We start from the raw sequence: 72,089 nt of genomic DNA on the forward strand, positions 1-72,089 counted from the left end.
AAGCCAGAGACCCAGGTGGCCAGGAGATCTCCACACACCCACACACCCACACACACACACGCACACAGACGTCCTTTGTATGTGACTTAGGATAGAAATATCCTTTTAATGTATGTACATTCCTATATGCATGTGTGATTAGTTTTTGCTTTATAATAGAGGTGTGGCTTTCTAATGTGTAGTCTTGAATCAAAAATGTTTTAGTTTAAGAACCCTCACCAACATTTCTCTTGTCAACCAGACCTCCCCCTTCGTGAGGTGGATAAGATTTTATGGCCCTAACGGAATGTCAGCAAATTGGGAAATCTCACTGAGATTCTGGGAGAGGAGAAATAAAGTGTTACTCCTATATATTCTAGATGTATAACCACTGGATACATGTGTAAACATGTATCTAATTTTCCCACCTCCTGATTTTTCCTTTTTATGTGGTTGTCTTTTGTATTCCTGTAAACCTTCAGACTTTGCATATTATGGTTAACCAGATTATATGTGTGGCAGGTTTAGATTCTAAAAGTCCAATCTTCACTCCCCATTCGTAAATACCACCTTTTGGTAACTTATGACGCAATTATGTAATTTGGCCTGTTAGCTGAACCTTTTTAAGCTTATTTTGACAGAATAAGAATACATATCGACTAGGGGTGTAACGGTTCACAAAATTCACGGTTCGGTTCGATACGATACACTTGTGTCACGGTTCGGTACGGTTCGGTACGTTTTCCATACAGCAAAAATAAATAAATGCCAGAGAAATTTCCTTGAATTATTATTTTTTTAATTATTATTTTATTTAATGAAACTAACATCATAAAGTATGATTTTTTTTTTTTTTTTTTGTGATTTTTTTACTGAGCAATAATGGAGCTATACTTGACTCTTCTTATGAGCATATAAAACAAAACAGCTCCTTGGACAAAATGAAATGTAATATTGTAGTAGTTATAAACAAAGCAGATTAACATTTGAGGGCAGCAATTGTATTCATAATGTCAAAATAAAACCGACGTAATGTTAGGCCTACTTGAAAGCATTATAGCCCACTATATTCCTGACAAACTTCCATACCTTGCAGTTAGTGTTACTACAGAAAATCCATTCCACAGTGAATGTTGTTGATCTACACAGGCCAGTTCATTCATGGTGTGAGCGGAGGCTATTGCCACCTAAGATATAGAATATGTTTTGTAAATGCTCCCAACTACAGGGTTTCCAAATAAATGGAAAAAAACAAACAGAGATGCGTACAATCTTTATTTGACACCAAAGTAGTAAAAAGGATAATCATACAAAAATTATAAGAAAAAAATACACAAGTTACAAATACAACATTCACACAAAAGAAAAGAATAAGTCATAAAGTGGCCACTTGTAAAATTGGATCTTGGACAGGCAATATCAATATCCCTTGGGATAAGTCACATTTGGGATAGAGAAAGAAAAATGAAAACAAAATATCCAAATTAAATTCAAACCACCTCAATTCACACCTTCATGCAAATGTATAACCAAATATCACAATCCACCAATAAACAACAAAGTATAAATGAATTAAATAAATCCTCCCAATCCCAGCAGCTAATAGCCCATGGTAGTTGTAAAGGAATTGACAGTAGATAAGAACGGTGGCAATTACCACCCACAGTACTCAAGAACACAATTAGCCACAAAAAAAAAGAAACAAAAAGAGAAATATCAAATTAAAGAAAATACAATTAAATCAATATAACAAATAAATAATTCAATACCCAATCATCTCAGCACACGCACACACTTCCATACACACAAACGCCACCACAAACACGCGTTCACACCGAGCTCACTCAAACACGTGCTCGCCTCAACACACACTCAAATAAAGACTCGTTCACATCAAACGTGTTCACACAAACGTGCGTTCACACGAACACACGCTCGCATCAACACACACGCGCGCTTCTAAATCACAGTAGTCCGTGGTGGGACTTGAGCGCGCACCCTCTTCAGTCTTCACAGCACAGCACCACTGCGAGCCGCCACACAGCAGCAAAACAACAGCGGGCAGATTTCTATAAAAATAGTTACTCAACTTGGTCATTAACCACACATACACTATATCTAAAATTACATCTCTGATTAACAAACAACTTACAAAATACCATATCAACTTACCTGCATCACAATTGACTGGCCCTCGGTGAGAACGGTGAACAAACCACCAATACTGCCTCGATCACACTATATAAACGAGTCATCATTAAAAACGGCGCTATTAAAGAATAATTGCAGCAACATATCAATGCAGTAACATACCTTGATATATGTTAATGCAATTGAACATCCACAGGCCCACGGCAAAAGTTAAAAAAGGGATTTCCAACTTATGCAGGTCTACAACACTTAATACGCGCTCAATGCTTGATGCATAATAGATTGCTCTTGCGACACAAAAGAATGCAGCCTGCGTACCATGCCGGAAGGAAAACGGAAGTAAGAGGAAATCTCCGCGTTTTTAAAGGGCCGTGAGCGTACCATGCCAAAGAGAAAACGGAAGTGAAAGGGGATCTCCGCATTTTTAAAGGGGCCGTGAGCTTAACTTCCGCCCAGCTCCATCCACCTACACAGAACGGAAGACCCTAGAAGGGTCACCCCATTACAATGGCACGATGTTTCTTCCTGGTTTCCACGTCAGCGATGTTTGAGCCGTTAATAACAGAGAAATGTGCATGTTTCTCACTAGATCTCGCAGCGATGTTACTACTTCAGTGGCGAATTCAAAAAGCATTTGAAATTCAAATGCTTTCTTTACTGGTCTGGATCTCTTAGCGCTGTGTGGTTTTGCTTGATCAGGCTCGCGCACGCGAGTCCCGCTTCACATGTCAAAACTGATAAACGGTCCACACAAACACAATAAGAGTAGCTCAGTTTCGTTCCTTACATTGCATTTGCCAGTTGATGTTGTGGTCGCGCCGCGCTTGCCACCCGCGACGCGCCTTCATTTGAAATAAAGAAATTTTGGTCGGCAGAAAAAATGGTCCAACGAACCGTTCGGTACGTAATGCGTACCAAAAACCGAACCGAAAGCCTCGTACCGAACGGTTCGATACGAATACGCGTATCGTTACACCCCTAATATCGACGTGTACGTTCGAAACATATCTGATTTAGTATCCATGTAAAGCTCTCCTTGTACTGAAACCAAATATATGCATCAGGCTCTGATAAAATGTATTATACTATTTTTACCATCGTTTAGAGTATAATTGATCAAATAATAACGGTGCCATAAAACATGCAAATTAAACTGGGAACTAAGACAAAGAAAGTTTTTTCCGCTCGGAATGTCACGTTCCAATTGGCCTGACACTCCACAGGAGGAGTGTTTGTTGAATCCTAGAAAAAGAGGACACACTTGGTGTTCGCTCTCTTGTTCCTTAGTCTTGTCATCCTTGTACTCATCTCGTCTTCTCTCCGTTTTGTTTTACTTTCACTTTGTTTTGTTTTAGTCGTAACTCCGACTTCTTGTTTTAGTAGTCTCGTGTTCATTCAGTTCCAACTACGAGTGAAACGAACTTTAAACTAAATTTTCTGGCAACTCGTACAAGTCGACCGCTTGAATCTCCCGCAACGACGCGCACTCAGGAAGAATCCAATAAGAACGCTTCAGCTCGACGGACACGCAACTTGAAGGGACAAGCCTACTCGCCGTCCCATTTCAACCACAAGGTTTCAATGCAAGTATTTTTAATATCTTACCAGGAAGTAAATGCGTACTACATTTCCCTGTTTAAGGTGATTTTGATTCTTCTGCTGGTTCTCAAAGGTCATTCTTGTGATTGGTTTGCTATTCTTGTATTTGGTTTGCTATTCTTGTGATTTGTGTGCTATTTTGTAATCGGCGGTGTTTCTTCTTTCTTTCGTTAGTTACTTTCATTTACTGTTCACGTATATATATATATTCTTTGTTAGATGTAGTTGTAACGTTACTTTCATAATCACATTTTTATTAAAAACCTATTATACTCTTGATTGTCTCTGTCTGCTGCTCACAGAACAAAGCCTCTTAAATGTGTTCGATCTTATAGCTACAAGCTCGATAAATTTGTGATTGACCTACCAGTTAATAATCTTGTACACAAGACAATTATTCTCTGTGGCCAAAGGAATAATTTTTCTTGAGAGTTTATAAAAATATCTCTCCTTGAGAGTTGATAAGAACATCGCATGATCCGTTTGGCGGACAGACGGATTATCTGATGCAATTTGATTTGGTAGGCATTCACAAGATTTGATATAGCCCCTCTGTGCATTTATAATTAATTGCAATTCATTGTGATTGATTGTTTATATACAGAGATCCAACTATATGGGCTGTGTATTACCTTTTTGGGTGATTTTAATTTGTGTAAGTGATAGCCAGTATGATTAGTTATTGATTTACTAATAATTCATAACTGAAAATTAGTAATCAATAACTGTACATTCCCCTCACATGGGCTATTGTTATTACAGCGGTTTTAACAATGTAGATTGTTCCAAAGCGGCTTTACAGTGATAATAGGAAATTAAAGTAACAGAGATTGTTTTGGCTTTATAGCAGCTCTAGAATAAAGTTATTGTCCAGCTAAAGTTAGTTTTGATTGATTCACTTCCGTCGCAGCGATCATTAGTTATTAACTTAGGGGCCGCTAACATGACACCGTTTTAACAGAAAACTTTTAAGTTCTCTCTGTGCAAACTTTAAAAACGCAAACCTGTGAGAACGCTGATGGCATGCACATGCGTATTACGAGTTCAGGCATGTAGTGCGCAGGCGTGCAGTCCTTCCCTACAAACCAACCCTCAACAAACTACTTGTCTGGCCTTACAATTTCCTTAAAAGATCCGGCGGACTGCGGTAAACCTCGGGATAAACAGAGAGACTAATATTAGCGTAGACGCCATTCTTCTTATGATGTAATGAGTACATCAAGGATTTATGGGAAGTGTTCCCGGTTCCGGCTGACCTAATCTATGCAACCTAACATTGAATTATAGAAGTCTATAATGTGTTATGTGTATGCTAGGTCAAATAGATGTGTTTTTAGTCTAGCTTTGAACTGAAAGAGTGTGTCTGCTTCCCGGACAGTGTTAGGAAGACTGTTCCAAAGTTTTGGTGATAAAGGGGAAAAGGATCTACCGTCAGCAGTCGATTTTGATATTCTAGCTATTATCAACTGGCCGGAATTTTGAGATTGCAATAGACGTGAAGGAATATATTGCGTTAAGAGCTCACTCAAGTACTGCGGAGCTAAACCATTTAGTGCTTTGTAAGTAATCAGCAATAATTTAAAATTTATTCAGTGTTTAATAGGGAGCCAATGCAGTGTTGACAGAATGGGGCTAATATGGTCATACTTCCTGGTTCTGGTAAGAACTCGATCTGCTGCATTTTGGGCCAGCTGTAATTTGTTTATTAAGCATGCAGGGCAACCACCCATAAGAACATTACAATAATCTAGCCTTGATTTAATGAACGCATGGACTAATTGTTCCGCATTTGTCAATGAGAGCATATGACGTCATTTAGATATATTTTTAAGATGGAAAAGATAGTGTCTAGGTTTTACAGATACTAGACACGTGACTTTCAAATAAAAGATTGGTATCAAAGAGCACACCCAGGTTCCTAACCGACGACGAAGACTTGACAGAGCAGCCATCATGTGTTAGACAGTATTCTAGGTTATTACGTGAGGACGTTTTTTGTCCAATAATTAGAATCCCTGTTTTTTTCAGAATTAAGTAGTAGGAAATAACTAGTCATCCAATTTTTTATATCAGCTATGCATTCCATTAATTTTGTGAATTGGTAAGTTTCGTCAGGGCGTGAAGAAATATAGAGCTGAGTATCATCAGCATAACAGTGAAAACTAATTCCATGCTTCCTAATGATATCTGCCAAGGGTAGCATGTACAGAGTGAACAGCGACGGTCCTAGTACTGAGCCTTGTGGTACGCCATACTGAACTTGTGATCGATGAGACATCTCTTAATTTACTGCTACAAACTGATAACGGTCAGATAAGTTTGATTTAAACCATGCTAATGCAATTCCACTAATGCCAACATAATTTTCGAGTCTACTTAAAAGAATGTTGTGGTCAATAGTATCAAATGCAGCACTAAGATCAAGTAACACTAATAGCGAGATACAACCATGATCGGATGATAAGAGCAAATCATTTGTAACTCTAATGAGAGCAGTCTCAGTACTATGGTACGGTCTAAATCCTAAACATAAATGTTGTCGATTTAGATGATTTAACGAGTTTAGAAAATTCTTCCTCTCCTATAGCAATGAATGAATCAAATTTTTCCTTAGGGAGACTACAATGCACTCCCTGATGCGATACTGTAATAGACAGTTACATAGTTATAATTTTTTCCATGATATTATCAATCTTATAAGTCAAGAAGTTCATAAAGTCATTACTGCTGTGCTGCTTGGAAACTTCTGGGCTTGAAGCTTTATTTTTCGTTAGTTTAGCCACTGTTTCAAATAAACACCTAGGGTTTTGTTTATTTTCTTCTAATAGGGTTGAAAAATAAGTAGATCTAGAAGCTTTTAAGGCCTCTCTGTATGCAATCGAGCTCTCCTTCCATAAAATGTGAAATACCTCTAGTTTTGTTTTCCTCCAGTTGCGCTCCATTTTTCTGTCATGTCATGTAGATGGAGAAGAGAAGTGGTCCAAGCACTGAGCCCTGAGGCACCCCAGTAGCTAGATGTTGGGTCTTAGACACCTCACCCCTCCACGACACTCTAAAGGACCTACCTGAGAGGTAAGACTTGAACCATTGGAGTGCGGTTCCCGAGATGCCCTTCGTCTTTAGGATTGACAGAAGAATCAAAGGCAGCAGACAGATCCAGCAGGATGAGAACTGAGGATTTGGAAGCTGCTCTTGCCAGTCTCAGAGCTTCAATTACAGAGAGTAGGGCAGTCTCAGTTGAGTGTCTGCTTTTGAAACCAGACTGGTTGTTGTCCAGGAGATTGTTCTGTGTAAGAAAGGAAGAGATCTGGTTAAAAATAACTAAAGTGTTCAAGTGTTTTCACAATGAATGGAAGAAGGGATACCGGTCTGTAATTTTCCAGATGTGCTGGATTTAGAGTGGGTTTCTTAAGCAGTGGGGTTACCCGAGCCTGCTTAAATGCTGTGGGAAAAGTACCAGTGTGAAGAGAGGTGTTGATGATGTGTGTGAGTGCGGGTACAACTGAGGAAGAAATGGCTTGAAGTAGATTAGTGGGAATAGGATCAAGCGGACAGGTAGTAGGGCGATTGAAATGGAGGAGTTTAGAGACTTCTGCCTCTGAAAGCAGGTAAATCATTCCTATTGGTCACCCTTTACATCTGTCTGTGGGTTTTGCACATATTAACCAATGAACAGTATAAAAAGGAGTTTGTGACTAAACCTCGTAAATTCATTGGATTCTCAAACTGTCAATAAAACCTTATAACTCCACTTCGCCTCTATTGTGAAGAAGTGCTGTACACAGGGCCCTATTTTAACGATCAAAGCACATGGTCTAAAGCGCACGGCACAAGTGCAGTTAGGGCGTGTCCAAATCCACTTTTGCTAGTTTAACGAAGGGAAAAAAGGTTGCCGCACCAGGCGCATGGTCTAAAAGGGTTGTCCCTAATTCTCTTAATGAGTAATGGGTGTGTTTTGGGCATAACGTGCAATAAACCAATCAGAGTCTCATCTCCCATTCCCTTTAAAAGCCAGTTGTGCTCTCGTCATGGCGGATTTGCTATTAACATGGTGGAATTTGCAAGCGGAAAAACTGAACGCTTCTCTAACTAGGAAACAGATCTGCTTGTGTGCGAGATTAAAGCGCGCGAGCAGACCATCTACAGGACAACGTGTACGCGCGTTGTGGACCCGCCTATAGGTCTAATTACTAGTGCGTCCTTTATATAACAAAAAAATTACTGTGCCATTGACTTTAGACCAGGTTTCAGTTGATCAATGGCGCAGTCTATTTCAGTTGCCTCAAAATAGCAATGTGCCAACAAAGTGCCTAAACACACCTCATTTTCAGACCAGCATGCCCATGGGTGCACAAATGGGCGCAAATGCATTTGCTATTTAAACAAAGTGGCATAGAACGTGAAAATGATAACTGCGTCGGGCTGAAGCTATAGCAAAAAACACTTGTGTCACGCCTGGCGCTGGATTGCGCCGCGTGTATGATAGGGCCCACAGTTTTGACAGCTTATTCTTTGAATAAAGTACAGTGTTTTCTTTAATCAAAAACACCATACTGTATATACAGTATAAAACCACAATATAAACTTTGACAATGCAGTGTTTTTTGAAGATACAAAGTTTCCGCCATCAACGACGAAATACAACACTGAACATGAGCACAGCAGTTTTGTAGAAAATGAAATGTAGTGATGTGGATAACAGCAAAGTTCTATAAAATTTGATATATAGTCTGTACAATTTTATTCACATACATACTTTATACTCACATAAAACAACATATACTACTTTGCAAATATCAAGTGCTTGATAGGTGTTATCATCTCAAAATGTGAACTATATTATTTACCCAACTTATAGATGATACTATAAGGCATGAAGAAATTAAGATATAAACTTTAACTTCATGATTTTCTGTAAAGCTGCTTTAAAACAATGTGAATTATTAAAAGTGCTATAGAGATTTAACTCGATAGTCTTCTTTCCAAAACATCTGGCCGCTGAATGTTGTGATTGACCAATCAGAATAAAGTGTCCTAGAGAGGTGTGGAATAATACTTTAAACTCTTCAGTCACTCTCACAGCCTGTGATGTGGCAATATATTATTCATTAAAAATGCCTGCTTGGATATACACAGAAAGATATGTGTGTCTTGTTCACAGAGGCACCTGTCACAAGAGGGGGGAGTTCCTATTACAGGAGCCCTCTGTGTTTTAAAGCCTGTGTGATGACATTTGGTAAAATATTTAAACGTGCATGGCAGGTGTCTGCTGAAGGTGTCAAATGCTATACCAGCGCATTTAATTTTGCCTTTTTATTTTCTTGCCAACTCAAGTCTGCCTCCTCTTTCTTCCTTTTCTTCTTGCTTCTTTTACTTTTCCAGCATGTCAAAGAATCTTTTTCTCTCCTCTCTATGATTGCTATACCCTGAAGCATTATTGGAGGTGCTTCAAATGCAATTCAGAGTGTTGGACCCATTATTTTCATGTCCGTACTGACGTTATGTGTACACACCACGGTAAGAAGAAAATAAGCTTTTTATTTGGTCTCTGGCAATTGTTCCCTTTCGTCAGCTTAAAGCATTTAGACTTACCATCATCTTATGTTTTCTTTTCCTCTCGCAGTGACACTCAGATGTAATCCCCTTGTGAGGAATGTCAAAGGAAGTGCAGTCTCTCCTCCGAGTCCACAGAGTATTTTAATACCATTCCATGATCTTTTGATCAGACTTGTGAACAGCAAACAACAAATTCCTGTGTAAGATTATACCTTTTACCTCACAATCGAATCATTACAAGGGCAAAATACAGACTACACTTTTTCGTTTACTTTCTTTTTTGTCTCGTCCATACTTGCCTTGGATAGTTGACATATGAACAAACCACCTAGCAATGTCATGATTAGAAAATGCCACGTGTTTGCATTACCTGGATAAATAAAGTTCTACCAGAAAGACTCGGGAGGCAAAATGACGTAACAAAGCATTAATTTATTAACAGACCAGCAAGCAAGTATAATGTTATGAGGTTCTTTGGCGTAGGCCCTGTCCGTAGGTCACAATCATAGGGTAACGGAATCTGCATTTACTGCTTGAAGACGAAGGCAGGGGCGCAGCCGACCCCTTGGGAGGTATTGGCAGGGACCATCCTGGTGGTGGTGGGGAGGATGGAGGTGAATGTTGGGGTCTGTGTAAGTACCGATCTTTTATACCACAAGTATTAGAACACGATTGGTTAGATATGAAGGTAATAAGCGACGTAACAGTTGAGTCTTCCTGGCAGAACTTACGCTAGAGCTTTCATGTCATACTCTGCTCTGTAGAGAAACTAAAGCTTCCTGCAGCCATCTGTTTAAAGCTACAATCTGTAATTATTTTTCACCGCAAGGGGTCGCTAACCTCTTACAATAACAAAGGCGTAGATTGATGACGCAGTAAATGAGCGTGGAATCATGGAACCTGTCATCATGCCAATGGATCTAACATTAATATTGTTTACGGGGAAATAATGTTTATGGATGAGTGAATACATTCATGTTTTTTTAACATGACTGTGGTATGAAGCAGGGCGTGATTGCTAATGAGAGACAGATATCAGCGCAACACGCGAGTCCTGCAGATATAATTAATTGAAGAAATTTCATTCTGCCGAACTACCCACAAGTGCTAAATGACTACTCAAACTGGTCAGTTTATTTGACGAATTTACAGTAACTTGTGAGGTAGCGCAGCGCTGTTTCACTTGGTCTAATGTTACAATATCATACTAAACTGCATTTGAGTGAGTTGAAAGTTATAATGTTATTGTATGTGTTAGTTTGTTGGCTGTATGAGACTAGCAGTAAGCTAGATCAACATTAGAATAACATACTGATAATTTTCTAACATTTCATCATGTTGAGCTATATAACATTGGTTTGTTTTATGTACATTTGCTCACCTGTCTAATAAAGAACATGCAAGTGAGGCATCTCTGTCAAGTCGTGAGATCCTCGTTTTATTTCTCCTTTTGTCTCAAAGTCTACTTGCCATGGTCCATAATGTTTGAACGAAACAACAGCGTGCCGTTTGACGTTACACAGTTGTCCACGTCTGCTTACAATGGCAGTACAAACGGAAACCAGGGATAACGCAGATATTACGTAATTGACAGGCGACAAGTGACAAGAGACGAGCACTATTTAAAATTGTGAATTTCTCTGAATTTACAAATTCTTGGAAACATTTAGGATAATGTAAGTACACAATTGAAAGAAATATAGGTTACACTTTATTTTAAGGTGTCATTGTTGCAGTGCAATTATATATTTAAGTACTGAGTAATATTAAGCAACTACATACTTATTATAGAGTTAGGGTAGGATTAGGATTTGGTTGAGGGTTAGTTGCATGTAATTATGCATAATCTAATGTTATTACTATGGTAAGTACATGTAACATACAGTATGTAACAAGGACACTGTAAAATAAAGTGTTACCGAAATATATAACACTGTGTAAGTGGTTTTGGGATATTTTGATAAAAAAAAAAATATTTAATTAATTCTTACATATTGTACCTTTTAATGTTTTCATCAGAAACTGCTGTAATTGGTGAGAAACACCACAATTTTCATATTCAACCCTGAAGAAAACAACTTTTTTTTAAGCACATAAGATCATCAAGAAACACACAGCATTGAACTTGACCCATTCACATAAAGGAGTTGTATGATACTTAAAGCAAGAAACCACAGGTAAAACATTTTAATTATCACCATACCACCCAGTTGATTAATCACATTACATTAAACAATTGTTTTGTTTTACAATATGTGTTATGTTTAAATATGCAAATGAGGCATCTAAGGAAATACACTAATCTGCATATATTTCCAGACCAGAAATCTGAACATTGAATAACAGATTCAAAATTCTTGTTTAATTTTGCTGAAATAGTTAAAAGGGTCATGACAATTTTTTTTTGATTATTTTAAAATGTTCCTTGAGGTTCACTTATAATGTAATAATATTTGTGTGTGTGTGTGTGTGTGTGTGTGTGTGTGTGTGCACAAAAAATACCCAAATATATATGGGGGGAAAATAAATTCAACCTTCCTTCTTACCATCTGTCTGAAATGATCAGTTTTTAAGGAGCGGCTCCTTTAAGGCTTGTCAGTAAATGGCTACTGTTATGATTGCCTAACATAATTGCATATAGGAAACAGTATCAACACCCACTCGCTGTAGGCTTTATGCAGAATGTCACATGAACAAACAGGAAAAACAGGTCTCATTACATCCGCTTGTCAGAGAAAGTGTTAACTGCAGTAAGAATGGAAGGTGATATCTATTGACTTTTAAGGTAATCATCAAACCTAGCTAGTTCTTTTTATTGTTGCCATTTAATCACATTCGACTTAAATATCTAAATGTGAGTGATAAGAACTTTTAGATATTAATCTGCATATGCGATGGACATCGCTTATGCACATCTCTATTCGCTCCTTTGAAGGTATCTTTAGTAAAACGGCTCTAACGAAGCACATACAAAAGACCTGGGCTGGATTTCCCGATAACGTTGTCTCTTACCGTGCTACGAAGACTCTAAAGGTATAACTTAACTAAAGGTATACCATTTATAGGCATGTTTCCCGAACTATACCTTAGGAGGTTGCTTAAGATATACCTTCTTACGTGTGATGTTCCCAGGTGCTGTCCGTGGCGATGGTGCTGAATCTGTTGATATCGATGGCTCAAGAATCAATTATTCACTCATGCAGGGGCTGCTTCACTGCATTATGTGAGGAAATGGTGTTCTTTATAAAAGAATTCAGAAATAGTGGAAATTGTATTTATTAGGATTAATGAGATTAATGAGAAAAAATATTCCAAACTATAATAGCCTAGCCTACATATTTTAAAATTGTATCATATATTGCTGTCACAATAACGGCCCATTTCAAATGTTTCAAATGTAATTTCAGTAATAAAATTTTACATAAAAAAAAAAAAAAATGGTGCACCAGCAGTGATAAAAAAGGATTTAAACAGTGAAGTTTGAAGTGATCTCTTCTTGTATACTCAGAGATGTGGATTCGGACGGCAGATAAATTACCACGCGCACATGGTGACCATGGTGTTTGACAAAAAACAGTAGGTAATTTGGCCAGGGATTTTTACGCAGGTGGTGGAAGAAAAACACTGACATTCTGGATTCGGACAGCAATAAAATCACAGACTAACCCCTGTAAATGTTGAAAATACCTTACGACCCCATGAGAAACAATTACCGTCCGAATAGGGCTTAACTGGCAGTATGCTTTCACTGGCCTTTGAAATAGCTCTTTGATTCAGCACAATTGTTCGCTGTATCACTGCCATAGTTTGAGCAAACTCCCCAACTCAATCATTCCCTTTAAATAGACTCCTAAGCCTTTACTGCCTAATAGTTTGCCAGCTGATGTATACCTTTGGATAATATAATTAAAAAGCCAACAACAATCAGTGTAATGACAATTTTTTTCTTTGCATGAAAACACTTGAATTAGCCTAATTGAACACTGGGTGTATTAACTTCAGAATTATATTCCTATAGACTGTCAACAGTGATAAGTATAGCTAAGAGTGGTCCAGACCAACCTTCCGAACTTTTGACTTACAGAAGATATACTTAACTAAGAATGTTTCGGGAAACATGTATGAACGATAAGGTACAGCTTAAGGTATAACTTAAGAACGACGTGGCGTTAAGAAGGTTTCAGGATATCCAGCCCTGGAATGGAAGCGATGCAACCTGTTTTATAGAATACAGAAGTGTGTTTGCTCATAACCCCCATTGTACGTGAATAAGTATTTTGAAAACATTATCCATATAAAACCGTAATTTACAGACAAAGCATTATCAAATCCTTAACTCACGGTTTGTGGTGCAGCAGCTGCAATATCAGTTGGCTGTCTCTTCAACAAAAGTTTCTATGCAAAGTCTCATTTACAAAACAAACCATATACACTCACCTAAAGGATTATTAGGAACACCTGTTCAATTTCTCATTAATGCAATTATCTAATCAACCAATCACATGGCAGTTGCTTCAATGCATTTAGGGGTGTGGTCCTGGTCAAGACAATCTCCTGAACTCCAAACTGAATGTCAGAATGGGAAAGAAAGGTGATTTAAGCAATTTTGAGCGTGGCATGGTTGTTGGTGCCAGATGGGCCGGTCTGAGTATTTCACAATCTGCTCAGTTACTGGGATTTTCACGCACAACCATTTCTAGGGTTTACAAAGAATGGTGTGAAAAGGGAAAAACATCCAGTATGCGGCAGTCCTGTGGGCGAAAATGCCTTGTTGATGCTAGAGGTCAGAGGAGAATGGGCCGACTGATTCAAGCTGATAGAAGAGCAACTTTGACTGAAATAACCACTCGTTACAACCGAGGTATGCAGCAAAGCATTTGTGAAGCCACAACACGCACAACCTTGAGGCGGATGGGCTACAACAGCAGAAGACCCCACCGGGTACCACTCATCTCCACTACAAATAGGAAAAAGAGGCTACAATTTGCACGAGCTCACCAAAATTGGACAGTTGAAGACTGGAAAAATGTTTCCTGGTCTGATGAGTCTCGATTTCTTTTGAGACATTCAGATGGTAGAGTCAGAATTTGGCGTAAACAGAATGAGAACATGGATCCATCATGCCTTGTTACCACTGTGCAGGCTGGTGGTGGTGGTGTAATGGTGTGGGGGATGTTTTCTTGGCACACTTTAGGCCCTTTAGTGCCAATTGGGCATCGTTTAAATGCCACGGCCTACCTGAGCATTGTTTCTGACCATGTCCATCCCTTTATGACCACCATGTACCCATCCTCTGATGGCTACTTCCAGCAGGATAATGCACCATGTCACAAAGCTCGAATCATTTCAAATTGGTTTCTTGAACATGACAGTGAGTTCACTGTACTAAAATGGCCCCCACAGTCACCAGATCTCAACCCAATAAAGCATCTTTGGGATGTGGTGGAACGGGAGCTTCGTGCCCTGGATGTGCATCCCACAAATCTCCATCAACTGCAAGATGCTATCCTATCAATATGGGCCAACATTTCTAAAGAATGCTTTCAGCACCTTGTTGAATCAATGACACGTAGAATTAAGGCAGTTCTGAAGGCGAAAGGGGGTCAAACATAATATTAGTATGGTGTTCCTAATAATCCTTTAGGTGAGTGAAGTCCTCCGATGCCATTAAAATAATCTATCCACTTGTTTCTGAATGCTTGGATCCTGTACAGAAGTCTATACAGAGATGCAAACGAGCTGTTTAAACCGCGGATCTGTACCGTATACCAGTGGTTCTCAACTGGTTTGGCCATGGGACCCACACTTTCCCATGGTCATTAAGCTGCTTATCATTAAGATACTAAATCAGGACAACACGTTTTTCTCAGGCACTCTTTACTTAAACTGCATTTGACAGAAGTCAACAGCTTTTACGCACGTCTTTTAAAATAAAAGTCTCATGTCAGAATAAATTTATTTTTTTGTTGTTTCTTTGTGACCCACTCTGTGACCCAGTCAGAACGATCTGGAGGCAGTCATATGCAAATGTATTTGCCTGTGTGACATCACAGATCCCACAATATCAAAACGAGCCCTTTTTGAGCTGATTAAATATATGCTTTGTTTATAACATTTTAAGCTCTGAAACTTGCAGGATGTTTTAATGCAGGGGTGGGGAACGTCCGGCCCCCGGGCCGTAACCGGCCCGCAAAAGAGTTTGATGCGGCCCGCGAGTCAATTCCTCCCAATAAATAAATAAATAAATAAATCTCAGCAATTACTTTTCCTGTGATAGAAAACACAAAATAGGCAAAGTGGCAAGCAGCACGAGTCCACAAGCTGTGAAAGCAGGGCGTGGCCAGTAGCGCGAGTGTTAATGAGTCACCTGAGTTCAAGTTCAAGCACCGGTTTCAATTCGGATGAACTTCGGGGGCGCGCGCGCCGCACCGGTTTCAAAAAAATAACGCAGTCAGCACCGCCGCACAGTCTTCTGTCAGACCAGATGTTGTCAGGCTATATGTCAGTAAAACTCAGAAAAACTAACTTACTTACGTCGTGCCAGCTGTTTGCTCGTGGCGCGCACTCTTCAATCACGCAAATGCGGCGCGCCCTGTAGCCTATCACGCAAAATAAACTAGCATAACGTCGTGTTCTGTCGTCAATTAACGTTAAGTATTGAAATAACCAAAAGTGAGATTGCGTCAAAACTCTATGTCGGGGCTTTTGTATATTTTGTAGGCTACATAAATGTTACACATTTTGGCATAGCCCTACTCAATTTTCATTATTAATATTCTAACATTTTATCAATATTGCAAAGTCATCAAAACTGACTAAATATTTTGTGACCAAAAATGTGAAAAATAGGCCTACATCTAGCCTAAATGATCGTTCATGACATTCTTTTAACTATAAGCAACCCAATTTGTCTAGTAGCCTATCATTTCCTTTGTATAATGAGCTTAAATATTGCTGCGCAGTCGTGTGATTTAGTCTGCTTGATTAACATTATTACAATGTATTTATTTAACTCTGATATGTAGCCTATATATAAGGTCCTCGAATATGTTCGAATATTTCACCAGCATCAGCCTTTTCACAGTTTCTATCAGTCTGCTTGTCTGTGTTTGCGCAACTTGCATCATTAGGCCAGTAGGTGGTGACAAGTGACTTTATGAGTGAAAAATTGAAATTTAATTGAACTGATTTGAAAACATTGATTAACTCAAGAAAGAAACAAGTTACTGAAACCAAACTTTAATGCTAAAAAGTTTACATCTATGCAAAATAATCATTGAAAGATTTCTCATTTAAGGCCATTCCTGTTTGGAATATGTGATTGTATATTGTCAACAATAAGCAGAAATATTTTGCATTTGCATTTTCTAGTGTGGATCATTCATTTCAACATTTATCCTCATTCTCATGTTTAAGAATCTGTTATCTGCTTGACAAATAATTGATGCTACTGCCCACTGACATGCTTTTAAAGCTATTGTTATCAAAAAATGTTGGCCTTCAAACACCTTAAAATGCACATATGTAGGTCTGAGAAATCAAAATTTTCTCGGGGGGGGCATGCCCCCGAACCCCCCTAACTACCTCACCTTTGAATGTGTGTGTCTGTGTGCTATTATAGGCTGGTGTGGCTACAGTGCCAGGTCTGAATTTTTTTACCAGTCTGCCCCTTGCATATAGGCCTAAATATATACATTATTCTCTGTAGCGAATAATGTTATCTTGTTCCCCAGCCCCTGATGTTTCAGGCTCAGCCCCTGGTGTTTTTAAAACCTAGAAACGCCCCTGCTCATTACAATGGCCCTTAAAGAATGTTAAAAAATTGTAAATGGCCCTTGATAGGAAAAAGGTTCCCCACCCCTGCTTTAATGGTACGAAGACCTATTTTAGGTACAGACCTCATTTTAGATATCTCTTTGTATCACTCCATAAATCACAAAATACTATCAACAGCCAGAAAAATAATACCATATTTGTTATATAAACTAAGCAATTAATATATAAACAAACCCATAAAATCCTACAGAATATAAATAGGAATAAAACTGGAACGTTTGGTGTGAGTGCTAATGAAGTGGACATTTCTGGCTCAGTGCATGAGAAAAAAAAAAAAAAAAAAAAACCTTTAAAGATTGTAGTTGTAATTGAAATATACAGACACAAATAGATAAAGTGTCTTGCCTATTCATTAGTATATTAATTGAACTAATTGTTAAAAACAATTAGCCAAAATACACGGCTGTTTTTGAAGGGCTGTCAACAAACATTCTGAAATTAACAAAAATTACTTACATTTATATTTAAATTTATTCATTTAGCAGACAATTTTATCCAAAGCAACTCACAAATGAGAACAATAGAAGCAGTGAAACTAACAATAGGACAACAATATGCAAGTGGTATGACCCTTCCCAGTTTAATCTAACACAATACATGTACTTTTTTTGAATTTTTTTATCAATAGAAATCGAATAGATGAGAAAGTGTTAGTATTAATGGATCAAGTGTTGCCGAAAAAAAATGGCTACGGACTCAGAAGTTCTGGTTGAGTTAGGCAGATCATTCCACAGGCAAGGAACAGTCAAGGAAAAGGTCAGAGAAAGAGATTTTGTGCCTCTTTGAGATAGCACAACGAGACGACGCTCGCTTGCAGAGCTCAAGTTTCTGGATGGCACGTAAGTCTGAAGTAATGAGTTTAGGTAAAAGGGAGCAGAGCCAGTGGTTGTTCTGTACACTGTAAAAAATCCAACTTACATTTTGAATGACAAATTCAGTTTTTAAAGTTTATTCAACTATTTAACATGAAAAAAGTTGAGAAAAGTTGAGATAACTCAAACACGTAAGTTGAGAAAACTCAAAAATGTCCTGCAGCTGGTTGCCTTAAACTTTTAAGTTTTCTCAACTTTTTTTTTTTTTTTTTTACAGTGTAGGCAAACTTCAGTGACTTGAATTTGATGCGAGCAGCAACTGGCAACCAGTGCAATTTTGTGAGGAGAGGAGTGATGTGTGCTCTCTTCGGCTCATTAAAGACCACTCTTGCTGCAGCATTTTGGATCAGTGTCAGAGGTTTGACAGTGCAAGCTGGAAGACCTGCAAGAGAGCATTACAATAGTCCAGTCTGGATAGAACATGCGCTTGGACAAGGAGTTGTGTAGCATGCTTTGATAGGAAGGGCCTGATCCTCCTAATGTTGTACAAGGCAAATCTGCAGGACCGGGCAGTTCTAGCAATGTGCTCTGTAAAGTTCAATTGATCATCAATCACAACTCCAAGGTTCCTGGCTGACTTTGATGGAGTTATGGATGACGAACCTAGTTGAATGGAAAAGGAATGTCTGTCAGGCAGGCTGAGATGCGAGCAGCTACCGTCGGATCATCAGGTTGGAATGAGAGGTAGAGTTGTGTGTCATCAGCGTAGCAGTGATAGGAAAAGCCATGTTTCTAATTCACAAAACCCCAGTATCTAGATGCTGGGTCTTAGACACCTCACCCCTCCATGACACTCTAAAGGACCTACCTGAGAGGTAAGACTTGAACCATTGGAGTGTGGTTCCTGAGATGCCCTTCGTCTTTAGGATTGACAGAAGGATCTGGTGGTTAACTGTGTCAAGACAGATCCAGCAGGATGAGAACTGAGGATTTGGAAGCTGCTCTTGCCAGTCTCAGAGCTTCAATTACAGAGAGAAGGGCAGTCTCAGTTGAGTGTCTGCTTTTGAAACCAGACTGGTTGTTGTCCAGGAGGTTGTTCTGTGTAAGAAAGGAAGAGATCTGGTTGAAAACAACCCACGTGTTCAAGTGTTTTCGCGATGAATGGAAGAAGGGATACCGGTCTGTAATTTTCCAGATGTGCTGGATTTAGAGTGGGTTTCTTAAGCAGTGGGGTTACCCGAGCCTACTTAAATGCTGTGGGAAAAGTACCAATGTGAAGAGAGGTGTTGATGATGTGCGTGAGTGCAGACAACTGAGGAAGAAATGGCATGAAGTAGATTAGTGGGAATAGGTAGTAGTGCGGACAGGTAGTAGGGTGATTGGAAAGGAGGAGTTCTGGAGACTTCTGCCTCTGAAAGCAGAGAGAAGGAGGGTATAATGTGTGTGTTAGCTGGTAAAATGTGTGTGTCAGTTTGTGGTTTGGTAAATTGGCTGCTGATGGTGGTTGTTTTATTTATGAAGAATGAGGCAAAATCGTCAGCTGTTAGGGTTGATGAAGGTGGAGGAGGAGGGTTGAGAAGAGAGGAGAAGGTTTTGAAAAGCATGCGAGAGTCAGAAGATTTGTTAATTTTGTTGTGATAGTAAGTCATTTTAGCAGTATAGATGTTAGCAGAGAAGGAAGAGAGGAGGGATTGATAAAGACCAAGGTCAGTAGGATCTTTAGATTTGCGCCACTTCCTCTCTGCAGCCCTGAGATTAGAACGATGTTCACGGAGAATATTAGATAACCAGGGGGCAGAGGGTGTGGCGCAGGCTGGCCTGGAGGAAAGGGGGCGGAAGTTGTCCAAGCAGGATGTTAAAGTGGAGAAAAGAGTATCAGTTGCACTGGTAGTATCTAGTGTTGAGAGCTGATCAGGTGGAGGAAGTGTGGATGAGACCAAAGAGGATAGGCGAGAGGGTGAGAGTGAGCATAGGTTTCATGCGCTTCAAATGAGCTGTTGTCACACAGAGGTGGTAAAGGATAAAATTTCCAATCGTTTGAGATGAGAAGACCAGTACCTCCACCCCTTCCGCTCAGGTGAGGGGTGTATGAGAAAGTGAAGTGAGTGGAGAGGGTAGCAGGTGTGGCAGTGTCCTCTGGACTGATCCAGGTCTCAGTCAGGGCCAATAGGCTTAGACCTGAATTACTAGAAATAGATGTATTGAAATCAGCATTGTTAACAGCAGACTGGCAATTCCAGAGACCGATGGGAAAGGAGAATAAAGAACTAGAAGATACCGGAAAGGTATGCAGGTTGTTAGGATTGTACTGCCTCCTACGTGTGACATTTGATTTACGTCTGTTAGTAATAGTAGGGATTTGAAAACACATAGTGAAAGAGTGGTTGTGTAGAAGAGAAAAGAAACAACAAGAAAAAATACTCGAGTGCCTTGTCACCGACAAGCTTGCTCGGTGGAGTCGCGCAGGTTGAGTCACTGGTCTTTACACGATGAGGGCTTCACACAAGGGCCGCCGCGGTGCACGAATCAATTATATACACGCCTAATTCCCCGTTATTGAATACAGCAGGCCACGCCACTACCTAGCAAAGCGAAACTCAAAAGCCAAGCGAGATGAACGGCAAACAAACAAACGCGACTTCAGCACGCGTTTTACCACAGTAAACACAGTAAACAAAACAAAGTTTCCTAGCAACGAAGAACCACGCTAAAATCTAATGAGAAAAGTAAACACTCACAAGCTCATGCCCTCTCCTGTTGCTCGACTGCTTCTTCTAACAAGTACTAGCAAACACGGTAGAATAAGTACTTTAACTGGCTTTGGCCACGCCCTACTACTTAGCAAAGCGAAACTCAAAAGCCACGCAAGATGCACGACAAACTTGGTGTAGTTATGCATGCATGTACTGTATATGTTGATTTATTATGGTATGAAGTAACTTCAACTTATAATTTAAAAGAACAATGTTTTTTAGAGCCTTGATTATTTAATTATTGATTATTGATTATTGATTATTAATTGAGTGAATTACATCCAGTACTGGACTAACCTGGATTGGTGCTAATAGTAATTACAAACTTGAACAAATCACAAGTTGTTCCTGTGTGATCCCAGTACAACTCATTTAAATCTTTATTATCATTTCTCATGATTAACTTTCTCCCAAGGCAACCTTATCGCAGATGAGTGGGAGTTCAGAGTCTCTCATCTGAGCCATATTGAAGGGAAAGACTGTTAAGTGTTGAAGGGAGAGGCTGTTCATCTCCTGTAGAAACAGGTCAGCTCCTGTAGAATACAATAGGGGGACATTCTCTAGCTTCATGTCTGCACAATTATAGTATTCATCTAATTGCTGTTTGTTTCCTGCTGCCACTGAAGATGTCACAGTAGGGTTACTTTTGCTCTCTGCAGCTGCCCAAAACTGTTCATTAAGAAATGTGCCTGCCAGTATAAATAGGTGTACATGACATTTAAGTTTCAGTATCGTTTATTGGCTGATATTAGAAATCTTAATTTGTTTTCATTTTATTGTATCAGTCAGATATTTAATGTGCACAATTTCCCTCGTTTTACAGATTACCTTTGCTGTCATCTAACATTCAAAGTTTTTTTTTAAAAACCCTAATAATTGAGTAAAATTTCAAATGTCATCTTTAGCAAATCTCAAAATGAATATCTATTTTTTTTTTACTGCAGTAATTTCATTTCTTTCTTTTTTTTCTTTTCTTTTTTTGCTTTGTCATTATGGGATATGGACTGTAGACTGTAGAGGAAAAAAGTTATGCTTTAAGTTTAAAAGGTAATTTAAAGCAGTTTAGCACAAGGCTGCAACATAAAATGTGATTTTTTTTTTAAACAATTAAAAAAATATAAATTAGATATCATTCAAAAGTTTGGGTTAGTACAATTTTCAAGAAACTATTAATACTTTTATTTAGTAAGGTTGCATTAAATTGATAAAAAAAAGTTACAGTAAAAACATTCATAATGTTATAAAAAATGTATATTTCAAATAGTTCATTGAGCAGCAAATCACCATAGTAGAATGATTTCTTGAAAGATCATGTGACACTGAAGACTGGAGTAATGATGCTGAAAATTCAGCTTTGCCACCACGGAAATAAATGAAAAAGAAATAGACACCAAGTATTTTAAATTGTGATTACATTGTTAATATTTAAAAAGTATTGAAACTGTTAATACTACTATTGTATTTGTGCAGCCCTGGTTAGAATATTCATGGCAAGTTAACCAGCAGAGTGTACAATGAAATTAGGACCATCACCATATATTTGTCCATGTGTAATTGGATGTGATGATGTCATCACTTTATTGGAGTATATACTAATTGACTCTCTCTGCAATTACAATAAGAGCTGTCATAGACATCTGTGTGATGAAGAGTCATAGGTAAGAGTCAGAAAGAGCATGTATGTAAGAAAACCAGAACAAAGAGTAGGCTACTGAGAATGTCAGTTATTGAGGAATCACTCTTGAGCTCAGGGTTTGGAGTGGGTGCTGGATCTGGGGTTGGGGTGGTTGTCTGTTAGAACAGAACATTTATTCCATTTCTTGTCCAGTTCATCTCTTTTCCCCTCGATACCCTCCAGGACCCTGGCTTGTGGTATGAGGCCCAGGAAACATAACAAAAGGGGCTCTGTTGCAAATCTGCCCTGCAGCCCAGCTCTTCCCTGAGGTCTGCCTGACCATCGATTGCAAGCTACATGACAAACAAGCAGAATGAGCCGCCCGGAAAGCAGGACCACTTCAAATCGGACTCATTCTGTGCCTGTCAATTACCCACACTTACTGTGTCGAACTCGTTCGTTTTTAAGGTCCCCAGCTGTGAATGAGCAATGTTCAATAATGCTTTTGTAACTGTTTACACGTAAAAAAAAAGAAAAAAAAAAAAAGAAAGTGTTTTAAAGCAAATCATATATGCCACATTCTTTGCGGTCTCAGTGATGGACCTTAACACAACTATTACATTTAAAGGAACAGTTCACCCAAAATTTTAAAGGGGGGGTGAAACACTCAGTTTCAGTCAATCTCATGTTAATCTTGAGTACCTATAGAGTAGTATTTGATGTGCGTACTGCTTTCGCTCTCTCGCTCTGGTCTACGGGTGCGCGCGCGCCCTTCCGGGAGAAGTGCCCTTAGGACCCGTATAAGGAAATTCCACCCCATCTGACGTCACACAGGCCCATACTCGAAAAAAAACTTTCCGAAACTTGTGACAAACCGGAAGGAGTATTTTTGTCACAGAAATACTCCTTCAAACGTACAATTTAATTTTTTAAACTTTGTCCATGTTTAGCATGGGAATCCAACTCTTTAACAGTGTAAACAAGTAATAAAAACTCAGTGAGTGTTTTAGCGCAATTTTCTCACGTCATGGGATCACAACACTAAGAGATAGTAAATCTTTTCCTGGATTTTTTTTGTGCGTTCCCGAGATTAGACCTTCCTTAACATAATGCCGAAAACCCGAAGTCTCTAGGTGGTCTGGTTGAGGAGTAGATAGAAGTGCAAGATTGGTGCGCACAGACAGAACAGAAATCATGAGTTAACAATCGCAATTTTGTCCGGTGGAAAATTGCGCTAAAAACTCAGTATGCATGAAATAGCATTTCACCCCCCACCCCCCCTTTAAATATGTCATCATACTCATCCTTTTCTTTCTTCTGTAAAAAAAACAACAACTGAGTATTGCATAGCACAATGTCCAAACTGATCTGTTTCAAACATTGAAATTAAATAGTGATAATGGCTGTTAAGCAATATTTTCAGGGAATAACAACTTACACTGCACACTGTTAATCACACACAGCTGTTGTGGCTTTGAAAGACTATTGTTGCATTTAAGGGGTATACTACATTTATAATACGTTTTTTGCCCTGTTTTTTTTTTTTTTTTTTTTTTTTTTGCCCTGAAAGGAAAAAAACATTTGTCAAAATTTCTTCAACATTTTTCAAAACAAAGTCATAATAATTTGAAATTACATGCAGGTAAAGAAATAACAATTTTCATTTTTGGGTGAATCATGCATTTAAATATACATTTAAAATTATTTACTAGATAAAATCTTTTTTTTTATTATTCAAGGCTTTTATTATTCTATTTCTGCCAACATTCACCCCCATTCCCCGATCTGCTCTCACTCCTCTTTTCCCCATTGCCACTGAGTGGCAGCCTAGAGGACGGATCTTATGCTTGCAAATGGGCTCCTCAATGGGAGTGCTCATTCAAGAGCTCCCTGGTGGATCTACCAATTATCCTAGGCCTTCACAGCTGGAGCTGTGAAAAAAATGGCAGTCTAAGAGGAGATTTTTGTACACCTTTAGATGGGGTCTGATAGACGAGTTTAGAGAAGGACAGACATCCTCTATAATCACAAATACATACCAATAGAGAAAGCGGAAGAGAAAGATGAAAGAAAAATTTATATATTTTGTCATTTTCACTGCAAGTTGTACAAAATTCTGAATTTAAGAATTAGCTCTCATTTAATTAATGACCTGGACTATTTAAAGGATTGGGGTTGGTATTTTTTTTTATGTTTTTGCTCACCAAGGCTGCATTTATTTGATCAAAAATACAATAAAAAACAGTAACATTGCGAAATATGAATACAATTTTAAATAATATTTATTTATTCTAATCCTTCAGAAATCATTCTAATATGCTGATTTAGTGCCCAAGAAAAAAAGTCTTATTATCAAATTTATGCCTCTTTAATATTTTCTAGAAACCCTGCTATATATTTTTTCAGGATTTTTTGATGAATAGAATGTTCAAAGAACTGCATTTATTTGAAATAGAAATAGTTTGTAACAATTTAAACATCTTTACAATCACTTCAATTCAGTTCTGAGCACAACCCTGTTTCCCTGATCGCTAGAAAATCTATTTTTGAAAAGTTTCAACCAGTCGTCCATTTATTTCAAAGTTTTGTCGAAGCAACATTCAGGTACTTAAATTCACCCACATGTAACTTGTTAGCAACTTTACAGCACAGCGAAAGTCTGCTTTGACTATCTTCAAAAGTTCAAATAGTGTGCAGCATTGAAGGTGGGGGTAGGGGAAGCCACCTGAAGTAGGAGTGACATTGTGGAGGTAAAGTTTGGCAAAACTCAGAAGGAGACAATGGCTGAGAGAGGTTTGAATGCTGTGATTAGCGGCAGGAGTGGAAAAGGGGAAACAGCTGGAAGGTGAAGATACTGTTTCTGCAAGCCTCAACCCATCTCTAAAGGGTAAACACAACGCGAGCTTGTTTGATTTATGGTGCACGTCACACACAGAGTGGCCATTATTCCCTGTGAAAGGCCCAGGCATCATGGGAGGAAATGTGTCCATAATGTAGCTTTTCACAGGTAAACTGGAGAAAGTAGAGAGTGTGATTTTTAAAAATACATTTCCTGCCTGTGAAATGCAGTTTGATGAACTGTCCCTTTCTGCCTCTTCAATGTTGTGTATTTTGTTAATGTTTTTGTCCAAAAGTGCCACAAATTATGGGAGACATGAATAGAAGCCCATCTTTTTCTCTTTTCACCGCTTACAATTTGGAGTATGATTAATTTCCAGATACCTCTCCCCTTTTTTGCTCATATTCTCGTGCATGATCCCCGCAATGCTTGTTTTCCTATTTATGTGTCAAGCACGCAATTCACAACAAGGAGGTGTCAGCAGTAATTAATAGGACCTATTCAGACTTGCCCTAATGAATAGTGGGTGAGAGTCTGAGCTTCAACAGCCATTTAAAGGAAGTTCAGTGACAGGCACTTTATTGTTTTTGCCATTTTACTCCTACTTCTACATTCCCTTTCTTTTTGGGAAGTTTCAAAAAGTGGTCCAAAGTAAGAAATAAATAAATAAAAAGCCTAGTCTCATTGGAAAAACATGTCTCTACCCACATTTTTGCAAAACTTCCAGTTTCCAGCTGAAATGAGTAAAATACCAACAACTTTGATTCTTTTTTACAATATGATTACGAGGCAAATTATCAATTAATAAAGACTTATTTTCACACATCTCCTCACAATACTATATAATGACCTCAACTCTTTAACCATAATACATGATTTAAACTAATACATTTTGATGTTTGAATCACATAAACAGGTCCATATGTATGGCATTTCTTAAATAGTAAACTTGTTCGGAAGCTCACCTGGTACACCACTGCATTTCCTATGCGAAACACTTGGGTACGAGTCCAATGAAAAAAAGGTCATGCCACTTGATTAAGGATCTCAAAGATTTGTAGAAGCAAGCTAAAATTGCATGGTTCTTTCACTTCTGCTTCTGGTAACACTGTTGGTTAGGTTTAGATCAGTTGTATATTATTTTCAAAGGCGATAGAGCATTAACCTTTTAGAGCCACTCACCAGACATTTCATTTCCAAACTGCCGCAGTATGTACAACAACCAATAAAGTAAAACGTTTCCAGATTCACATTCATCCGTTTCGGATAAAACTGAAGTTAGTGACATTCACTGGACATTTCACTTTGTTGCGAAACGTGCAAGAAGCAACTTAATATCTTCTTGCAGAAATGTCTGCAAGAAGGTATTAAAAACACAGACGTGTTTTTCCAAAGAGAACAGGTTGAATGAAACGATGAGCTTTGGGACACACAACACATTTGCTTTGACATGGCTTTGGCTAGTCTAACTGCATTTTATGAAATCATGAACAATAATTAAAAATGACATCATGTGGTTCATTTCAAGATCTGGAATATTGGTCTGTTTCATATCCACCCCCATAAAATATACACTGACATATAGTATCCTCTTTGAGTGATATAAAGGGTGCTGATAGCCTCAGATGGACACAGTTTAGCCCTCATAATACCGCCAACAACCCAGTCGGCATCCATTACCTTTGTGCGCTAATGGAGGCACGAAGTGACACATGTGACTCCTAAGGTTTTTAACTAAAAGCTAGATGACAAATTTAATCAAATGGCAGCTGTTAAGTCTGAGCTTACTCAATAGCCTTAAAAATCAAAAACTCATTACTCATATTAATATGAAAAGATATAACAAGCAGAAGTTGGAGCAAAAATGCCATCTGACCGCATGAAATGTAAATCTTTCACGGGCTGCCCATCCTCTAGCTATTACCGGAATTGCTGTGGTCTTTGCTTTTGCAAGCTGTTGACCAGGAATAAGAGCTAATTGACTTGGTGCAGGGGAGGTATGGGAATATACATAAACATGTCAACCTTAAGTACCTTTATAATTTACCAGAGCTTGGGTGGAATTGGACATTAGGATTTTTATAGGTTCCACAATGGAGACACAATTGTTCTTTAATATAACCGAGGATTTATGGCCTTTTCCTCCTGCAGTAATCAATTCTGGATTTAGCCCCCTACTTTAAGAATCATTCCATTGTTCCAAGTGTAGTTTGCATAAAATGAATATTCAAAAAACGGTTCCTGCAAAAATAGGCACACCAGATTTCAGATGAATAATAAGTTAGCATTAGCACCAAGGTCATAATTAAAGAGGCTGAAAACTGAAAACTATTATACTTTGACCTAAGACGACAAAAACGACCAAACAGTGGCACCGGCTTTTATTATATATAGTAGTAGGATTGAACACATCATATAATAATATTGTGGACATTTTTTGACTCTTCAGTCCAAATTATGCTAAAGTACTTCTAGATATGTGCTCTCTTAATATGCCAAAAAAGAAAGCTTCCCTGACTGGCAGTACTTCTGTGTGGTCTAGTATTGCTGAGCAACTACACAGAACAGAGGAGCTTTGTGAGTATTCCAGAGGATTGTGAAATCACTAAAAAATATGACTATGGCAGCTGCCATGAAAGGCATTTATGACAGCTGCTGTTGTGACGGGCCAGGCAGCCAATAACTACATCATCCAGTGTTGAGGAAGCTAGTGTTTTGAAAAACTATTTAGCTACACTGCATGCTACGAACAGTAGTTAACTACACTACCGTTCAGTTAAGTTTGGGGTCAGTAAGATTTCTTTTCCATTTAAAAAATAAATATAAAAATGAACACTCGTTCAGCAAGGAAACATTAAATTGATCAAAAGTGAGAGTAAAGACATTTATAATGTTACAAAGATTTATATTTCAAATAAATGCTGTTCTTTTAAAATTTCTATTCATAAAATAATCCTGAAAAAAATCTATCATGGTTTCCACAAAGATATTCAGCACAACTGTTTTCAACACTGATAAGAAATTTTTCATATGCCGAATCAGCATATTAGTGTCACAAGATGGCTGAAGACAGGATACAAGTATAAACGTGATTTAATAAAACAAAAAGGCAGACAGGCATAACAGTGTGCATGACATAGCATACACAAACAACAACCAACAGCCGAAGACTGAAAACAGAGGAACTACATACACAGATATGCTGGAGTGACCATGTAGATTATGTTTGTTCCCGTTTACAGCAGAGACTGTATTTTTTACGCAGACTAAGGGTGTTTGGTGTCAGTCAGAATATTATGTTTTTATTTTATCAGGCAGTGATAGAAAGTGTCATCAGGTATGGAATGACAGCGTGGTTCGGCAATCTCTCCACACAGTCAAAATCAAAGTTGCAGCGCCTGGTACAGACTGCTATGAAGGTGATGGGGAGGACTGAAAAGCTCTCCCTTCAGTCCATTTATGAGCAGTCTGTACTTAAACAGGCGCAGAGAGTTCTGTCGGACCCGTCCCACATTCTTCGAAAGGAATATGAACTCTTGCCGTCTGGTAGAAGGTACAGAATACCAAAAACTAGATTGAACCGGTTTAAATACTCCTTCGTACCAGTTTCCACCAAAATTTTAAATCAAAATCTAAATTAGAAGTTGTGTGATGATTTGTATGAGATAGGCCGGAGGTATGTGCAATAATCTTGTGTGCTGTACTTTTTATTTATTTTTTTTATTAATTTTTAACCTTAGCTATCTATATTTGTGTATTATGTAGTTGTGTATTATTTCTATTTCCTATGTGTATTTATTGTCTGTAAAGGCAGCAATGGCACTAAGCACTTTTGAGTCCACAACAAATTTCCCCCAGGGGACAATAAAGTATAAAGTAAAAGTAAAGATATACTGAAATAACAAACAGGTGTGAGGATTAGATGAGTGTGTGCAGGTGTGAGCCAGGAGGGATAATGGGAAATGTAGTGTGCTGAGGTGACTGGTCTGGTGACTGAGGATTGTGACAATTAGCCAGATATTTGAAGGATCATGTGACACTGAAAAATTCAGCTTTGCCATCAAAGGAATAAATTCCATTTTAAAAAGTTTAAATAGAAAACTGTTACACTTTATTTTAATGGTCTGCATTCTACTAACTATACATGTCAACTAACACTTATTAGAGTATTAGTATACAGTAGTAGACTGTTAGGTTAGGGTTAGTAGAATAAGTTGACGTAGTTGCAAAGTTACTTTGTACAGTAAGTAGAATGTCTGTTGGGGGACCATCAAAATAAAGTGAAACCCAATTTTGTTTTAAACATATCCAATTTTATATTTAATCATCAGAGCCATATCATTCTGAAACAAAACATTGGAATTTAAATAAACTAAATATTACTAAATTTTCTGCTATAAAAGGACAGAGGGGCTCAAATTGGTGAATCAGTTCATTTACACAAATAATCCAAACAAACTGATTCATTAGAATGAATCAGACATTCCAACTCTAAAGAGTGAAATACAAGAGTGTGTTTCACTACCTCAGCTCTCTATTGCATGCTGCACAATACAATGTGATACAATGCTAGAGGAGAAAATTATTAAACAAATTATTCAATGTAAGTTACAATGTCAAGATTCAAATGATAGAATTCAGTAGCATTATTGCTCATGTGAGTCTGTTACATTTCCAATGTTTTAAAAAAATCAGCAGAATTGTTCAGCTAATCAACTGATGTTTTGGAGATTATGATATTGTAGCTAAAATTTAGATGATTAGTAACTATAAATGACAGAAAAGTGGAAGTCTCACTCACTAGCAAAGGAAGTGGTAAACTTTAATCAGTGACTCATCATACCAAATCTGAATAGTTAAGATAAGTGGCAATATTTATTGGTTTTCATGTGCAGCCTTTTAAATATCATCCTCATGCTAGATTTCCTGAATTCATGTAAGATTCAGGAAACTGAACTGAGCAATGGACAAAAGCTGCACGAAGGATTACAACATAACATTTTTGCATTTATAACTGCAGTCCTTTATTCTTGTTCACTCTGACAGGTGAAGCCATGACACTTTTGAAGTGTTTGAGTCCTTTGTTTAGCCTGGCTGTTCACTCCATGTATACAGACATCGCACTTTGCTCATGGTTACCATGGTGCTCAGACATCACTGACGGCTCATGTTCAGTTCCAAGTACACCTCTGTCTCCCTCTCTCTCTGTTGAGCTCTGTCTGTTCCCTCGATTGCCTCCATAAATGGTAGGCCACTCAATAATATACAAAGTCAATGTATGGCATGCAAACTGCAGTCATAGATGTGATGTGTGCGATTTTGCTAAATTAATTAGCTTAACAGGGGTTGCTCAGACAGGATGTCCTACACTAGACAACACCCCCATTATTTCAAATGAAATGGCTTTGTGCAGGTGTGAAACCCCATGGATCAATACTCTGGAAAGAGAAAGCTGTTTAACTGATGCTGTTTTTTTTCTGCTGAGTCGTGGTTCGTGGAAATGTAGACGTAAAAAAATGTCTTGGTGATTTTCGATCCAGTACATGGAACGCTGCATTTCATAGCTAAAAAATAAATAAATTCAGCAGTTAATGTTGTGTTCTAACTGAATGCATTTTATCTTGCATTCCCATTTAATTATCAAATACTAGCTGGAAACCAGTTGTTTTTTCAGGTTCAGGTGATTAAAGGGATACTTCAGGATTTAGCATTAAGCTTTGTATTAGTAGAAAACCTGTAGTATTTTCGAATTACCGTGCTTTCCACCCTCATATCCCCCTGAGACGAGAGATTTATGTATTTTTTGTCTGGAAAAAATCCTCCGATGACGCACAAATCGTCATTTTGCGTCATCAGATGATTTTTTGGCCAGAGGCTAAAGACTACAGCCAGTAGTAGGGGCTGTCCCGCATGTTTTCAACCCACCCATAGAGGGTGGGATCTCACTCACAGAATGTACACATAGTGTCAGCCGTCTTTCTTTGGAAGCTAAGCTAGCAGGCTCTTGTTCTGTGGAGAAAGCTGAGTAGTAGGAGAAAGCTGAGTAGTAGGGGTTACCATCCTCTTTTTCCCGGACATGTCCGGCCGTCGAGATCATCCAAAATGTCCGGGATTCGGCTTTTGCTTTCTCTGCAGTCACCATTCATTGTTTACATGCACACCTTTTGTTTCAATCTAACTGAATTCATTCCGATTGGTGAATCTGAATGTAGTGTTTACATGAACGCTAAACAAGTGATCGGTTGATGTGCGTTTTAACATTGCTAAGAAAATTCTCGCTCCTCCGTGAGAGATACGAGACCGGTGTGTCTCGCTCATCAGTAATCACGCCACCGGCCTCGTGCCGTTCTACCGCACCCCTCAGCTTCGTCCTGCTCGCCACAGTAAACATAATGAATGGCGACTGTAGAACGCAAAAGCCAAATCCCGGACATTTTGGGCGATCTCGAAATCCCGGGCAGACTCGTCACGGAGACTCACTAGTAGCCTAGTCTTATTGTTTAACTGCGCTCTCTTACCGGTAGGCGTGGCTTGGGAGTGGCCTCATAGGGCAGCGAAGCAAGTGCATTCTGGGAGTTGTTGTCTTTCACCCACATAAGCCAAAAATACATTTTCTGGCTTTTCTCAGTCTAGAAAGCTCCATATTCAAAAATAATTTCACATTTCTTCTACATAAATGACCCATTTTAAATACACATTCATCTTTCCAGAGGTGAAGTATCCCTTTAATGAAATTATATTACAGTAGCACATTGAGTGCCTCCTCTAATTTTTCACACCATGAACTGTGTTCTTCAAAAGGTCCAGCAGCTACCCAATAGTTTCATGGGACCATGTCCTTGTGGTTTAATCCATAGTCTTTTATATTCCTTGTCGTTTTAAACAGCACCATTTGTCTAACTGTGACATGGGTTTATAAACTGAGCCTTCTGTGACAATTTTCTTGATGAATCATTAGAGTTTGCTCTGCTGAGACATTGTATCAGTTACTGCACAGCTCGGTAAAGGCTCATAACTCATTACTCTTTCTAGTTAGTTGGCAACATTTATTCAACTTGATAAACAAGTTAATTGAGACAATCAGCAAGTTAGACGACAGCAATGGAAAACGTTTTATCATAATGATAAATAAGCAAGTAAAAGAAAAAAAAAACTATATTAAGTGTATTTCAACAAAGAATTATTTATTAGCTCTAAAAATGTAGAGTGATGGTGTAAGCAAAAAATAAATGCAAGATATGTCCCTTACACCAAAAATATGTGTGTGTACACAGATTGTTCATTATATGAAAGGTATTCTACACATTTTGCAAGCTAAAAAATATATGAATATTATGAATTTATTAATCAAGAACATAACCTGACTTGAACAAAACTAACGTTGCCTTTTCATAAGGTTAATATATACAGTATATATATATATATATATATATATATATATATATATATATATATATATATATTTAAATTCATGTGCCCTTATAATCTTTAATCAAAATAACTTCCCCTGCTTGAAGCAACATCTTTTTTCTCTGATGACGTGTTTACTGGTGCGAGGGCGGGACAACCTGTCACTCACATGACATCACATCAATAGCAAACACCAACAATTCAACCATCCAATCCTGTTAGACAAAATCAAGACAAAAATATTTTTTTCTTGTTTATGAACTGCTTCGCTTGGATATGTCACAATAGGGAAGAAAGGACTCATAACTCATAATCACAACATCTGTATCATGCTGACTTTAAATAATACTTTGGCCATTGTTGATGTTATACTAAAATCCCATCTTGCCAGTGGTGAATTCTCCTTTTAAGATGGCTAATATAAAACTTAAATGACAGCTTTCTTGCTAGTCAAAAATCATTTCTTTGCAGTTTGTTAAAAATAATGGGCCGTCAAATGGGCACAGTTTTCCATCTACACACAAACACAGCACAGCTTTCCTGGACTAAATCTGGCCAGGAAATTATACACTACCTACCAAAAGCTTGACAAGGTCGCATAAAGAAAAGATGAAAAGAGGAGGAAAAGACGAAATAAAGACTAAATAAGACAGCAGCATAAAAGCATAGGCAAGATTGGAGGTTTTTGAATGGGGTCTTGTATGCCTATGGCGGTGTATTGGACAAGCCCATGCAGTTTAGGCCATGAGTTATCTAACTAACTGACAGTCTTTCTCCAGGTTGACCCGTGGATGTTTTAAAAGCAGACACCAAAAACGCTGTCCCCGATGAGGGAAGGGGCAGTAATCACAGCTTCTAGCCCAGTTACATTTGCTTTGATAGCTCTCTGGCCATCATAGCAATCGATGCAATGCACAATCAAGTGTAATGTGCATTTGCAGCCTGCCCATTCAATATTGTTCTATCTTCAGCCAAAAGAAAGAGGGACTGTGCCTTTCATTAAAATCAATGGCATTGTCCTTACAAGAATTAGTGCGATTGGAGGAGATTATTGTTATTTTTCTGTCTGAAACTCTTAAAAGAGAACATTGTGATTGAGTTGTGGCGGTGAAGCTCAGTGCTTCATTGTGCAGTACTTCACTTCTGTCCTATTAACCCACTTTTCAGTTGTACTCCTGGTTCCTCAACAGTCTGGCCCATTAAAAATTTAAACCCATCATTGTGTCTGTGAACTCAAAGGTCCTGGAAAGTGGAAACAAGGGGGATATGTTTAAAAACAGTGATGTTGTAGTGGTGGTTGACAATGGCTAATGGATCAATGATGTGACACTCAATGACGCTTTGTCATATTAATACATTTAAAAATACATAAAAAAACCCCAATTATTCAAAAATAAAAATAAAAATGTTTCATAAATATCAGAAACTTATTTTAATATGATAAACCCAAAAATGTCAGGGTGCTACAATGATCCTGACACTGAAGACAAAACCCCATTAAAACCTTAAGAAGTAGTTTTCTTTTGGGAATGTACATGTCACAATATTCCTCATTTAGATAATTCCTGCCTAAGGCATAAGCAAAAAAGGGGGCGAGGCCTGTTTGAGTTGGATTAGCAGTGCGTTGAAACTCGCAGTTATGATAAGAGATGTGACTTTTTCGAAAACTTAAAGTGGTTGACCAATCACAACACACTGATCCAGTCAACCAGTCAGAGCGCTTTTTGGAAGGAGGGGCTTCATAGAGACAGGAAATAAAGTGTGTTTCCTAAAAGCATTGATAGCTAACCATGGTCGCAAGTTCCACTGAATTGTGTTGAAACTCACGGTTATGATAAGAGACATTTTATATCATATATAATTATATCATATGAGAACCCCTGCAAACCCCTTATGATTGTGTCAAGGTCAATAAGTCTCTTAAAACATCAGTTTCTTTTACCGTTTTATCACATAGCAAGGTTATTTCAGGTTGTAAAATCTCAAGTTGTGTGACTCTCCCCCAACATCATACTATTTGTGAATAATTAATGTTTGTAAAAAATAAAAAAAAATAAAAACCCCTACTTCATGAATAAACTCTACACACACACACACACACACACACACACACACACACACACACAGTTATTTAAGGTGTAAGGAAGATACGTTTTTTTTTTTTTTTTTTACATTTACTTGGTAACCCTTGACATTTTAGGATCAATAAACTCAAACTTTCCTTGAAAATGTTACAAATGTTTCTTATAACCAACACGAGTACAAAAACTATATACAACATGACAAAAATGGTCACGTGCACTCTCCAAAAACAACTTTTAGGGTCCTAGTATTTTCAAAAAGTGTGAAAAAAAAAAATCACATCAGGATTCTTTCTAACCTTGAAGACTACAGAGAGTTGGCTCTTGACCCCTCCTCTCTCGTTCTGTCTCACCCTCCCATCTCTATCCCCACTGAGACAGAACATCGCGGTGGCCTCTCAAACCTGAGCTCCAGTGATTTCTGGAAAGCGGTGAAGCAGGGTCAGCCTAAACACATCGCTGGTCAACAGATGCACAGTGATCAAAGGAGAAGACTTGGGAGTGTAAAACTGCTGGGATTTACAGTTAAGCTGCTATTTCCTGTTCAGATTCTAAACAGAATCTTCAGACATGTGTATCAAGGTGCTGAACAGTAGATAAAAATAAGAAAAGTACTGTCATTTTCTTGCAATGCCAAGAAAACATGTTTTTTGAAATACAGCCCATGTGATTATATTCATGGTATAATCACCACACAAAGCATAGAGATTCATTGTCATGCCAGCCACATATGTGAATTCATTGTTCGTTTACATAGCACTAAAGTAGTTTTAAGCAATTTCGCACATAGCCCAACAGAGGGTAGTATTATCTCAGCATGTAAGCCAGTGTATAGAGAGCACTGCATTAGAGCTGAGCATTTAGTGTGCTGAAAAGTACTCAAACTGTGTTGTGAAATTTCACCCTGGCACATAATCTGTGTTCTAAAAGCTGACACACATTTACATAGGGTGTAATGGGTGGAGCTTGATCTAGTTCAGCTCCACCACTGTGGACCTAATGGGTGGAGCTTGACCTAGTTATACTCCACCCATTACATCCAGAAAGGGGGGACTGGACGTCAAGCTCTACACATTTGATTGAAGTTCTGCATGGAAGGTCCAGTTATCACATTTTTATTCAACATTTGTTTTTTGTTTTTTTAATAAAATAAAAGATTAAACATATGCACGCATGAATTGTTCACAATAAGATCTATAATATGCAGTTAAACATGCATTCAAATAAATGCAGTCTTGGCAAGCAAAGGAGACTAAGAAACATTTCTGGTAGTAGTTCCAGGCTTTGGATAAAAGTGTGTGAGGCGGGCGCACTACAAGGACGCTAAAGACCACAGTGGCCCTGTCCAAAATAGCACACTTCATGTGGATTTGCTTTCAATGGCTTCCACATGCGCGTGACTATTAAGTTCACAAGACCGTAGGGTGTTCCATTTATCATTATAGGATATGCACCCCTCAATGTGCACTGTTGCTAATCCCGCAAGCCTGCGAGCTCCACAGCAGACTTCTACCTGACAATCAAAGCAGCATTACGTCACGAAAGTGACCCCCATCTGAGTCACGGCACCAATGTAACCCCTTCGGTCCTACTTGCCCCGCTCTGAGTGGGACTCGAATCTGCAGCTCCGGAATGGGAGGCAGGCGCAGTAATAAGGACACTAAAAATCGTAGCCTCTAGCATCAGTCGCTAATGTGCCTCTTGAGATCAGGGGAATGAGGTTTACCTGCACAGCTCTCACTAGCTGGCCTCTGTTACAAATACATAGTATTTCCACAGGTTTTAGTAATACATGTAATTATTGATGGTTTCATAAAATATAATGGAGATATATACATATATATGTTTTATAACAGAATGTATTAGAAAATGAAAATGAGAGTCTCACAACAAACTCATGCTAGTAGTTCACTGCAACTAAATGTAAAAAGCCACTTATCAGAGAATAGAGTTCATCTAGAATCAATCAGTAGTTCTAGGCAGAGTCTGAAGGTCAGAGTGCGGGGAATGAGGGTCAGTACTTCTGAGGTGAAAGGTTAAAGTCCTAAGACTCAGAGCTCAGAACCCCCAAGGCAAGATAAAGATACCTCAGGCTGGATGAGAACCACCAGTGATGCTACCACAACTGGATGAAACCCCTGACTCCTCTGAGACTCTGGTGAACATTATTTATTTTGTGCAAAGAGAAGGAGATAATGTTTAACTAACAGGAACATTCACATTTTTATGAGCAGAGCTGCTACGCAACTACAGTAAAATAAACATATTGCACTAAAGATGCTGTTCAGTACTCTTGATAGGTTCTGTGTCAGCTGGACTACACATTTAGATTTTGAAAATATGGTGGGTATATAATTACCGCACACTCTCTCCACTTGTTTGTGAAGAACTAAAATAATGATGATAAATCCTTTGAACTGTCTGTCTCTCACACACCCACAAACATAAATGAAGTATGACTCTTAAGAACACAGTTGTCATGGGAACACGTAGGCTTACAAAATACGACAACACAAAGGCATTACAGAAAACAATCAGCCACAAACTTTTTACAAGGGTTGAACTTTCATGTCCTATGATGTCCGCTCTCTGCAACAACTGCATGGTCAGTATGGGGTTAGAATTGTTGCATTATTCCAAATAAATAGATTGAGATTCACAAACAAATGTAAAGAGATTCACAAAAATGTATCAAATTCACAAATAGATTAAGATCCACAAATAAATGTAGAGTTTCACAAAAATGTATAAAACTCACAAATAAATCAAATGAGATTTGCAAATAAAAAAATATATTTACAAATGTGTTTTATGACACAAACACAACTCTGCCTGGCATTTATTTGTGAATCGCTTCCTGTGCATTTGTAAATTGCTACATGCATTTGTGAATTGCTTCTTGTGCATTTGTAAATCCCCTCACGCATCTGTGGATTTTGAAACACTTCTAGCGTTGATGTGCAGACAAATCCACAAATAAGTGGACTTATTTTGTGTTTGTTTGTGGTTAAAACATTGCCTAGAAATCTAGACGCACCCTAGCGGCAGCAAAATTTATTTTGCAGCCAGTGTAGTCTAGCAACTCTCCGTTGACTTTCGAGCTGGAAAAAACAAACTCTAGTCAGGCCAATCACATCATGTATAGAGTAGGCGGGGCGGGCTTAACATAATGACGACAGAGTTGCGACGGTTCCCTGCTACTTGAAAACAAAGAATGCCGGCTGCTGCTGGCGAACAGCGGTCTTTCGAATCGGCTTTGGTCGTGACTCTGGAGGACTTGGAGTTAAAGGAACACTCCACCGTTTTTTCATATTAAACTATGTTATTCCCTTAAATAAGACGAGTTGATACATACCTCTCTCGTCTCAGTGAGTGCACTCAATTGCTCTGGCGCGTGGCGACACTTTGATAGCACTTAGCTTAGCCCAGTTCATTCATTAGGGACCAAACAGAGATGAAGTTAGAAGCGACCAAACACCTCCACGTTTTCCCTATTTAAATACAGTTACACGAGTAGTTACACGACCAAGTATGGTGACACAAAATAAAACGTGGCGCTTTTCTAAGTGGGTAAAAAGGATAACTATAATGTATGACGGAATAGCACTTGGGAGCAGTTCGATTCGGCGGAGTAAAAAGTCACGTTGGTTCTAATGACAGAAGTGAGAGGGAGAGGGGGAGAGGATTTTTCAGGCGTGACTTTTTACTGCGTCGAGTCGAAGTTCTCCCAAGTGCTATTCCGCCATACATTATAGTTATCCTTTTTACCCGCTTAGAAAAGCGCCACATTTTATTTTGTGTCACCATACTTGGTCGTGTAACTACTCATGTAACTGTATTTAAATAGGGAAAACGTGGAGGTGTTTGGTCGCTTCTAACTTCATCTCTGTTTGGTCCCCGAATGAACTGGGCTAAGCTAAGTGCTATCAAAGTGTCACCGCGCGCCAGAGTGATTGAGTGCACGCACTGAGACGAGAGAGGTATGTATCAACTCGTCTTAGTTAAGGGAATAACATAGTTTAATGTGAAAAAACGGTGGAGTGTTCCTTTAAGCTTTTCTTTGAGAAAAGAACAAAGAACAGCACTTAAGTCATTCTTAAAAAAGGAAGATGTGTTCGTAGTTTTGCCGACCAGATACGGCAAAAGTTTCATCTATCAACTAGCTCCGCTGGTGGGAAAACGCTCTGGTTGGTTGTAGCACTATCCTATTGCGTGCAGAGGGAATTTGAAAGACAACCGTTTATCCCGCCCCTCGGATTGAGCCGTGCCAATGGTGAGTTGCCAGTCCTAACATCTTGATGTAGGTCTGGCTTGCCAGGCTAGTTAAAACACCCTGTTTCCAAAAGATTGTTGGAGTTTAAGGCTTCTTTATATTTTCATCAGTATAAACTCAGGATTACACACAAATTATGATCATCACAGATCCCGAGCATCATATAACACCCTCTACACCGGACTCAAGCGGCGCGACACAGCTCATCAAAAGCAAATAGCCAAAATAGCAAAAATTAATCTTCTCTGCTGCCATAGCAGTTTCAAATAATGTAAAACTAACATGTTTGCAATGTTAACACATTTTGGCCATGACGTCTGTTTTCTTACCTGCAGATATATGATGTGTCTATAATCTTCCTTATTGACTAGTGCTGGCTATATGAAAATTCATAATTCGTGATAGTGTCTACACTGGACGCGGCACAGCGCGACACAATGATTCATTGATAGTAAACGGATGCCCGTTTTTCTTCTGAAGTAGTTATTCTTCTTCTGATGAGCTACTACACGCAACTACACCGAGGATACATAACCTAATTTGCACATTTGCTTTGTCCAGTGTAGACAGCCTCGCACGGGGTGGACACGATGTAAGAAATGGCAAAACGGATGATTTTGTCTTTTAAATCACAATCGTGGTGACAAATAGCTAGCTATAGGACATAAATATTATGTAGAATACCAAATGACCATCATTGAAGATGTAACAGTACTAGCAACAGCGTGTACTGGGGTTTTGAGTGGATAATGCAATGCTGAAAAATACATATTTGCATTTATTTGGATGCTGTAAGTAACTTTTGCAATAAAAAAAAAAAAATTATGTCTGATTCATATGAAATATTATTTGTGTGATCAAGTGTTTTAACGGATAAATGAATGCAAATCACTTGTCTGCTGGGCATTTCACTTTTAAACGCATGATATTGGAAGGCAACATCATGTCACATGTTTAAAAATAATCCACCTATATCTTCTCTACAAACAAAGGGGAATGTAGTACAGGTATTTAATATTTAAAATACTATTTAACATATTTAATGCTCTATAGATCATTAGATCCACGGACCTGCTGCATATTTAAAACTTGACTGAAGAAGTGGGAAATTGTAAATTTCACCTATAATTACACAAACTCACGTATTTATCACAAGGTTGAATCCAGTTATTCATTAGTCAGCAACTTATTGATGCTTTTGTAGCAGACTTCAAGTGGTAACCTTTCAAGGTTAGGTAACCTAACCTACACTAAATGTAGTGCTGAATTACCCCACATAACAGGACAGCACACAGAAAACATAAATGGAAAATGCATAACATATTTGTAAAAGTTCACATACAAATATGCTGTAAATTCACAGAAATGCACATATAATGTACTGTAAGCTCTTAAGTGCATCAAAATCTGATTGTTGAACTACTGTGTGTATAATAAAGTTATTTTTTGCACAAACAGTCTCATTGCATGAAAATATACCACAAGGCAATTAGTATGAAGATAGCCCTAATATATACTGAGGTACACAATTACACAACTTTCAAATTAAATTCACAAATTACTTAATAAAAAGTCAAATTAATAATCACAAATTGAAACAACATACCTTTAACAGAGTAGTGAGGCAAGACTAGTAAATAGACATCAGAAGGCCTACTCTCTCATTCCTGCATTGAAAGATGCACGTGAAAATGAGGCGCTAACTTTAACAAGGTTAAAGAGCCACTTTCAAGGAAAATAAGCTAATCACACTGATGCACATTATGACATAAACTCTTAACAGTGTTTTAACATCATAAATATAGTGATTTCATTACAAAAAAAAAAAAAAAAAACGTAAATGCAAGACAAATATGAGAGAAAAACTACCTCTGCCTCCTCGTCCGCATACACCACATGGTCTGAGCACGAATGCTTAAAGGGGAACTGAAACTAACAAAATATAATTCGATAACATGTTGGTTATTAAAATTGTAAACAAATTGTAGCGACTGGGCTATTTGAATCATTCATTCGTTTGGTTCGAATTAACAAATTCAGACTCTCTGTGTTTTCTAAGCACATTCCTTCCCAACACATTCTTTGCTAAAGCTTACTAAAGCTTTTAACCTCCTGACTCTTGAGCATCTAAATTACCAGTATGGAGTCACCAGGTCTGGGTTTAGGTTGCCTTTTTACATCATTTACGGCCCTGCGATCCAATCATATACATCTTCCTGAAGCTTTGCCAGGCTTCAGAAGAATTCCAATGCACCCCCTTCTATAGGATAACACTTTACGATCCCAGGGAGACTGAGGAGTCATCCCACACACACATACATACACACACACACACAAACATCCTTTGTGTTTAACTTAGGATAAGAAATATCCTTTTTAAATATATGTACAATTCCATTATGCATGTGTGGGTAGTTTGCCTTATAATAGAGGTGTGGTTTTGCTAGGGTATAGTTTTGAATTCTAAATGGTCACTGAAAGAAGGTTCCTCGATAGTGTCTTGTAACCCGACCTCGACCTGGTCATAAACTTTATGACTCCAAAGCTGCAGCTCATCCAGTTCCTCTGCAAGCCAACGTTCCAACACATTAACACACACACACACACACACACACACACACACACACACACACACACACACACACACACACACACACACACACACACACACACACACACACACACACAAACACCATTCATTGAACTATTCAGAGAAAAGTACCTCTAAATGTTTGATATGTATTCCTTTGTTCTCAGGTGTCTTCACATGCCATAATGGAAATACTGACAATTTTATTGTGTGTTAATCAAACTTTAATTGTGTGTAATCCTGCATATTAATGTAACTTTATGTTTCTTCTACTTGTACCTGCCATCCTTGGTATCTGTCTGACCGTCCTGTTTTGACTGAACCAGTCACACATAGGAGATTACAGTAAAATGTATTGTTCTGTGTGTACAATCTTTCTAGGTAGAAATGACGAAATTCTATACCATCATAAACTATGCAAATAAGTCTCCTGACAAGACAAAGAATAGTTTTTCCCGCTCGAGATACTCTAAGATGATTGGTTCACGTACGCGAAGCAGGCGTGAGCCATCCTCTCCATAAGAGACTGACACAGAACTTTCTCTGCAGCACTTTTACGAACCCTCTTCATCAGCGAGAAGATCCATATGGCTCCCTTTTCGGGAGCGTTCTCCGTTTTTCTTTTTCTCTAAGTCTTTTCTTTATTTTCGTCTTCGGACTCTCCCTACGTTCAGCGAAGTAAACGTAGCCGGCAACTTCAACTTTAAAGAGACTTGAACATCCCGCGACCGCGCTCGCCAGGAAGAGACGAAAGAGCACGCCCTGCTCTTAAGGAAACACACGCACGACTCTGCGTTCTTCAGCAACAAAGAGAACCATTTTGCAAGATAAGTTTATTGAACTTTTAATGTAATCTGATTTCTTGTTGTCTCTCAAAGGTTACCTGGTCTGTGATTTTGCCTAACTGTGATCTTTCTTTGATCGCACATGTTAGTTTCACTTTCTCTCATCTCTCTCATTGTCCGATCTCTCTCTCTCTCTCTCATTTTCGTTATTCGTTTAGTCTTGTATTTGTTTACGTGTTCTGTATATACAAACATATTTACTCTGTGTGAATCGTAGTTATGTATTCATTAGTTCAATTATTAAATTCCATATATTCCTGATTGTCTCAATGCTCATTTAACAAAGTCAATGAAGATGTTTCGATCTTAAGCTACATGCTTTATCTTGTTACGATTTCAGTAACCTAATTTTATAAACACAGAGAGTTTTTTTTTTTTTTTAAGGCCAGAAAAAAATACTCTTTCTTGCGTTTGTAAGAACGATAATTTTTCTTTGAGAGTTGATAAGTTAATCTTACGTTTAATGTTTGCTGGACAAACAGATTGTTTGATAACTAAATTAATTCCATTAAAAGTTATCCCATAACTTCGATTTGAAATAAGACTATTGATGTAGTAATGACGAACCATAACCCGTTATGGTAATCATTCATATATCGATCTAGTTTCAGCTTCGATAAATTAAGGTAACTGTAATATGCAAAATATTAATCATATTCATGATTAATTATTAAAATTCCCTATAGATCATTTGAGCTATTTGTTAATGTACAACCCAGTGCGGTTACAAAATTAATTAAAAAATTATATTAAAACCAAAACATATATGAAGTTTTTCCCAATACTGAAATTTACATTTGTTGTTATCAGAGCGCAGACGATGACGTCACTGGCATGGTACTACTGTAGGCTACTAACGTTATGTCAATACACTGTGATCCTCTGTATGTTTGTATATTGTTCTTGTTATGCAATAAAAAAAAAAAAAAAAAAAAAAAAAAAAAAAACATTATGTCAGGCTACTCTACTGCTACTCTGACTGAACTGACTGATTTTGACAGTATGGACAGAGAACTGTACAAGTTAACACTAAAAACAGCATTTAAGTAAGAAATTGAATCATCAAATGAAATAATAAAACTGCATATTCTTCACTGTATGAATGAAACGTATACTGATTCTTATATAGACTGCTGTCACTTTAAGAACTACAGTAATGCAGGGATCTAGAATACACGATTTCTTACAGATGTTTACAGTAACTTAAGACAAAACCAACTGTTTATGTGAACCTTGTGTTTTGACACTTTAAATGCAATAAGACGATAAAGAGAATTTAGTTTAGTGCACGCGCTGTGACAGTTGGCTGTCTGTGCATTGTTTAGGCGTGTGCGCTTGTCAAATTTAAACTGGCAAGGCGCGCTGCCGCGTCTCTCATACACAGTTTGAAAGCAGCTGAAATCACACTAACAAGTATCTTGCGGGTGTGGTCGATGGATATTGCTTATATTGGATACCATCCTCGTTGTCGGATTAATTTAGCAAGGTGATCTACTGTGAAGGTGAACATCATTATAACAACTAAGAGGTGAGTGGAACTTGTTTACAGGACCCGCCGTGGTCACATTTATGCCACAGTCATTTGGCAAACAGGTTATTCGGTCCTTGATGGCATCGGAGGTGTTATATTCGCTTGTTGGACAGATCACAATTTTTGAACATGCTCTTGAGATGCTATTTTGCTGGAGCTGTCATTTGGCTGGAGATGTCAAGGTAGCCTACCATGTCAGTGACGTCACGGACTGTTGAAGCTCAAGATGGCTGCGCCCTAGTAACAAAACAACAAACTAACATCACTGTTTTCCACCCTTGTAACTACTTAAGCAGTTTTAAGTGTCCTAACACAAATAACAATAACACATCTGTTATATCACCTTCCTATTTCGTTTCAGTTCCCCTTTAAAGGAGAAGCGATATATTTTCCTTCGGTGTCCCACTAATTAAGGCCCCACATACAACAATTGATAGGAACTCCCGATCGGAACCATTGAAAATAGAGCAAGTTTTGCAGAAGTTAACAGTTTATACAACATTTCTCCTTACACATAAAAAAATATCAAATTAAACACAAATGTCTAAATCGACCGGCTACACTTTGCTGTTCTATCATGAATAACGTGACTCTTCCATAACGCGTTGTTCCCATAACAGAGATTTAAGTGGTATTTTCAAAGGCTCATAAAAATGTGTCTTGACTTGATACACAGTCTAATGGTCGAAATCCAAATTTTAAACATATTTTACTGAAGCAATTTTATGGGCCTTAGCCTTACACTTCCTATTTGAACCAATGCAAATGAATGAGCAAAGTTATCTGAGGGCAAGACCACCCTGATCGTAAAGTCTAACGTGATTGGTTGTAGCGAGAACGTGCTACGATTGGTCAGCTCAATGTGGCCGTTATCTGATTGGCTTGAGTAAACGGTGGAGTCCACTTATTTGTGGATTTGTCTGCACATTGACGCTAGAAGTGTTTCAAAATCCATAGATGTGTGAGGGGATTTAACAAATGCACAAGAAACAATTCACAAATGCGTGAAACCGGTTCACACATATTATATATTTTTTTATTTGCAAATCTCATTTTATTTATTTGTGAGTTTAATACATTTTTGTGAAACTCTTTAAATTTATTTGTGGATTTTAATCTATTTATTTGTATATTTGATCATTTTTTTGTGAATCTCTTTACATTTGTTTGTAAATTGTTGTCTATTTATTTGGAATAATGCAACAATTCTAACCCCATAGGTCTGTCGTTTTTCTCATGATAATTTGTCATTGTTGCCCTGGAGATGAGCTCAAAATGGTAAAGTAAGCAATAAACCTCTGTGATCATTATTCCCGTCCCTCAGCAACACAATGATCTGCCTTTGATGTCCCGTGTATGCATGTGACTAAAAGCTCATTAAAACAAAATGGTTGCACTTTGATGGGAGAGTTATACAAAATATTAATACAACAAATGCCAATTTCTATCATCAGTTCAATTATGATCAGGTACTTGTTGAAACACATAATGAAGGCTGCAACATATTTGTGGGCTCCTTGCTGTGGCACAAAGTGTTTTCATTGTTTAATAATTGTGTCTTCTGTGTAATTTGTAGACAGCGGGGTTTTACATTTTTTGTCAAACCTGCCAAAAGGGAATAGATTGAGAAAATTCATCAGCCATAAACATTTCTTAACATGAAATTGCAATTTGCTTATTTATTTATTTATTTATTTATTTATTTATTTATTATTGAATAATAATAATCATATTTGCAATTATATTACAATATAATTGGGGGTGTGTAATAGGGTTATTGGGACTTTCCATAGATATATATTTTTTTATACTACAAACTGTGTATTATATGCTAAACTTACCCATGTCAGAAAACTTTCTGCATTTTTACATTTTCAAAAAACACAATTTAGTATGATTTCTAAGCTGTTTTACTCATGGGGACCAAAAATGTCCCCACAAGGACAAGGATTTTGGATATTGCATTTTGTCCCCATAATGTAGGCTATACCTGAACCACACACACGCTGTGTGTAGCAGTGTGCTAACCCCAACGAAAGAAGCAAAGTGCCACCAACAACTTGAAGAAAATTCTAACACCTTTGTGAACACACAATAACACACATTCATGTTGGTTCCCCATTACCATGCACCACATGTCTGACGAGGGATTCACTGACCTGTGTAAGAGAAAGTAAATTAAACACCAAAGGCAAACACATTCAGGAGAATTATATATTCAAGGCTGGGCTGCTTTCAACCTCCTAGCCTCCATCTCCTCTGAGAGATGGCTTCAGCTGTGGTTACATAACGTCAAACTGAGGAGTCAGAAGGTTAATGGTGAGCTGGGTATTTCCATTTTAATTTAAAGTGTGTTATTGTGTCCCGTCTGACAAACATTTAAAGTGGTGTCGGTGTTGGGGGAGGAGAATGAAAATGAGACACGAACAGGAGTGACAGCAGCTCAATGGATAGAACTTAGATCCCGATGGACCCACCTAAAGCACAGAAAGCTGATAGGCTCATTACCCTTTTGGTTACTTCAGTCATCTACAGCTACATACAGCAAGTTTGTCAATGTGAGTCAATTTAGATAGGCAGATCATCAAAAATAAAAAAGTATACAAGTATACAAACTCATATAGGCTACATGTGGTCCAAAAATGTATTTAGTTTAGTTTTTTTTTTACACTTAAATGGTTAGTTCACCCAAACATGAAAATTATGTCATCATTTACTCACCTCAGTTGTTCCAAACCTGTATGAATTTCTTTCTTCTGTTGAACACAAAAGAAGATGGTTTGAAGAATGCTGGTAACCAGACAGATGACGGTAGCCATTGACTTCCATAGTAGAAAAAAAGACACTATGGGAGCCAAAATCTCTTCTTTTGTATTCATCAGAAGAAATAAATTCATACAGATTTGGAACAATCACAAGGGTGATTAAATGATGACAGAATTTTTACTTTTGGGTGAACTATCCCTTTAAAAGATGCTTATTATATTTTGTGTCTTGATAGAGATTAACCTGCATTAGTTTGATAAATATTATAACCTCATTGTGTAAGAAACATGGGGGGAACTGAATCATCAATCACAATCCAGCTGTCGAAATCCGTTCCCTCACCCCAATAATGAGAGATGTTGATGAGGTGGCTTAAAAGATGCTGATTTTATTCTGTGTGGATGGAGCTTAACCGGCATCAGGTTAAAGAATTATGTTTTGACGTCTTTTGCTTTTATTATGATAGGACAGTATTGCATCAAGAAAAGTCCACGATCCTGGATTTGAACTCGGGTCGCCCAAATACCAAAAGCACTAAATGTCAGTGTACTGACCACTAGGCTATTGGCAGCAATTAAAATGAGTCCGATTGATAAATATTAGAACCTCATTGTGTAACAAACATGGGGGGAACAGAATCCGACGGCAAAAATTCCAGCTGTCGAAATCCGTTCCCCCACCTCCAAGCTGAGATATGTTGATGTAGTTGCTTAATGCCATAGGGCTATATTCTCTAAAGAACTTTCAAACTGATGTTCTTTTTACATTAAACAACTGTTGTTACAGATGTCAGTTCTAGTCAAAACACATTTCACACTACAGGACTGGATTACTGACAGGTCTATATTTAATCTGCTAAATATTTCTCGGGCACTGGCAACGCATTGGCACACCTCTCAGATCATGACTTTGATCATTCAAACATAGCTACTGTCACTCACATGAACGAGAACCGATTTGCCTCTGAGTTTTTGCCGGAGATCTCCATTACATGATTTTAGCCCTGATTTTTTTCTTGCCAACAGTTAGTGTGTAGACAGCGTAAGTAACACTTAAAAATGTCTTTCTGTCATTGTATTAGAAAACAAAATATTGAAGTGGCATCTCCAAACCAATTTTTCTAAAGTTTTTTCTCACATTTTACTTTTCTGAGGCAATTACTTTCAAACAGCTGGTGTCTTTCACAAAAAGGAATGTTTTTTTTCTTGAAAAGGTTCTTAAAAAAACTAAACAAAAACAACAACACACACGTTATGTCACGCAATTAGGGATGCATCAATAAAAAATTTAAATAAGCTGGTAATGATTTTCATGTTCACAAGTAAGAACCACACCACAATCATGAATGTTGGAAATTATTTATTGAAGAGAATTGGGGATGAACAGGGAAAAGATTAAGTGAAAGGGGAAAATGGGGCGCTAGTCAGAAGAGTTGGGGATGAGTTGGGGATGAATAGGGAAAGGATGAAGTTGAAGGGAAAAAGGGATGGTAGTCAAGTTGATCTGGGCGTCTGGTGTTGGCGGCCAGGAGACTCAGAGTGGGGGCATCATCTCAGTTAAATGTAGGCCGAATGATTAGGACCCCCGATATAACCTGGAAGGGAAGAGAAGAGGGGATGATATGGATGGTTGAATGAATGAGAGAGGGTTGGGAAGGGAAGGTTCGAGAGAACGAGCCAAACAGTTCTGTAAGGGGCGGCCCAATATAAGAAGGTTTTGAGAAGTCAGGTGACTGGTTGAGGTGTAGCCCTGCTCCCAAACCTTAATTAACTAGTCAACTCCATTTATGGCAGATAACCAATAAATGGCTGATATTAAAATTTGTTAGTGTTTTTAAAGATTAAAAAGATAATCTTAAATCCACCCAACCATCCCACTATGGGTACTGACATATCATGAATACCCAGTGCAAATTCTTTTTTAAGATATATTTTGATGTAGTTGAGCCCTCTCTCTCTATATATATACTGTATGTGTGTGTGGAACTGACATGCTCTGATTTATGCCTACTATTCACAGATTGTTCTTTAACATGCATGATATTGTTGTGAATCATGAGTCTAATATATTTTAAAGTCACAAAGATGCTGAACAGGGTTGAAACATACACGAGTCAAATAGCAGAGCAGAAGGTAGACCAAACATAATTGAGGGTGAGTAATTAACAGGCAGACTAAAACTACACAAATATCAAATAGCATGTATACTGCAGTATAATGGTAAACATTATGATATCAATAAACAATATAGAACAGATAAAGGTGGATGATGTACTTTTTACTAGTAACCATAAGCATGATGGCAGATGGACTGCCCCCAGCTGATGTCACAATAACTATCCATAATGGAATATAAATGTTATGGATAGTTTTTTTCCCTTCTGCTGCTTCTTTTTAAAAAGCTGCACAGAACAAGTAAAGTGAAATGAGAGAAGATGTGAAGTGCCCAAAGCCATGTCCTAACACAGATACACAGTAAGTTGGAGCTTGTTATCCATACTGAATTTACCCTTAGATGGAAACCAGGCATCTCCTGCAACCCTATCCAAACAAGTCATCTTGCACAGACACACTCTCTCCAAAAAAGAAAAGAAAAAAAAAGAGGATAATTGGAGAGTTGCAATGGGCTGGACAAAAGAAACTTGTGATACCAGTGGCAAACGATTCATCTGTGGCCAGACTTTCAAAGATGACTGCATCTAGCTCTGGAATAACACAGGAACTTTGAAGAAATAGATACAATAACACAGTTTTACAGCATTAAGATTTAATGAGGAAAAATACAGCATATGAAAAAAGATGTTTCACGCCTCATTGGCAAAAAAAAAAAAAAAAAAAAAAAAAAAAAAAAAATATCTTCTCATTATGGAGGCTAAAGGTAGCTGGGCTTATGTGTTGATTTCTTTGTTAATTGTTTGAATGGTGTGTTTATGTAGAACAAATCCTCTGTGTCTACAAGGTTGGGAACCTAATTAAATGGCAGTGATCACACCTTAGCACATGCTAGTCAAAATCAATCACTGACAACATATAAATAAATGATGGAGTGCTGAATATTGCTTGGCTTTTATTGATGATATTAAGTGACTCTGGCATTGATTCTTTGGTTCCAAGTTATATTTAAAATTGTATCTGAAAAAGTAACCTTTGTCCACATGGTTACTGTTGCTGTCTTAGACAATACATACACTATGGTATTGTGAACTCTTTAGCCTATACTCACACTACAATTACCACTATGTCAATGAATAAATGTTTAATTAGTAACGATAAATCAATAGGGCAAATGTAAGTGTCCTTAATGTTACACTTGTTCATCTGGAAATGGTGGCAACATACAGTTTAATCCACAGGATGACTTTATAAAGATTTATTTACACAGATTTGATTTTTTGTGTGTGTGTGTGTGTGTGTGTGATTTTTATAAGGTTCACAGCATACAACACAAAATATATGCATTCTCACACACTGTAAAAAAATCCTAACCTCTCCAAGTCAAAATTTTAGTAATAACAACAAAGTTTAAAACTATTAAAGACAATGCTGCACACACACACACACACACACACACACATATATACACTCACCTAAAGGATTATTAGGAACACCTGTTCAATTTCTCATTAATGCAATTATCTAATCAACCAATCACATGGCAGTTGCTTCAATGCATTTAGGGGTGTGGTCCTGGTCAAGACAATCTCCTGAACTCCAAACTGAATGTCAGAATGGGAAAGAAAGGTGATTTAAGCAATTTTGAGCGTGGCATGGTTGTTGGTGCCAGACGGGCCGGTCTGAGTATTTCACAATCTGCTCAGTTACTGGGATTTTCACGCACAACCATTTCTAGGGTTTACAAAGAATGGTGTGAAAAGGGAAAAACATCCAGTATGCAGCAGTCCTGTGGGCAAAAATGCCTTGTTGATGCTAGAGGTCAGAGGAGAATGGGCCGAATGATTCAAGCTGATAGAAGAGCAACTTTGACTGAAATAACCACTCGTTACAACCGAGGTATGCAGCAAAGCATTTGTGAAGCCACAACACGCACAACCTTGAGGCGGATGGGCTACAACAGCAGAAGACCCCACCGGGTACCACTCATCTCCACTACAAATAGGAAAAAGAGGCTACAATTTGCACGAGCTCACCAAAATTGGACAGTTGAAGACTGGAAAAATGTTGCCTGGTCTGATGAGTCTCGATTTCTGTTGAGACATTCAGATGGTAGAGTCAGAATTTGGCGTAAACAGAATGAGAACATGGATCCATCATGCCTTGTTACCACTGTGCAGGCTGGTGGTGGTGGTGTAATGGTGTGGGGGATGTTTTCTTGGCACACTTTAGGCCCCTTAGTGCCAATTGGGCATCGTTTAAATGCCAACGGCCTACCTGAGCATTGTTTCTGACCATGTCCATCCCTTTATGACCACCATGTACCCATTCTCTGATGGCTACTTCCAGCAGGATAATGCACCATGTCACAAAGCTCGAATCATTTCAAATTGGTTTCTTGAACATGACAATGAGTTCACTGTACTAAAATGGCCCCCACAGTCACCAGATCTCAACCCAATAGAGCATCTTTGGGATGTGGTGGAACGGGAGCTTCGTGCCCTGGATGTGCATCCCACAAATCTCCATCAACTGCAAGATGCTATCCTATCAGTATGGGCCAACATTTCTAAAGAATGCTTTCAGCACCTTGTTGAATCAATGCCACGTAGAATTAAGGCAGTTCTGAGGGCGAAAGGGGGTCAAACACAGTATTAGTATGGTGTTCCTAATAATCCTTTAGGTGAGAAAAAAACAATCAATCTCAGAAATAAACGTTCACTGCATGGAGGATGTGTTTTTGTCATGCACCTGCCAAATATGAGAGTAATCGCACATCTGCTACTCAAATCACAAGTGCCAGTTTTGTTTGGTTTCACAAACACTTAACCCATGACCACTTGCTATAATGTTTGCTGAAATATTGTGTTATTCAGCAAAACAATGTCCACACAACGTGAGTCGTTTGATCTACAAACAAAATAATCTCAGTAGCGGTTTCATAAAATGAAAGAGTCGGTCAAAAAGAGTTACAAAACAACCTCTTGAATCAATTATTTTTTTTTCTGTCAGAGAATCATTCAGAGCCATTACTAAGTGGATAGACATGTTTGATTCAAAACGAACCAAACAAGCACGATTTACTTGTTGTTGAGTAATTAAAGATACATATATATTTACATTTTTAAATATATTAAAATGAATAATGGTATTATAAAAAAACATGTACCTTTTGAAAATAAATAGACTACTGTCTATAAGCCTATGAGGTTGAAATGACTAAGAAAAACGTAGCTTGCTTTTTTTTTTTTAGAAAGCTATAAAACAGAAATGCCACAAATACATTCATACTGGAATACATGTATAGCCTACTAAATACAACTAGAGACATATCCTAGAAAGCAAACTTAATTTGACAGTCTATAAAGGATCACTTCATCAGCACAGAGCAGTAAAAGTTAAAGAAGATGAACTCAATGAATCACTTCTTAACAAACCTATATCAAGTGATCCTGTAATTTATCAGTTAAAAGTTTTCAGTGTCTTTTTTGTCTGGAACCCTGAGACGAGGGTTGCTAACAGTCCATATGCATTTCAATGTTCATGTTATAAGACTTGTATATACACATATATATACAGTGGGGAGAACAAGTATTTGATACACTGCCGATTTTGCAGGTTTTCCTACTTGCAAAGCATGTAGAGGTCTGTAATTTTTATCATAGGTACACTTCAACTGTGAGAGACGGAATCTAAAACAAAAATCCAGAAAATCACATTGTATGATTTTTAAATAATTAATTTGCATTTTATTGCATGACATAAGTATTTGATCACCTACCAACCAGTAAGAATTCTGGCTCTCACAGACCTGTTAGTTTTTCTTTAAGAAGCCCTCCTGTTCTCCACTCATTACCTGCATTAACTGCACCTGTTTGAACTCGTTACCTGTATAAAAGACACCTCCACACACTCAATCAAAAATCAGACTCCAACCTCTCCACAATGGCCAGGACCAGAGAGCTGTGTAAGGACATCAGGGATAAAATTGTAGACCTGCACAAGGCTGGGATGGGCTACAGGACAATAGGCAAGCAGCTTGGTGAGAAGGCAACAACTGTTGGCGCAATTATTAGAAAATGGAAGAAGTTCAAGATGACGGTCAATCTCCCTCGGTCTGGGGCACCATGCAAGATCTCACCTCGTGGGGCATCAATGATCATGAGGAAGGTGAGGGATCAGCCCAGAACTACACGGCAGGACCTGGTCAATTACCTGAAGAGAGCTGGGACCACAGTCTCAAAGAAAACCATTACACACTATGCCGTCATGGATTAAAATCCTGCAGCGCACGCAAGGTCGCCCTGCTCAAGCCAGCGCATGTCCAGGCCGGTCTGAAGTTTGCCAATGACCATCTGGATGATCCAGAGGAAGAATGGGAGAAGGTCATGTGGTCTGATGAGACAAAAATAGAGCTTTTTGGTCTAAACTCCACTCGCCGTGTTTGGAAGAAGAAGAAGGATGAGTACAACCCCAAGATCACCATCCCAACCGTGAAGCATGGAGGTGGAAACATCATTCTTTGGGGATGTTTTTCTGCAAAGGGGACAGGACGACTGCACCGTATTGAGGGGAGGATGGATGGGGCCATGTATTGCGAGATCTTGGCCAACAACCTCCTTCCCTCAGTAAGAGCATTGAAGATGGGTCGTGGCTGGGTCTTCTAGCATGACAATGACCCGAAACACACAGCCAGGGCAACTAAGGAGTGGCTCCGTAAGAAGCATCTCAAGGTCCTGGAGTGGCCTAGCCAGTCTCCAGACCTGAACCCAATAGAAAATATTTGGAGGGAGCTGAAAGTCCGTATTGCCCAGCGACAGCCCTGAAACCTGAAGGATCTGGAGAAGGTCTGTATGGAGGAGTGGGCCAAAATCCCTGCACTGTGTGCAAACCTGGTCAAGAACTACAGGAAACGTATGATCTCTGTAATTGCAAACAAAGGTTTCTGTACCAAATATTAAGTTCTGCTTTTCTGATGTGTCAAATACTTATGTCATGCAAATTAATTACTTAAAAATCATACAATGTGATTTTCTGGATTCTTGTTTTAGATTCCGTCTCTCACAGTTGAAGAGTACCTATGATAAAAATGACAGACTTCTACATGCTTTGTAAGTGGGAAAACCTACAAAATACACCTCCAGTTTATCAAATACTTGTTCTCCCCACTGTGTGTGTGTGTGTGTGTGTGTGTGTGTATGTATATATATATATATATATATATATATATATATATATATATATATATATATATATATATATATATATATATAGTGGTGGTCAAAATTGATGGCACCCCTGATAAATATGATAAAAAATGGCTGTAAAAAATAAATCTGCATTGTTTATCCTTTTGATCTTTCCTTCAAAAAATTCGCAAAAATCTAACCTTTCATTGAAGTAAAAGAATTGAAATTGGGGGGTAAATCACATTATGAAATAAATGTTTTTCTCTAAAACACGCTGGCCATAATTGTTGGCACCCCTAGAATTTTTTATGAGAAAAATATCTCTGAAGTATATTCCCATTAATATTTACCTTTTTTAGCACACTAGGGTGACTAGGAACATGAAATTGTCCAGCTATGACTTCTTGTTTCACAGGGGTTTAAATATGAGGAAACACAAAGGCCAAATTCCCTTAATCATCCATCACAATGAGTAAAACCAAAGAATATAGTTCTGATGTGCAGCAAAAAATTGTTGAGCTTCACAAAATAGAAAGTGGCTGTAAGAAAATAGCTAAATAATTGAAAATCCCCATTTTGACCATCAGGGCAATAATTAAGAAGTTATAATCAACTAAAGATGTTACGAATCTGCCAGGAAGAGGACGTGTGTCTATATTGTCTTAATGGATGGTGAGGAGGAAAGTTTGAGTGGCCAAAGACTCTCCAAGGATCACAGATGGAGAATTGCAGAGATTAGTTGAGTCTTGGGGTCAGAAAGCCTAAAAAAAAATTATCAAACAACCCCTACATCAGCACATGTTGTTTGGGAGGGTTTCGAGAAAAATCCTCCTAGCTCCTCCAAAAATAAACTCCAGCATATTCAGTTGTCAGACACGACTGGAACTTCAAAAGGGACCGGATTCTATGGTCAGATAAAACGAAAAAAAAAGGGCTTTTTGGCAGCAAACCCAGAAGATGTGTTTGTTGCAAACAGGGATGAAGAGTACCCCATGCCTACGGTTAAATATACTGCTGGATCTTATATGTTGTGGGCCTATTTATTTGCTGGAGGTCCTGGACATCTTGTTCAGATACATGGTATTATGGAGTCTAGCAAATACCAACAGATAAAAATCAAAACCTGACAGCCTCTGCTAGAAATCTTCCATCAGGACAACGGTCCAAAACAAACATCAAAATCAACACAAAAATGGGTAACTGAGCACAAAATGAAGCTTCTGCCATGACCGTCACAGTTCCCTGACCTGATGAGTGGAGTGAACTGAAGAGAAGAAGCACCAACATGAACTTGTGAATCTGAAGGATCTGGAGAGATTCTGTCTGGAGGAATGGTCTCTGATCTCTTGTCAGTTTTTCTCCAAACTCATCAGGCATTATAGAAGAAAACTCAGATCTGTTATCTTGGCTAAAGGAGGTTGCAAAAAGTATTTAATAACAGGGTGCCAACAATTATGTCCAGCGTGTTTTGGAGAAAAACATTTATTTTATAATGTGATTTACCCCCCACTTTCAATTCTTTTACTTCAATGAAAGGTTAGATTTTTGTGAATTTTTTGAATGAAAGAACAAAAGGATAAACAATTCAGATTTATTTACAGCCATTTTTTATCATATTTATCAGGGGTGCCATTAATTTTGACCACCACTTTTTTTTTTTTTTTACAGTGACTGAGAGGGGACATCTTTGGTTCACTTAGTTTTGTCATGGCCATTACATATTAATTTGTGGGAACGTGACATTTTGTCTAGGTAACAACCTTATGTTGTGGCCACGCGATGTGAAGATCCTATGTTGAGGGAACTCAAGTTTAATGGCTAAACAAACCTGCATGACCTATAGCAACCCTAAATGGATATTATTAATACATTTTTTTTTTTTTAATTAAGAATGAATTAAGAAATATATTAACCTATATTAAACTAATAAATCAAATTGCTCAAAATGTTGCCCATAGACAGCATTCGAATGAAGTTTGTTATTACCAATAAATGTTAAAAGAATATGCAAGAGCATAAAATAATATCACCCATCCCATCCCATGGTCTTTTAAATCCAGTCACTAAATGTTTCTTTTTTAATATTTGTATATTATTATTATTATTATTATTATTATTATTGTTATTATTAATAGTTATATTATTATATTCATTGTCATGTATTTACTTTATTTTCATTTGTATTTACTTTATTTTCATTTCACATTTCTCTTTACCTAATTGACATTATGTAAAATACTTAAAGTAGCTTCCATATGTTTTGTAAATTCTGTAAAGCGCTGACAATCGTGCCAATACATTTTTGAACTCATGACTGTATTTCAGTAGGCTGAGGCTACGCCAGTATTTGTCTATTAATGGGCATCTGTTTTTATTTACAACCGGACACAAAACACTTCATTCATTCATTTCATTCGATTCATTCATCTACGAAACGCTGCTAATTTCATGTTTGTGATTATAATTACTTACAGTATATAGCCTATTAATCACTAGCCAAAATAAAGTGAAATTTTATGGCCTAATAAGTTAAATTCTGTAAAGTGAACTTCCCATAAATTTCCCATAAGTGTGCCTATACAGAAGTAGAGTCAAAGCTTTATTGGCATGACTTTCAAGCAGTATTTACAAAACATAGGCTATATAAATAGGCCTATTAGATAATACAGAATATAAATTGAGTAAAAAAAATGCATAAGATGAAGAGGAAATAATAATTTAAAAAAAAGTACAAATATTAAACAAAAATAAGATACATAATATATATCAGTGAATAAAAAAAAAAAAAAAAAAAAAAAACCTTTGGGATGAGATGAATAAAAATGGTCCAAGAGTCACAAGGGTCAGTTTTCTGAAAGCTGAATAAATAAGCTTTCCATTGATGTATGGTTTGTTTACCACTATTTGGCCGAGATACAGCTATTTGAAAATCTGGAATATGAGGGTGCAAAAAAATCTAAACATAGAGAAAAATCTAAATATACCCACATAGGCATATTTTTTAAAAGATTAAAAACAATCAAAATAAGGATATGACATCAAAGGGCTATGAGGAGACTTGGCCCGGCTCCTTTCTTGTGACCACGGTTTGAATCTTTCATCTCACACTACCTAATTATCTTCCCCTTTTTTGCAATCACATCTTGTTTGACAACAGTACACCCTCACAAATTTGTCTCTTGTTTTCCGAATATCAATCTGATCCAAGCAGAACATAAAATAAATAAATAAATAAAAAATATTGTACGGTAAATGAAGAAATAGAGCTAATTACATTTTCATATGTAAATGGTTCAAATGTTTATTTCTGATATCATTAGACGGTATCGGTTCATTTTTACCTCAAATTGGCAGGATGTCTCTGGAAAAAAAGCACAAGCTGCCACGACCATTAATCTCATTTTTACCCAGCAATTAAATACTTTTATTCAAGTTAACTAATCAGCAAGCATGGAGTAAACGTTCTGTTAAATTTATTTGCTTCTGTGTAAAAAAACAAAACAATTCTGAAGCATTCAATATCGTCATCATGGCTGTTGTCCCAGAAAGCTCATCTCTGCATTGGGGGCTGAACCCCTGTGCAGCTCAGTTATTCTGATCAATTTGTTTAATTTACTCTACACTTCGATCCCCACCAGCAGTCATTTCAGCTGCTGTATGGCTCATCCTGGGAAGATAATTATTATCGGATTGTTACAAGAGTGAGATTTAAACTCAGCTTGGAACCGCTGGAATCTTGTCAAATGGCGGAACGTTAGACAGGAGTAATGATGCCTAGATAAACTTAACTTCAAATGCTGTGCGAACTTCACAAAGATGTTGTACTTATACGGTGACCAACATTTCTATGGATTTCAATTTTTAAAGGCCAATTTCTAAAGGTGTAGCCAGATTGAAATAAACTCTCTTTTCATTGTTGTTTCTTGTACTGTAAAAACTGAGTATTTTAGCAGATGCTGTTTGATCAGAGAAAGTTTATATTCAATGTGGGGCTTTTAATAAGCTAAAAGTAGCAATGCTGCTAACTAAAGTTCTTTAGTCAGTATTAGCTGTTTTCAAATGAATAACTTTTGCAACAAGATACTTTTTCCAATGAGCAATTCAGATGCTTCATTAAAAAATAAATCAGTTTAAAAAAGTCCCAGTACAGCACTTTGACTTTTTCTCTGAAGCAATATTCAAAATATAATATTTATTACAATAATTCTACATATTTATATTACTAATGTAACTGACAAAAAAAAAAAAAAAAAAAAAAAAAAAAAAAAATGTGTAGTTGAGATCAATGTCATGTAGTGCTAGTGATGCATATATGATACCTAAGATAAGATACCTGTTCAATTCTGTTCCATTATGATGCTGGCCCTTTAAGGGCCAGGTGGTCAGAATGAAGTGCGGATACGCTGTCAAAAGATGTCGGGAGTGGGCTATTGTCAGTCAGACCGCCCGCTCCGTCCAAAGTATAGGTACACCAGAGTTCCGACCGCTACCGTCTTTATACTTTAAAATTTAATCTCTCGCCTCATGATTCCTTATGGGCGTTTCACACAGTATGCGGCGGTGAAATCGTCGCGCAGCTACGGCTTTTCTCGAGTTTCATTTTAGTTCAGGAAATAAATAATGGAAAAACAAGTCGTTTTTCATTAATTTTTTTTAATTTTAATTTGAAAAAACAATTGAACGAATGATACACGGGGCCTATTTGTAAACCGTTATTGTAAAAAAAAAATAGGCTGATAAAAAAAAAAAAAAAAAAAATAAAAAAACGGACTTCCAAAATAATCCGGCGGGCCAGAAAATATTGCTGGCGGGCCAGTTTCGCCTGTTGCCGACCCCTGCTCTAGGAGGTCATTTGGACTCTGTGTGGAGGGAAGCTTTCCATCAAGTAAAGGAGATTGAACTCATTGAAAAAGTGTCAATAGCCAGAGTCAGTGGCAAACACAAAGAATATGTACCCGCATCCTCTGTTGCCACGGTCGATGTCAGAGTCCACAAGGGACCAATGCACAGTGATGCTTTGGCATTGTTAGAGCCATGAAACATACCCTAGACTGGTGGGTTGGTCCCAGTTCCAACCTTAGTGCCCCCTCAAAGTCATGTGTTTCCAGTCGAGGTGGTACATTTTTCATCAGAGGATGTTTGGTTGCTTCCTAAGACTCCGGTGGGTGTACTTGGCCATTGTCAATGCATGGAGAGTAACCACTGTGAAGTGAGGTTTCAACGCATGATCAACCACTGATCAAGAAGAAATGAGTATTGATCAAGAAGTTAGACAAGAGCCTGACAGTGACATGGGACACCTACTAGATGGACAGAGCAACAGACTGAGCTAGGTGTACTTTTGAAGAAATATGATGATGTGTTTGCAGTCTGTGAAGAGGACCTTGGGTACACGGACAGGGTGAAGCATGAGATCCATTTAGTGGATGATACTCCAGTTGCCCAACCATACCGACACATACCTCCAAACCAGTTTGAAGAAGTCAGGGAGCATATTTCCAAGTTGCTCAGAAAAGGTGTCATACACGAGAGTTCCAGTTCCTATGCCTCACCAATTATGCTGGTGCGGAAGGCTAATGGGAGTCTCAGACTTTGTGTGGACTATAGTAAATTAAATGCTAAGACCAGAAGTGATGCTTTCCCATTACCACGCATAGATGAGAGTCTGGATGCGTTGGGGGGAGCAGAGATTTTTTTGACAATAGACCTCGCCAGTGGCTATCATCAAGTTGCCGTACCTGAGAAAGAACGCCACAAGACTGCATTTATCACTCCATTGGGGCTATATGAGTATTACTGCATGCCTTTCGGGCTTTGTAATGTGTATAAAGTGATAGAGGTCCAAGGATCAAAGTGTGCGGTAGAGCCTATAGAAGGAGGATAAGAAGGGTACACCGATCCAATCTCAGACTTTTGAGTGCAGATCACCGCTATATTTTTGAAGCAATTAATTAGATTTACGTACCAAAACAAGATACAAGGTATGACACGAGAGAACGTGGTGTAAACGACTACATTTTTAGTGTCACGTGATCCTTCAGAGCTCATTCTAATATGCTGATTTATAAAGATTATTTGATGAATATAAAGTTCAAAAGAACAGCATTTATTTGAAATAGAACTTCCTGACCCAAAACTTTTGAGCGGTAGTGTGCTTTAATAATTGTAACAATATTAGCTCAAAGGGGAAAGATTAATAATAATCCATAATTACCAATTATGATTAATTATTAATATTTGGGTCAGTTAATTAGATTAACTTTGAGGTAAGCTAAATTAATATTACAATCAATTAATCAGTTCCAACTAACTCTTTGATTATTAATCTATTCTAAGAAAAGTGTATCTTTCATGGTCACCGAAAAATAATTATTTCTTGGCATGTACAGCAATTAGAGCATGTAACAAGATCAAGATCGTAAAAGGGACTTTGTTGCAAGCAGGCTCAGAAACCAAGTACATAATTGTGCACAAGTTTTATTAACTAAATCACAAACATAACTAAACTAAACAAACATACATACATTCATACATACATACATGCATAGGTAAAATGGTGAGTGTTATGGAACCGGAAGCAGGAAATATAACTATGGAAAAGATCTATTTAACTATGAAAAGAACCATCAGCTTATCATTTTCAGAGCACCTCATTAAATTGATACTTGCATGGTTTGTATGCGCGGACAATTCTTGAAGTGGTTGAAAATTGAGTTCGTTGATGAGTCTGAGTGTCAAAAGTCATGGTGCAAGTTGCCATCGTTTTCTTCTCTGCTTGATGGAGAAGATGATGATGAGCTTGCATGGTGGTTTCGAGCACATGGCTGTTGTGAGTCGAAACCTGCTGCCCTGGCCTGCTGAGGGCACGGCATCCTGAAGTGCCGAGAAGGCCAGGAGTTGATTGTTGCCCATTCAGTGATGGTAAAGTTGCAGTTTTTCTGGATTGAAGAAGAGGCAGTCTGACTCCCTTTGGGAGCGTGAAAGCATGGCAGGCGGTGCTCAGGCCAGCTGGGGCCCTTGGGCCCCAGTGGGGGAGGGGTCCCCCAGTATCAGCAGAAGCAGTGTTGTGGCCGGATGAGAAGAGCTAAGAAAAAGAGGGCGGTCACTGTGGACTGTCTCTAATAAAGCCTGAGAACGGCCCCACCTCTCCGGGTTTGCTTGACCAATAAGAAGGGTGGACTTTCTGGCGGGAGTTTCCTCTGTGGGCGAGATTTATGAGTCCTTGTCCTAAGCATGCTCATTTGCAATGGCACACTGGATTGGTTTCTGAAGATGAAACTAAGAAGGATTCTTGTAATCCTAATATGTTGCACAGCTATCGGCATATCATGTACACAATCATTTCGATCTTCAAAGTACCAATTTATAGAGACCAAACATGGTATGCGTGGGGTTACGTTTGCTGTGGGTCCTATAATAAGATATATAGTATCAAAGAGATAATAGTATTAACAGATAATAGTATTACAAGACACAATACAAGACAGTAAATCATTCACAAAATGTTCTGGAATGCATGTTAATTTTATGTTAATCAGTTCATCGATAAATGAATGCAGGAGAGTCTGTTCTAATGTGTTCTGTAGGTTTTGTAGCAGGACCCTATTCACATTGCTATAGGTCATAAAACTAATTTATCTGATCGTGGCCATGGTAACTAGAAGACCTTCTTGCCCTGTTTGGGGGCTGGGACCACAGATCCCAGAGTGAAGTTTGAAGCTTTTTATGGTACATGTACCAAATAATTGTGTCTGATTTGGTCTCAGTCGTTACAAATACAAAAAACAATAATATAAATGTAAAATACAGTATTGTGTGCTAGCTTTGAATACAGTGTGTAGGCAGCCTGTATGTAGTTTAACTACTTTAAATTATTAATTGTCTGTATCTTGACAAGTTACAGTTTCAAAGCAGCTTCCAACACTGGTCATATTGCATCAGAGCCTTTCTTATACCACAGAGCAACACAGAACATTCCCTTTAGGTCTAAGGATGGTTGTATTGATGTCAGGTTGAAAAAAACGTCACAAACTATTTCAAGTACCCTCCTCTGATCATAAAGTTTGCATTTATTTAATGTGGGTGGCTGTCCTGTTGTGTTCAATTTTTACTCAGTATCTTTTTTTTTTTTTTTTATATATATATTTTTTTATTCTTTAACCATGAAGACAGGGCTTGCTGGTGGAGCTGATAGTGGCGGGAGGCAGAAAGTGGCTGACATCTGTTTCATTCAGATTGTGGGACTCTCAGGAGTGCGCTTTTAAAAAACTCATTCATAGACAATAGAGCTCAAATGCATTTTAATGGCTAATTAATGCCCGGAAACAAACAGACACCAAAACAGTGCAACAGTGAGGGCTCCTCTCTCTCAGGGCTCTCTGGGTATTTTAAAGTCATTTATTTCATTCTGAATGTAAGTACTGAAAATATTTTTTTCTTATTCTTCATGGAAATCAAAGTGTCTATTTATCTGCCTAGCTCATTGATCAAACATGATTCAAACCTGAACTGTGGGAGCAATGATGAGAACTGATGGATGTCTTAGTACATCAAATAGAAGAATGTGCAAGATAATAGAAAACATTGAAATATAGAAATCCCCATTAAAATATAGAGACAGAGATAGATACTCTATTTGTTTGCAATAACCAATGCTACCAATGTAGCTCTGTGCAAGCACTGTTTCAATAACCAGTTACCTAATTCCTATTGCCTACTCTCAAACAAAGGGACGAGGGACATATTATACTTCACGTCAGCCGTGTGCTTCTTTACAAGGCGTTATTTTTTCCTATTTGCGTGCTGCTATGTATTTCCTGTACAAGTCAGCCAGTACTCATTTCTATGTTATTCATTTGCAATTCTTTTCAACTGAATTCTCTTCTACTGAATGTCAGAAATGTTTTTGGTTTGTACAAGTAAGGGAAGTCACTGAAATCACATCTGTTCCAGTGTGGTTTTACACCATCTGCAGCTTTGTTCCAAATAGAAGAATGTGCTATTGTGCTATGAAACTATCAAAGGATAGTATAGGATTAGTTGACAATATGACAATAATTGTCATTGTCATTTAAGTGAAATTACTGAACTTAAATATACGAGCTTGATAAAAATGATCATTCTAGAAGAAAATTTCAGATGGCACTTTGAGGCTTTTGCATCTGAACTCTTCATATGTCCCCCAAAGTCATAGAACTCCATATACACAAAGCATTTTAAAATCTCATTACCCACAAAGGCGCATTTCATCTCCAAAGGCCTTTTCTTTGTATCACATATCACAAACCATTTGTAATAAAAAAGTGTATTGATGATCCTAAAAAACAACAACAAAAAAATAAAGATGAAAAATAAATGATAAAGAAGAGTGTATCAGAAAAAAAAAAAAAAAAAAAAAAGAGAACTAAAGCATTTGTGTGAAATAAGATTGAATAAACTTTGATCTCAAAATGCACATCATGCTCATTTTTCTACATCTAAGGAAAGCAATTAGCGGATTCCAGCAAGATTGAGTTTTCAGTCAATTTAAATTATTGTGTTCGAAGATGTGTTTTGTCACTAAATATTGCAGCAGATATAATTGCCACTAGGAAGTTCACTGTATTGTTCACTTAATTGGTTGACTGTGATTCAGTCCCAACATGCATATTATAGGTTTGTTTTGAGATGGTCTTCTTTTGACCTCTTTCACTTTATTTTGTGACTTGATATCAGCTAGAACAGACACCCATCACGGCTCACCCATTAGAGCGCAAGCTTTATTTTTCTGTAGCCTGCAAGAAAAATCCATGTGGCAATGTGCTTCAGATGAGTTTTCCAGGAATCTATTGACGAAATGAAGCTATGTTAGACTGCAAATTGTAGATGTCTCAGGGTGACTGAACCACATGAGACCTACCTGTCTATTGCAATTAATCATGAACTCTGCTGTTTTGTTGACCTGTTGAAGCAAGAATGGACCAAGCGGCAACCTCCCCGTCTCTCTCTTGAAACCAACACGGAAGTGAGTTAAACTGCAATTCATTGACTGGCCGCTTGAGGCTGGCTGCACAAGTGAGTCAAATCTGTATCTCCCCATGTTAAAATTACCAACTTTACAGCAAAAAAAAAAACATGTTTACAGCCTGGTTCTCTCTGTGGCTTTGGTCTATACAGCTAATTTTGCCCTTCATAACAACTGTGAGGGGGGTGAATTTTTTTATAACTCATCCGTTTAGTTGATTTATATTTAAAGTTATGCATAATTAAGGGTGTGTCCACTTTTGAGTGACAGGTGGATTCCCGCTGATGTCAATGCTAGCCGTTTGCCTGCTGTTACTAGCCGTCACTTCACCTCAGCAAATCTTAGCTGCTGAACTTGCCATTTCTGCAGTGTTTGTGCTTTTTTCGGGATTATTTCATACAATTTAATACACCCATTACTTCGCCCATGGCTTAGGATTCCGTCGTTGTCGTCGAGTATCGTTCGAGAGAACAACCAGCGCTGTATTTCAGTTGTTTTCCTCTGTGAACATGCACTAATGGATGTCTCACAATTTCGTTGGGTTTTGGAGTTTTCAGATTTAAAAACGTCAATAAAGGCTCGTTCGTTCTGCTCTCACGAAACAGATTGATTATAATATGCTTATGTAACGTTACTGTCAGATGAAATCCTGCAGGTGTCGGCGCTTTCTCCGATCATGCAATAAATGCACATCCTTGAATGAGCGCGGATTTCTAGCGCATTGACTTGAACTTCATAGGTAATATATCTATGGTTTAACCCAGGGGTGTCAAACTCAGTTCCTGGAGGGCCACAGCCCTGCAGAGTTTAGCTTCAACCCTAATTAAACACACCTGATCAGCTAATAAATTCCTTCAGGCTTATTTGAAAACTGCAGGTGTGTGTGTGTTGAAGCAGGGTTGGAACAAAACTGTGTAGGGATGTGGCCCTCCAGGAACTGAGTTTGACACCTGTGGTTTAACCCATTTGAGAGGCGGCCAAAATCAGAATTTAAAATGGACTGAATAAGCTCTCTACTTTTTTTACAGTCTATGCTCTCTACGAACTTGACGAGCGATGCCGCGCTGACGGACCATAGACTAAAAAAAAGAGTGACTGACATGTAACTGTTATGCACATAAATCACTGTCACACACACTCTCAGAGTAATAGTTACTGCATCATACATTTTCAACTAGCAGAATAGTACAGAATCACGATACACAGTCTCACTTGTAGCCATGTCTTTTAATAATATTTCGAAGGGCAAAAACAGGAACTTTTAATTGGCTTTACATCATCAACTGTCACTTTAGCGCGAGGCCCTGTGCAGTCGCAGACTTCGTACTTTCCATAGGGTACTTTCAGTAGCATATAGCATTACCTCCCAAGCCTGAGCTAACTCGATCACGTCGAGCGGTGAGCATGGTTTCAGATAGCCAGGCTCCTCCAGCTCCACACACGCCCCGCCTCTTTGCCCATTTTCTGTTATCCGAGAGTGACGCAAGGTGACGCGAGGCCAAGATGGCGACGGCCGACTCCGCCCACTTTAGGCTTCAAAAATGCTCTTCAGAAACCTACGGGTGACGTCACGGACACTACATCCATGTTTTTTTACAGTCTATGGAATGGACAAACATCATTCAATTCGATCTGGGACTTTTATCCATTTGTAGATCATTCCATTCATGAGGGTGAAAGAAATTGACAGCTTGTTTATGTTACCTAAACTAAGTACAAAATTATGTACTTTTGGGATTTGTGATGATTTTATGATGTTCGTCAACTCGCTGATCGCCTTGTGAGCGGTATAAACCACTCAGACAATTCGGCGGCTGACGAGGGTGAGTTGCAGGTGGATGAGGAAGACTATTCTCCTACTGTTCCTGCAGCGAGTGCTCTTCAGGACGAGCAGGAGATGGCTGATGAGGGTGATAATCAGGTAGATCCTGAACCCTCTCAGCCACAATGCCCTGTGTATGCTGAGCTGGTGGATGTTAGGTCGTTAGGTCTGCTCACGGCAGGCTTGGCAATTAGTTTCTCCCTGGCCAAAGACCACCAGCTCAGGGATCTTCACACGGAGATCCAGAGGGCATGGAAGAACCCATACTCTGCCCGGATCCACCGACATCAGCGGGTTAGTTTAGCTGATGTTGAGGGTATCGTAGAGCATGGGTATGTGTCGCCTATTGACGAGACGTTTGCGAACTATCTCGTGTCTGGGCGGGCGTCGACACTGAGAGCTACAACCCTGCCATCCAAACCGCTGAAGACCACAGCACGTTTGAATGGCAGAGCAAACACTGCAGTGGGTCAGGCCGGTGCTGCCCTGCACACCATGGTGGTGTTGAAGGCCTTTCTCCTCGACTCACTGGTTTCGCCCTCTTTTTGGCACCTCCGTGGAGGTGGTGGTTGGAAAGTTCAGGGAGGCGAAGGCACGCTCAGCTGCTCTCAGGACTTGTATACCGCTGAGATCCGGATCCATGCCCAGACAGGCGGGGGGCTTGGCCCTTCATGGTCTGAGGACCGTAGACATTCCATCCATGGAGGAGCAGGTCGCAGAAGAGGTGTGACTCCCGCAAGAAGAGGGATCTGAGGGAGGTGATCCAGCACAAACGCACGCAACGTCAGTGATGGATCATCTCCCCGGAGGGTGTGTTACATCTCAGCCCTCTCTTCCCGACTCCCCAGGCATTTCTTACATCAGGCCTGGGGCTGGGCCCATGATGAGAACGATGTTCTGATGGCCCGCCTCGGCTTGGTTAGAGAGAGTGCTTCTTTCAGGCATGTAAAGTGGTAGACCCCATGTTCATAGAGAACCATCTGGTGAGTCTTCACTCTGCACGCCACAGACCTTTTGTTCCCTGTGTAGAGTTATGGGGTCATGTTATTGTACATTAAGGTAAGGTAAGGTAAACTTGGATATTAGGGCACTGAAGTTCCCCTGTTAGGTGGCTAGAACGATATAAAGTAGCACCAATGATATGGGCATCTTTTGTGAGTATGTGATGGCTTCCTTTTTGTGTATTCACAGGGTGTGCCACCGCTCATTCTAGTTGTAAGAAACTATGTTAATAGCTTAGGCTTCCTCTCATGATGAGAGCTTTTTGAGGTCGCCGCTCATTCACATTAATGGAATGTTAGTTGCAGAACGTCATTCTAGAAAGAATGGAAGTGTTTGTGGCGAGCAGGACGAGGCAGAGGGCCATGCTTTTTGTACAGGCTGAGCGTTTTTTGCAGCCCTCATATGAGACATCTCTGTCTTGAGGCTGTGGCTCCTCCAAACCCTCAGACAGATCTATGATTACAGGCTGGCCCTCACTAGGGCCGACGTAGTAGCTGGCCTAGGCTATACTAGGGATACTGGAGGAGTTCTGCTAAAGCATTTCTGCCTCTGGCACTTCACTATGTGAATGTAGGCTTTTTAAGCACCCCTATATGACAGGCTCCTCCCATGGTGGGAGTCGTTCGGCCAAGGCCCGCCCCCTTCTCTGCATTTGGGAGTGAGAAAATTAATGCAGGTTGGTGCAAAGGCATGAGTAGTAAAGACCTAGGGTTAGGCCTTCAATAAGACCTCCCCGGCACAATAGGTCTTTTTTGAGCAGGGTTAGGCCATCTTTTGCCTCACAAAGAGACTGGTTTGTTGTTTACCCGACCCCACCGTGCAGAACTAGTATATGGATTAGTATATGGATCCAGGCCGCCAGAAAAGGCTCCACTCAGCTCGCTGAGCTACCTGCTCGAGCGATGGGTTGTAGGTGGGTGGCTTGCAATCTCAGGGTTAGGTGATGATACTCCCCTGTTGATACAGGGTAGGTAGTGAGTACCCCACTCTCAGTTCTGTATTATTCTACCTCGCACTACTATGGCTCGGGTCGAGCGGGAAGTTCTAACCTTCACTTCCTTTTTAGAAGTACGTTCCCGTGAAGCCAGAGCATTGCCATGAGCTGACGCCCATGCGTAGGATGGTAGGCCCCTGACTAAAAGAAAAAACTGGGGCCTCCATAGAGGCAGAGTGGCATATGTTGTACACCCCTTGCTTAAAGGGTGTTGCTTTGTTGCTGAGTACACTGCCTTTGGCAATGTAATTAGGTTCCAGGATACGGTAGGCGTTGTATAAACAGCTTATTTGCCAACGAAGGCTTCTCGGTTAGGTGGTAGGCCTCAGCAGGCCTCCTTGACCAGGCAGCCCCCAAGAGGGCTCTTGAGGCCAGCTTACCTTCGATGGTTGGCCCTAATAGTTCAGGCAATAGACTCACTGATGGGTAGCAGGCCTTAACAGGCCTCCTCGGAGGTGAGTCTCAAAATTGTGGGACGTACATTATAGCCACGACCAGGTAGCTAGCCATATTAGGCCTCCTGTGGGTTGGCCCAATAGTTATGTTGGTGTAGTATGGTTCCCAACAGTGTACGTTTGTAGCAGAATAGACTTGCTATCAGCTAGTAGGCCCGACCAGGCCTCCCTGATAGGCGAGCAGTGTGAAGATGGCTGACAGTACTGACTTGCTTCAGGAGGCCTCTTCTAATCCTGCAAGTGAGTCTAGAGTGACAGGTATATAAACAGCAGTCTTGATGGTCAGGCTCTGACCTTAGCAGGCCTTCCTGACCCTGAGCCCCATCATGGGGTGCTCGACTATTATTTCACTGGCCAATCAGACAATTGGCCTCAGTGGGCCTCTCTGGAGGTGAGCCCCGATTACGATCATCCAAATAGGTTTGACCACTATCATGCCACCATTCAGCTCATTCCCCAACCTCTCTGGTTCGTGGCAGTTAGTTTCTTACATAAGAAGACTTTCAGGAGGCCGGCTTTAAAGGTGCCCTAGAATGTGAAATTGAATTTATCTTGGCATAGTTAAATAACAAGAGTTCAGTACATGGACATGACATACAGTGAGTCTCAAACAGCATAGTTTTCTACTTCTTATTTAAATCTCGTTTTTGAAAAACACCCCTGAAAAACAGGTGAATCTCCACATAACACCGACTGTGACGCAACAGTCGGGATCATTAATATGTACGCCTCCAAAAATTAGCATATGCCAGCCCATGTTTAATGCCAGGCGGAACTGCGCAGCCGAATCATTGGAAGTTCTGCAGGTGAAGAAACAAGCGAGGATCATAGGGAAAATGGCAGATCTATCTATCTATCTATCTATCTATCTATCTATCTATCTATCTATCTATCTATCTATCTATCTATCTATAATCAGATACCGCTACAGTTTAATTCGAAGTTGTTAGTTTGCTCTGCCCATTTCACCACGGACTGTTTCTCTAACCTGGAACAATATCAAGCAGCCAGGCTTCTCTCAGCGTCTCATACTGACGAAGGGGGCAATTTCAACTAACGTTATATTCCCGCAAGCGGTAAGTAGTGATTTTATTAACGATAATTTACATTGTGTTATCTAGATCCAGCGCAATATTGTCTTTTCCTCGAGAGACATCATGGCTTGCAAACGAGCGAACGAAGCATGGCAGTTGCTCAGTGTTTGGATGTACAAATGAACACAAAAGTATTTTTTTAGTTCCTTCATCCGAGCCTCTGGAGAACCAGTGGGTTATGTGAATTTCTGATGCGTAATTGTTCAAGTTCAGACAGATAATCTTTGTCTCAAAGTCATTCAATACTGTTTATGCATCAGTAAATCAAGTCAGTGACTAAACGTCGTTTCTCGCAGAAACTGCGTTGCAGTGATAAGATCTTCATTCACGCGATCAACAGGCTGTCATCTGCTCAATGCTCATCACTGCAACTTTTTATGTGATGGGAATAGATCTAAATACTTAAAAAACTTATCACGATTTGTTAATCTCGATAGCTGTAATAGTAAAAACGTATAAAAGCTGTAATAGTAAAAGTTTTCCAGATAGTTCTACATGTAATGCCAGTTATTTCATATGCAAGCATGTCAGCCAATCACAGCAGAGGGCGTTTACTCTGAAGTCTCTCAGCAGGCACGCCCCTTCAAACAGAGTGTTCAAATCAGAGGATGAAATCAGGCTAGGAAATATGCCTTTTATTTCTAAATTATAACAGCTTTAGATCTAAAAAACATACTAACATTATAAGGGCACCCCAGGAAACATTCTAAAATAATAAAACAATCCATTCTAGGGCACCTTTAACAGGCAGCTCTGAGACTGAGCCCAAGGACTGGCTGGCCTTAGCAGGCCTCCCTGGGACTGACACCCTGATTCAGGGTTCATAGCAACCAGTTGTTTAGCTTGCTATCAGGTGGTAGGCCTCCTCAGGCCTCCCTGAAGGCAAGTTTCCACATAGGGTGGTTGTCAGGTAGTAGGCCTCACCAGGCCTCCCCGAAGGTGAGTTCCCACAAATGGTGGTTATCATGTAGTAGGCCTCACTAGGCCTTCCTTGAAGGTGAATTCCAACATATGGTGGTTATCAAGTAGTAGGCCTCACCGAGCCTGCCTGAGGGATAAGTCCCGAGGACAGGCAACTGGACAGCTAGCCTGACTAGCTATCAGGTAGTAGGCCTCACCAGGCCTCCTGGAAGGCTAGTTTCCACATTTGGTGGTTATCAGGTAGTAGGCCTCACCAGGCCTCCCTGTAAGTGGTTTCCCAGTGATGCTGGGTTCGGGCAGGTAGTGGCCGCTTGCTATCAGTTCAGCTGGCCTTAGCAGGCAGCTTCTGAAGGCGAGCTTGTGCCCTGGTTTGACTAAAGTATTAATTCTCTGCTACTGGTTCCCTCCCGGAACCTCTTTTTATCCTGCCTACAGCCTGGTTTGCCTACCAGATGGACCATGTGCTCCCCTCACTAAGGGTCACTATGAGTACGCGAACTCCTGAGTCTGGTCAGACGGTTGTAGGCCTCTCATGAGGCCTCCCAGTTAGATCAGCCCTTAGGCCTTCTCAGGCCTCCTCAGTGTTTTGAAATACAAATGCTGGGTAGATCCGTGGATAGAGCAGAGAAACTCCCCTCGCTGGCAAGGGTTGTAAGTGCTATGCTGAGTCATGCTCTACAAGGATACCCCGTCTCTGAGATCCGGGCCGAGTGGTTCACAATCAGCTTTGCAGTCCCTCGGGTTGGGTGCCTTATTTAAAGGCAAGTGTCCAGAGGCTCTGTCTTCAGACAGACAGGAATTTGGTCAGACTGATGTATCCAATGTAAGTGACACCAGGTCAGGCCTTCCTGGTGGCATTTCGGGTGAGTATGTTCCCCTGAATAGTGATTGGCTGGGGCTCCTTCGGGTTACCTAGCCACATTCCCTAGAAGGGACCCCTTCTAATTTGAAGCTGTAGTTTCAGGTCCTTGAGCAGGCCCAGGTAGGCCTTTCGGTAAACAATGTTTATGGAGGTTTTCCTGTGAGGCTTATAGCTTGGGCTATGACCACATAGAGTAAAACACATTACTCTATGTGGAATATTGATTGCAAGAGACTGTACTCAAAAATATGATATGTTTGCTTTAATTAACCTTTTTTATGTCAACAGGTTCCACATAACTAGGTTACATTAAACAAACATAATTTGTTCATGTAACTTCAACATCACGGAATGAAGTCATTTTAAGCGACCCATTTAAGTAGTCTCAAAGTGAATTTATAAAGGCTCCCTAACATGATTCAGTTATTCATATTTAGATATTCATTCATCCTATAAAATTTAATTTATTTTAGTGACACACAATTTAATTGATAGATTATAGCTAGCTATTTGCTAGCAGTAGCACATATTAGCATCTTAAATACTAAGATTTACATGCACCTTCAACCAAAGCAGTTGAAGGTAACTGAATCAGTCCACAGGCTAACAAAATGCTCCACTCTTCTCCACAATGGTAACCCACTGTAATTTCAATGGTTCAAAAATTCCAATGTAATTGAACATTAAACACAATTACACACTATCAAGTCTTCCCCTTTTCTCATTTTCACAGAAAAAACTATAACACATAATAAAATAACATTTAATTGTAACATTTATTCTCTCTTAATTCAACCATATGCAAAGCATGCTGGGAACTAACAAGCATCGCCCAGTTTCAGTTAATGCAACACAAAACATTCATATAATCCAACACAAACGGATTAAGTAAACTTAAATTTGACATATATTTAAACAGATTGAACACAATCAAATTAAGTTAGGACAAAATGTATATCAACTGTGGTGCTTAAGCTCATTTTAATTAAGAAATTTGAAC

The sequence above is a fragment of the Squalius cephalus genome (assembly GCF_949319135.1).
Source record: "Squalius cephalus genome assembly, chromosome: 14".
In the NCBI taxonomy this organism is placed as follows: domain Eukaryota; kingdom Metazoa; phylum Chordata; class Actinopteri; order Cypriniformes; family Leuciscidae; genus Squalius; species Squalius cephalus.